Raw genomic sequence first — 70,784 nt, 5'->3', positions numbered from 1 at the left:
ATTCCAGTGAATAAGGTGCAGTCGCTTGACAAGTGACAAGGGGCGAAATTGTATGGAGCACATAGTCATTAAGCTTTGCAGGTAAGGATTTATTCCGTAGACCACGACCCAACTCCTGGATCGGGGCAGGTGGTTCTGCTCTTATGTCTGTAGACAAATCAGTAGGTAAGTCAGGCAAAACTGAAGTGTCCTGAACGGTAGTAGGAGAAGGTAACGCAGGTAATGAGAGAGAGCCTTCCATGTCAGAGAGATCCATAGGGACTGTAGGAGATAAATCAGTTTGTGTACCAGATGTGTTCGACGCTGGAGAAGAAATATCATTTTATGACAACGATGGTGTGGCATCAGGAAGAACAGGTGTAGTATTAGGAACAACGACTATGTCATCAGGTTCAGGGTCAGGACTAGGTTCTTCGTTTTGCAGAGAAACATTAACTGGTGTTGCAGAAGTGTCAGCGATAGGTGTGATATTGGGAGTGTGAAGTATCGAACGATTAGCATAAGGGAACTCTGTTTCACAAAACACAACATCACGACTAACAAATATCTTTCCTGTGTCGGGATTAAGGACACGCCACCCCTTTTTACCAGTCGGGTAACCGATAAACACACCTTGCACACTGCGTGAATCAAACTTGTCTCCTCTGTGGTTTTGGTTGTGTGCATAGCAGAGACATCCAAAAACCCGTAAGTGTGTCAAAGGAGGAGATCGAAGATAGAGTCTTTCAAAAGGTGTTTGTCCATTTAGCAACTTAGACGGTGTGCGGTTAGTAAGATAGGCTGCAGTCAAGATACATTCCCCCCAAAACTCGATAGGGAGAGAGGACTGAAATCGTAAAGCGCGAGCAACGTTCAAAATGTGACGGTGCTTTCTTTCAACTCTGCCATTCTGTTGTGGCGTACCGACACAAGAAGTCTCGTGTATAATTCCATGTTCTCAGAAGAAAGACGTCATGCACATGAATTCAGTGCCATTATCACTGCGAATCTTTCTCACATCTGTATCAAATTGGCGCTTGACCATAGTAATGAAGTTTTGAATTGTAGCAGAAACGTCTTGCTTTGAAGGTAAGAGATAAAGCCAAATACTGCGAGAATAATCGTCAACGACGGTCAAGAAGTAACGAGAACCACAGCGAGATGGAGTACGGTAAGGACCCCACAAATCAAAATGCACCAAATCAAATAATGACTTTGTTGTATTAAAACTGTTTGGAAAAGAACAACGAGTTTGCTTGTCGCGAATACAAGTGTCGCAGACCTTATTCTTAAAACCACTATCATTAGAAACAAAAATAGGTAGTAAATCCAAAACACCAGGAGAGGGATGTCCTAAGTGATGATGCCACAAATCCGGAGTAACAGGTTTCTCTTGATGAATCGCCCCAGCAAACTCCATCCCTCGCAAAAAATAAAGTCCAATTGTCTGCTCAGCCACTCCAATCAGCGTCCTGGTAATGCGGTCCTGAATCAATCCAAGTTTATCAGAAATCTGAAAGATACAAGTTTTCTATCGAGCTAACTGAGAAACCGATATCAAATGGCATTGGAGGGTGTTAACGTATAAAACGTCCTGAATCGTAAGTAGGGAACTTAAAATAACTGTCCCTCTTTGTGTCACAAGTGTAAGCCTTCCATCAGGCAATTTTACAGGTAAAGAAGCAGTATCTCGTATATCAATGAGAAAACCAAGTGTTCCTGTCATGTGGTTTGTGGCTCCAGAATCAACAATCCAAGAGGAAACAGAAGACGTACCGCTTAATGTATTCGACGCTGGCTTATGTTCATTCAAGAGTGTCACCAACGTCTTCCATTGCTCATCACTTAATCCAGTAAGTCCAACACGATCAGAGGCAGTAAGTGTGTTGGCGGAGTGTTGTTGTGTCGAAGTGGTCACTGCATTAACGCGAGCAGGTGCAGCTGAGGGCTGTCGGGAAGAAGGCGACGAGGTTCCTTGTCCATTACTTGTCTGGAAACGACCACGAGGCCTGTCTCCCCACCAATCAGGATATCCCAAACTGCGAAAACAATTTGTCGCTATGTGACCTTTGCGACCACAACTAGAGCAAAGCAGCTTCATTCTTTCTTCTCGAGAAACAAACTGACCACGCGAAGATGCAGAGCTTACGCCAGCGGATGTACGAACAGCGTGTGCCATTGTTTCAGCTCGGTCATCTAGCACACGAGTTGTGTGTTTTGAATCCTCATCTTGAAGAAGCACACTGTATGCCTGGTCGAGAGAGGGTAAAGGATCTCGTGAGAGGAGACTCGATTTAACCGCACCATAGAGAGACTCATCAAGACCTTTGAGAAACTCATGAAGTCGATCCTCCTCTCTTTCTTTCTCAAGATTCTGACCAACCGCGCAGCCGCAATTCTTGGTAATGCGATGCTCAGACAAAGAAGTCCACAGTTGCATCAGCTTCCCGTAGTAAGTTTCAATAGACAACCCATGCTGTCTGCAAATAGCGAGTTCTGCTTTAATGCGTTGAACCCTCTGCCCGTTGTTAACTGAGTACCTCTTGTGGATATGTTCCCAATAGTCGCTAGCGATTTCGAGATGAGAGAGGTTGGAACGAACAGATTCAACTATAGTAAGCTTCATCCAAGACAAAACCAAAGCGTTGTTGGTCCACCAGTCATCCAAATCGGCGGAGTCGGAACCTGGTTGACGAATTGAACCATCAACGAAACCAAACTTTTTCCTTGCCTTAAGAGCCATGCGCAGGTTAGTAGACCACTCGTTGTAATTAGGTCCTTTGAGCAATGGCTGAGAGATGACAGAGCCGGGATTATCACTTGAGGAGAGATCGTACGGTGAGATCGTACGTCTTCGTACCTCCACACGTGACTCCGAGCCTGCAGTCTTCCCGGAGGAACTCTGAGAATCATCTTTGCCGTCGTTACTTCCCATAGCTCAAGAGAAAAAAAAAAAGAAAATCAAAGAATGAAGAAGATCAAAGAGATCAATAAGGAGCTAAAAGAAAGATTTTTGTGCTTTTAGAGCTCTGATACCATGTCAAGAAACCTAGTATCATATAAAGGATTTCTTTGTATTGATATGGGTCAATCGACCAAAGTATATATACAAACCGTTTTACCTAATTCACAGGATCTAGAGAAAGAATATTTACATAATTATCACAAACTAATATGTACAGAATATATGTCGTATATATCCCGTAATAACCTTGTTTGTTTGTTTTTTTATAAGTTTCTATTTACCTTGTATATGAGTTTTTTTATTGCATTTCTCTTGTGCGTGTAGCTTTGAAGAAGGTTTCTAAGATACAAATGAAGAATTTGTTTATCAACATCAGTTGAGTCAACATCAGTTGAGCTTTTGTAGAAATAACTCATCTCAATTGAAGATATCGGCTTCTCCAGAAATCATCAGTTTATGCGGTTTGACTCGTGCACCATTAACCTATTACGGGTTGACTCACATAAATCGAAAACTGCTTGAATTGAACTAAAAAACCCCACAAGAAAAGGAAAATGGCATAATTGGTCTACCGGTCAAAGTTTATTTTCACATCTCTATAACTAATGTAGATCAGGATTCAGTGTAGTCATAGCCGGTCCTACAAATTGTAAGGCTAGAAGCAATTTTTTTAAAAAATAGCTGCCTATAAAGAAAAACAGAGAAGAAAAATATAAAAATGACAAGTTTTACTAAAGATTCAAACCCAAGTTACTAACACATAATTCCAGCAAATGAAACTACACCACTACACTAAAAGAGAATCTTGAAAATATATGGCCGGATTATTTATATTCATAAACTCAACAATGGCCGGCTCTGAGTGTAGTTATACTATCCTTTTTTTTTTTTTTGTCAACTGTTTCTTTCATTTAGAAAGACCATTACAAGAGAAGCATCAAGCTTAAATCTCATCATACAATCTCGACATAAAATAAAATCACTAGGCCCATTTCATGATCCAATAGGCTCTTCGAGTTCCACGCAAGTAGTATACGCGTCTTCATCACGGGAAAGACGTGATACGCGTCCTCATCCTACTGTGCATGAATAATGAAGCTTCTGGACTTGACACGCGTCTGTCACACCACCGCATGGGATGAGAAGAAGTCGGAATACCTCGCCGGCGGCAGATAACTGACTGCTCTGGCATGGTCACCAACGAGCTTTGAGCTTCTCGATCTCATGCCTTTCATCCGACCGTCGCTTTAACGAAATCCACCATCATCTTCATTGGATAATAACTATGGGATTACTCAATTGATCAATAGAAAATCTTTATCGGACCATCTCCGATATAGGGAGGATGAGATTCAGGTACTCCAACATCATCTCCGCATTTCTATTTAGGAAACTTCACACAAGAGCCTATTCTTTAGCTCCATCTTTAAGAGAGTGAAGATTGACTCCTTTAAGAAAGGAGTACATGCAAATCCAATAAAGAAGAAGAGAACTCCATAATAAACGAATGGGATTTAAGGATCCACCGTGAAAGAGGAGAATCATAGATACTAAATCAATCTCAATCGAAGAACATCAAAACACAATCATGAAGTTTTGCTTCGATTTAGATTGAATATACAACAAAAATTCGCCACTGCGAATATTATTTATCGCCACCGCGAATATATTAGTCGCCAAAGCGAAGAGGAAAGTATAATACAAAGCCAAAAAAACAAAATTAAAAGATTATGGTGACCGGCGGCAAAGAGCCAACGGCCACCAGAGCAAATAAGTTTGGTCGGAAGTTTCTTTTAGAAAGAAGTCGGAGAAAAAGCTAGAGAGAGATTAGTATCCCCGTAGCTATACTATCCAAAATAAAAAAACTTTAAACATAATAGTCAAATCAAACTAAAACCTACTAAAAAGTAACAAACTGAAGCGAATCATTTATAAATGTCTAAATGATTTCTATATTTTTATATCTAAAATGCTAGAATCAAATAATAAACTAAATGAATCGCTGAATTTTTTAAATATGAATATATATATCTAAAATATTGATTATATTAATTTTTTAATTTTTTAAATATTTCTTATCTGAATTGAAATGATTTGCCGAAAAAAAAAAGAAGAGAATTGAAATGATTTGAATTACCTTATTCCAAAGTCCAAACCAAACCAAAAAATCAAAAGAACCTAACCGAAATCAACTAAAGAAAACTGAAAAAAAGCAAAGCCGAATGAATGAATTGGTTTTGGTCTCCAATTTTTTTGTTTGTTTGTGCATTTTAGGGCAGAACTGCCTTGCTTGCTTCCTTTTCAACTACTATTACCTTTCATTCGCGCTTCCCAACATTGCAAAAGTTTCAGGGTTTTGGTCTCAACGAAGAAGAAGAAGAAGAAGCCCAAATTTCACAGATGAATATGGACGGGCCTCTTGATTTCGAGAACGAAGATCCTCTTGTTAACCCTCCACCATCTGCTGAGAAAAGGTCAAATCCCCTTTTTTCTTATTTGCTTATTCCGATCGATAATTCTCTTGATTTTGCTTGTCAATTTTAGATAAATTGTTTAGGGTTAATTAATGGCAAAGTTATTCCCAAAAAGGCTCAAGCTTTGTTGATAAAGCTCTCAACATTGTTTTTTTTTTTGTCTTTTGACACCAGGAAGAAAGTGATTGGGTTGGATGATCTCCTCTCTGATTTTTACAAAGAGAAGAGCAAACTCATAGACAGAGGAAACAGGAAACGCAAAGCCTCCTCTAAGCTTTGCGATTCAGATGATGATGAACGTGGCCAGGAAGCTTTGCTTTCCATTATTGTTGATGACTGTCGCAATCAGGCATGAATCTTTGTAAAATTTCATCAATCACATTCTTTTTTTAGTTTATTTTTGTCATATAATATTTCTGCTTGTTTTCAGATGAATGAGATATGCAGCGAAGAAGATACGCAGGAGTGGGGTTTATGTTTGTTTGGAGATCAGGTTAGGGGTGGGGGGGGCTTGTTTTATTCCAATGTTATTGATATAGTTTGTTAATAGTTATTGTCTCTGATGTTATATTATTACAGAAAGCTCCAACGCGTTCACTGCTTGCTGATCTCGATAACTGCTACTTGTTGAAAGAGTTTTTGACTAGTCAGCTAAACTCGGTGGTGGATCTTAGTCCAGATAATGGTTAGTTTTCTATGAACTAATCGCTTTTTAATTGATTTTCCTTATCTCCGGTTTAAACTAGTAGCCTCCAAATGTACAATCTCAGGAACAGCATTTCTTGAGGGGTTGCTGGCTAACGGCTGGCTCACAAAACTGATCTTGACGTGTGCACGTGTGGAAACAATCATATGCAAATGGACGCTTGATATCTGTACGTCGTCTACCTCTTTCTTCAAGTTTCTTTTTATTACAAAGGTTCTGGCTAACCCAATGCTCTGGGACTTGTCAGTGTTGTATTCACCAAAAGAAGACCTGAGATCTTCTGCTTGTGACTTCTGGTGTTCCATACTGTTATCACAAAACGAGGTACTGCTATCCATTTTTCTTCTTTACTAACCAGACTGAAACTGACTCCTTGGTTGTTGTTAAACATTGTGGTTTAATCAGGTTAATGGAGCTCCTGTTGAAATTCAATGGCTTCCGAACTATCAGATACTTAAAGAAGCTCTTGAATCATATGGGTTCAGAATCAATTCATCACAAAATGTTGAGCTACCTGAAGCAGGTGAGTTTCCTTGTTGCTCCCTTTTGTTTTTTTTTTTATTAGAGACTTATCTATCCACTGAAGTCTATTAACTTTTGGTTTGAAGATTCTAAGTCTCAAGGTCCTCCTCAGAATATTAGAGCTTGGCTCAAATTTGTTGCTGCTTGTTGTCAGATAAGGTTTGTGACGCAAAACTCCCTTTTAAGTATAACTGTAAAAAGCCTATTTTCAAATGCCTTCTCTGTTGCTTCATTGATTCAGATGTAAAAAGCCTATTTTCAACGCATCTCAACTTGAACAAATAGCCGAAGTCCTTGTGTGGCTGCTCTTAGATCGCGGACTTCAAGGTCTTTTGCTTCTCCTACAAGAGTGCTTGATATCTGTTACTGAATCCTTCAAAGAGGAAGAATGGGTTTCAAGCTGCAAGAACTTAGCAAACTCTCTTGCTTCCAGGTTCGAACCTCCTTTTTTACTTGTAGCCGTTATCCTTGTGCCGTTTGTCCTATCTGGTTTTTGATTCATTTGCAGAGTGCCTCAAGACATGAACTGTTTGAGGATAGTGGAGTCCGTAGCAGGTGTTGATGCCCGAAGCAAGCATTTGAGAAGTACCATTGCTAATCAAATGCTTGTTGTTTTACTTGAACATAAGGTAAACTATCTACCAATTCAAAGCAAGTTAAGACTGTGAGTCAATGCGTTTATACACATTACTCTGGTCTTTGAGTCTCAGGAGAGCGATGAGAATTTGATGAGCTCGCTGATGTCTATCAATCTGAAGGAGAAGAGTTGCAACCTTTTCAGAACTTACATGATGTTGGTGTTGGCAGAGAACTGGCTATTGTCAAGTAAGTTGGTTGAGGAAAAGCCAGTACTGAGAGACATGTGGGCTGTGTTTCTCAGAAACTGTTTTTGTCAGATCAATAGCACCGATCTTCGGCCTTTTGCATCAAAAGTTAGTAGAAAAATAAAAAAAGCACTTGTCTTCTTTTTTGCTTTGATCCTAGTCTTTAATCTCTGTTTTGTGGTTATTGACACAGGTTCGTACCAAAGCCTCATATCTTCTTCAAGGATGCAGAAGCGATTGAAGTGGTAAACATGAAACGTTGGCAGCAAGTCTCCAAAGTGAAATTTAGTTAGTTTTAGGTTTTGGTTTTGGTTTTGGTTTTTAGCTTTAGTTTAACTCTTTGCCACTGAAAAACTAAACTTTCGAACCCTCTATTAAGCTTTCTTTTTGCCCATGTCTTGGGTGTAAAAGAAAAATTCACCCTTGTGTCATTGATAGATTTGGTATATGTTACCAAATCTAATACAACTCACTGAGTGGTCCTACTGTTGTAAGTTATGTTAACTAATGAATATTTTAGTGCTAATTCAGGCTTTACTAATTCGCTATCAAGCTGGTTAATTATGTCGGGCGTTAAGAATAATTGGCCACCTAACTGATTAGCCTTTAGTAATGATGATAGGACTCGTAGCAAACTAACAATTCTGATAAAATCGTGATTGAAGAATATTTTGGTTACAAGTTGTAGAAAATAAAAGAGATTTTGGTAAAATTAAGAAGCATAGAAACTAGAAATGAAGATTGGAATACACTCAATAAAAGGGGTCAATGTGCGCAATTAAAAAAAAATATAAGGGGCAATATAAATGTTAAGTCCTTTTCTTGCTTTCTTGTAATAGCAACTGACAGTCATAATGGGCACCGTTGGGATGGGACGTAAAGGACTTTTTAGTTGCTCCTTAGTTTTCCTCTTTTCCCTTGTTTTTTTATTTAACCCACCAACAATAAAATTCTTTTACTCCCACATTAAGCATCTATTACGCCGGTTTCATATCTTTGTAACATAATCTAGAGCTCTATTAAAGTAACTAATGGTGATGGATTTTTTTGTCAGACGATATACATTATGAAAACTTGAAAATCAGAACAATACATCAATATATATATATAAACTGAATTAATTTGGAGAAGAAGTTGAGACATGCGAATAAGAACAAACGGGGAGATGTTAGGTTATCAGTAACATACTTTTGCTGACCAACTTTTCTCCATCCATGTTCACATCACACACACACGCACACAAATACTCTATAAATACAGTATAACCTATTTAAATTAATACTATATAAATTAATGTATACTAAAAATCTCTATAAAATAATATAATTTTATAGTCCCAAATCGAATTTTTGGTTCAATTAGTATATCGACAAATTAATATCTCTATAAATTAATAAAAAAAATATAGTTTTGGTGTAGTTCCAACATTATTAATTTAGTTAAATACTTTTGGATATGAGTATATAAACGCGCTTACATGTGAATTCACATGAGCAAGGAAAGAAAATTGCGTAAGTGTGGACATGTGTGATCGACGTCAACTTTAGAAATATGTTTCAGAACGAAGCAATAGATTCATTCAGGAAATGTTATTAGGGTCCCATTGCCATCGGAAGTTTGTATAATTTTAGACCAGGCCCGGGCAACGACTGTGTATGGAAAAGGTGTAGTGGCCATAACTCATACACATTTTGATATATTAAGAATTAACTAGCAGGGACAACCATCTTAAGAAATTAATATTGGAGAAAAGATCCAATTCATATTTATAAAGAAAAAAGTAAATGGGACCTGTTTTATTTTGTAGTATATAAGCTGAAAGTTATGCTTGTTAGCAAACGAATCCAGATTATATTTGAATTTTAAAACTTTAGTATATAGTATCAGCTGGTAAAAATCATTGTTATTGGTGAGATATTGGTTTCCTTCTCTCTTTTACTAAAAAAAAATCATTACAATGAATAATATAAGGTGGACGTCACATGGCCTTACTTATCAAGGGTTTAAAAGTTTTTACACTTATTTGAAGTCTGATTATTAAAGAGTGTAGTTTCTTACATGTTATATGATGCAAAGCTTAAAAAAAAATTAGATTGCTTAAAAGAGATGAATTTGTTGTGGTTGTGTGATATGAAAAGAACATGTCTATCGAAAAATTTCGTAGATGCAGAACCGTTTGTTGATCCGAGTGTTACAAGAAAAGCTATATTGTAGAACATTATATGTGAAGTTGTTCATTAATATTGTATATGTTACTAGTAGTTTATCAATCATCTGTAATAGAAATATAAATTATATAATAATGTTTTCAGTGTTAAAAATGATAATAAATATGTTATAGGTACAAGCTTTGAGACAAAAAAAAACAATAGAAAATTTTATGGTACCAAACTGAACAACATTTTGACACATTGGCGATTAGCCGTCAATGAACACTTCCAGAAACAATAGCCTAAACAAGGGATAACAAATCTCCAACTAACAGAGACGAAGATAAAACAAATTATCCAAAAACCTTGAAAAACAAAGAAAATTCGAAAGATCATCGGAATAACCAAAAAAGAGCAACAAAGGCTGACAAACAAAGCTCTTAAGACACAATCCAATGGCCTTCATCCGAAGACAAAGAAGAGCCAAGATATGGGATAAATTGCGAAAAATACACTCAAGATCACCGAATAGTTGGAAGATAGACCCAAGAACAAAAATTAACTCCTAAAACACCTAATTTCCAACCTGAATAATCTAACTCAAGACAAAAGGCAATAGTATAACTATGAATATTTTTTTCAAATTCACAGACTAGTCTTGTTACCATATATTAAGCTATTATGGTTGCAGAAAGATGCGATACAATCGTAGAAGAGGTAAATAACACTGGTAAGTTTTGTTAAGGAACAAAATACAATAGTTGTTATGACTTATGCGTATGAAACCGAACATACATTTGATATTTACTAAACCTGAAACAAATACAATTAGTTTGATTTAGTCTCTTAAGTGTTGCAACTAAAATTCTCTACTTCTCTCGCATCGAGACCGAAAAGACCATGTAATAACTACTTTACTGTTCAGTCAAATTGCGATCAAGAATCATTATTACCGTTTAACGCGTTTTTCTGTTTTGTATTTTTTGTAAAATCTAAAAAAGCGAAGGAAAAAGTCAATAAAGATTCTCTTTAATGGAAAAAAAGGATCAGACATTTTTGTCTCAGGTCCTTGTGACTAGTCTAAAAAACACCCACTAATTAACATAAATAAAACCAGTGCAAATCAAATCTATCCTATATTTTATTTATAACGATGACAACATACAATATAAACCCATCATAACTCATATATATAACTCTCTCACTCACTCTACAACTGATTCATTGAAGATGATGGAGAGACCACAGAATTATCTGCTTAGTTGTGGTATAAAGGTAAATTAAACACAATTCTACATTCTTCTTCAAGAGCTTAATTCACTTTCTTTTTCTAATTTTTTTTGATTGATTCACTTTCAATTTTCCTCCAAACTCAGATGTTTATTTTTGTGGGCAGACAATAGAAGAGTTAAGACATTCACTTCTCCACACAAGAGTGGAGTTAGAGCAAACAATAAGAGTAGCCCAAGAAGAACTCAATGCCAAAGACAGCCACATAATGCAGCTCAAAGATCTCCTCAACAAAACTATTAAAGAGAAAGATGAAGCACAAAAGAGATACAAGAAGCTTCTTCTTCACAAAAACATCATCCTTCAACACCAAACTGTAGATGAACAAGACCCACACATCAGTGGGCTTCTTTCATCCGACGGTGAGGAAAGCATTGTCTCATCTTTTGAACCGCCGATGCAGCTCGAGTTAGATTTTCCAGACATGACATTACCGGAGAAAGGGAAGCTTTTAAATGCGGTTTTGAAGGCGGGGCCTCTGCTTCAGACTCTGCTTTTGGCTGGACAGCTTCCACAATGGCGTTATCCACCACCGCAGCGAGAGTCATTCGAAATTCCACCGGTGATTATTCCCGAAGCAACGCCATTGTCACCAAATAGCTGTGGGAGTAATCTTAACCGGAAGAGGGTTCACTGCGATGATTCTAGTTCCAAAAGAGAGACCAAGTACCAAAGACTTCTCTTTCCTTGATTGTTGATGTAATCATATTTTCATTCAAGCATCAAGTATGTTTATGAAGAGTTCATTTTTCTTTGTTTCTTTCCACTGCAAAAAAAAGCATTGGAGCTTGAATCCTTTTTCTCCCATGTGGAGGCTGTTATAGTGGGTCCATGGACCGGTCCGGTTTTGAACAGGCCGAGCGCTAGAGCTTGAATTATTTCCTCTCATGTAAGGTTGTTATGGTGAGTCCAAAGGCTGATCCGGACCACCTTATGATAAGGTTAACATCGTCCATAGATTGTTTGCAAGTTAGCAGCGTGGAGCTTTTAAAGCTTTGAATCAATATTAAAACCGGCCGGAACTTAAAACGGATTTAGGCTAAAATAGACTGGCCTGGCCCTTTTCAACAATTCTATTCCCTTGTGTGTGTAAAAGAAGACAGAGAAAGTGTGCGAGGAAGACTTTAAGATGAAATGATGTGAGGTTGATGAGTGAATAGTGATTTGGATTTTTGGAACCCAACAAATCTGAATTAGTATCTTCTAAGAAGATATAAATAAAAATAAAACTAATTTTGTCAGCGACAATAACAGTTATCTTGCCTATATAGGCGGCATGTGTAGAGTCGGTGGAGCCTAAAGAAAAAAGTGTGCGAGGACCAATTTTCTTGGTTTTGCTTTTTTGCACTATTCTTTTTGACTAATTCACCCACTAACCTTATTTTTTTCCAAATACAAGATATCTTTTTAGCCTACTCTTAACATCAATAGCAAATCATTCACATAGGTTATTTAAGAGCAAGAAAGAAAGTAGCAAACACAAAAGCATAACCAAATAATGAGTTTATAACAGGAGAACTTAGCTTGATTACATAACGTACTTTTGTTTATATGAATCTAAACGACAATAAAATTCCCAACATTCCATGTTAACAAACAAATCAAATTCTTCAGAAATGATATCATGGAGAAGTTGATGAGTTTGTGTAAAGGTTGGTCAGCTTGCATAATCGAGTGGTTACTAGTGGGCCTAACACTATATGAATGAGCTTCAACAACTTTTCTGATCTAGTACGATATATTGAATTGTTGGGAGAAAATCTCACATATTATATTTTTTGGATCTCGGCCTTGCGATCAATCGGGTCTGGCTGGTGCTGGTGATCAAACCCCCAAAAAACTAGTTGGTTGGATCTCGACCTGCTGTATACCTCCGAGTTATAAAATAAATATAATACATGTAAAATTTTAGTAGTTATGATTTTATGTAGAATGTATAATTTCTGTTGAAATTTTGTTTTATAATCATTCTATAAAAATATAGTAAAATATTTTAGACGGAAAAAAAAATTGAAGTATTGTAAATAATTTATTTTTGATACGTAATATATTCAAACGAAAAGTATGTTTTTAAGAGGGGTTACAAGGAAGTATTGAACAGGCCAGCTAAATAGGGTTCAAAACGAAAAGGTTGGATTCTTTAAACATTTTTCTTATGGGCTCTTAAACATTTTCAGAGGAAAAAAAGAGATGGAAGTGTGATAGAAACAAACTTAAAAGAAACGAGAAGCAAGAGAAACAACCTCTTTATCTTTTTTTTTTTTGTCAACAATGAATAGCAACCTCTTTTTTTTATATCAACTCATTTCATTAATTTGAATGAGATAATGCATAGTCTTCTTGAAGAAAAACTGTTATGTTGTTTGGTACATAATAATGAAATAAAAAAGAAGTTTGATTTGGATTTGAAGTTGCTAGCTTATCTGCCACCTTATTTGATCTTCTGTTGATCCACTGAAATTGTATTTCTTCGAACTTCTTACACCACTCTCTAATATCTCTTGTCCAATTGTAAACTGGAAACTGAAGCTTATTGTCTTGTAGAATCTTTTTTGCCGTCTTGTAATCTGTTTCCATAATTATCTTATGATGACCCATACTCCAACAATGCTGAAGCGCTAGCAGAATAGCTTATAGTTCACTTTCCAGAGGCCTTTGTACTTGTTTTCCTATAGCTTGTGCAGCACCTCGATATGTTCCATTTGAATCTCTTACAACCCAACCCACAGTTGTTAATGTTTCTTGATTGATGAAACTTCCATCTGTATTGCATTTTACCCATCCCTGTGGAGGCCTTGTCCAATGTCCATGTGATTGAACTGTTGTATTATTGTTTCTCAATCAACCACATTTGTTTCTGCATCTTCTATCTGCTTCCACTCCTTTGCATCACTTTTAGCATATTGAATGATATTCATCCAATGTGTTTGTTTTTGTTGGAAAACTAACACATTTCTTCCTTTTCATAATCTCCAGAGGATCCATAATGGTATGTCCTGAAAGAGTCTATATCTTGTTGATGTACAAATCTGTAGACGAGCTCCAATTGTGTCTTCCAAACTGGTCGATTGAATGAGAATCGTTAGATTGGAAATTCCTGAAGCTCTCCATATCTTCTTTGCATACTCACATTCAAAGAATATATGATCTTCAGTTTCTTCTTCATTACAACATCGTCGACATACTGCATCTCTTATCACATGTCTTCGTTTCAAATTGCTACCAGTAGCTAGTGAACGGGTCAATAATCTCCGGAGAAAATGTTTCAGCTTAGCTGGAGCTTTTGTCTTCCAAATCTTTGCTTTAAGCTCTGTGTTCCCATATGTAGGTATTGGTTGGTTATTGTTTGGTAAATGTGTACCAAGCCAATACCCTGACTTCACCGAATAAATCCTGTGGGAACCGAAATTCGCACTGTCAATTTACGTTTAAATAAAAAAAGTTAGGAAAACCCTAATTTCCCAGAGGTCCCGGATATCTGCTAAACCACACGCCAAGCAATCAGAACACGAAATAAAGGCGAGAAAAATAAGAAATCGTAAAAAGAAAAAAGAAGTCTTATTCTGAATTTGCGTATGAGCGTTTACAACAAGATAGGAGCCTCAGCTACAAGAGCTGTGGCGAGTTCCCTAGTTCTAATAACCTAAGACTGCAGAACCTAGTTGAGTCGCAGCTCGAAATAACAAAAACGGAAAGTTGCCTAATTGCTCTAAGTGCTAACTTTGCTCTGAAAAAGTCTCTCCTTGTGCCTCTCGCCTAGGACTCCTTATATATTCTTCCAAGGTCGGTTTCAGCTTTTCCCTTCCTGCCCTTAAGCCGTCTTAAATGAAAAATGGAGATATTCCATTTTTTCCGATCTTCATGTTTATCCACGGAAACTTAACATTTCTTCTGCGGAAACTTATCTTTTATTATTTTTACGTTTTCATAATAAAAAACGTAAACCGCCATAGTATCTACGAGCTTATTCTTAAAGAATCGTAAGTGGGCTTGTGGTCGTGATTTAGACCTCGTTGGGCCGTCTCTCGACATGAAACGTTTGTTACGATTTTCTTTTCGATAAAAACAAGTTCTCGTGGTTTTATCGTAAAATTTCAACGGTAATTTTGATCGGAATGATGTGAGAAATGATATGGCTGCGGTACATGGGAGCTAGCATCGAGGAGCAGACGAGAATACATGGATTTGGATCGTAGCCGTTGATCGATGTCCGAGACAGTTTGGTCACTACGTAGCCACCGGCTCGTTCGCGGACCGGTTTCTACGTGGCGACCTTGTTTGGATCTTTTTCCGACGTTTTATGAACGTGTTCTTGGACTACGAGCATTTAGTTTCGATGAATCAACTGAGATTAGTGCAAGATTTCACCGCAAAATTCTTTGTAAAAGTAATCTTTACGAAGATTTCTTTTCGTAAAAACGTTTATGCTGATTTTTACGGATATTTGGATGTTAACTTCGTCGTGTCCGTTTTTGACCCCAACAGTTAGCCCCCCAGCCCGTTAGAATCGTCGATTGCAATGGGATTCTAATGCGCGGTTTGGCTAGTTTAGGCAAGATAGGCGTGTTAGACGAAGTTAATATCCGAAGATTCGCAGACAAATAGTAACTTTTAATGCTTATAAGATGGAAGGTAACTTTCCTCATAATTTTCACTCACTTATTTTTATAAGAAGTTTCTTTGAGAAATTTTTTCCTTTTCCTTCTTCTTTTCTCTTTTTTTTTGAAGTTTGAAAAATGTCTAGCAGAAAAAAGACTTCGAAAAGAGGTACCCCTCGCGGTTCTTCGTCTGAAGGTGTTCACGATGATGATATTCTTGTCCTGAAGGCCGAGTCCTTGTCTCTCTCGATAGATCCTGCCGATGGTGAGGCGTACTGGATAGCGAGATATGGTTCGATTACTCCCCCTAGCGAAAAGTCATTTCTTGTCATGAGCCAGCATTTGGTCGAAAAAGGCGTGCCGAGCAGAAGCACTGGTGAATTCCTTAAGGCCGTTCGGGCGTTCTGCCGGATTTCAGATGTGGTAGAGTTTCGGATTCCTTGTCGAGGGGAAAGTGCTGATAATCCCCCGGAGGGTTACTTTACCTGCTATGAGTCATTCTTGGTGCGCTGTCCACTGTGGTTTCCGATCCTTGAAATCATAGTCCGTGTGTTGGACCATTTCGAGGTATCGATAAGCCAGCTGAATCCCACCAGTTTTCAGCATCTCATTGGCGTCGTGATCCTGAGCTATGAACATGGTCTCTCCCTTACCACTGACCACTTTGAAGCGATTTTTAGGCTGCAACTTGTTTCGAAACCGTACCTCTACCGGTTGGTCCCTCGGAAATATATGACGGTGATTAAGGGGCTTATTTCCAACTCTAACTCGCAGACGAAGTTCTTCTTCTTTGTCCGTATAAACGCTGCATCCGTCGAAGAGAATTGCATCCCATTGTTTCGGAGCAAGCCGAATGACAGTCCCTTCATCAACCCGTTTTTCCCATTCCCCGAAGACGTGATCGAAATGAGGGATCTGCTCAGGAATGGTCCATTTTCCTGGACCATCTTTACGCCGAGGAGAGTCTGCAAGGCGTTGAGACTTGTGAATCCCGATCTTGGAATGGGTGTAGAAGCGGATAGTGATTCTGAGTCTGTATGATCCTGCTTCTCGTGACTTTCCCGCAGAGGAGACGAACGTGAGGTCCTCTAAGGGTAAAGGCATTGAGCTTGGTGATATGGAGTTTTCCGTAGATGACTCTATTCTTCCAGGATGGGATCCGAACCTTGCTTATGGTGACGGTAGTGGTTCGAGCGAGGTACTTCTTCCGGATTTTGATGAGTTCTTTGCTGGCTTACCCTCGAGTTTCGATCCTCCTTCGTCCAAGGACGAATTGGGAAGGTCCAAGGTAGTCGCGGAAGGATCACGCATAATCAACGGGGTTAGTCTCTTTCTTCTTTAGGAACTTTGCAGATAGAATCATGCGCTTCTTTTTTTTTTTACGTTAGTCATTTTTGCAGAGCCTGAACATGCTTGGCTCAGCCCTTGAAGCTAGCCACATGGAGGCCATGGTTTACCGCTTCAAGGCAGAGAAAGCGGAAAAGGACCTTGCACGTATGCAAAATGAAATTTTAGAGCTAGATTTGAAGCTTGCCAAGGATCATGACAAGACCGTCCGTCGAGCGGAAAGGAGAGGTAGGAGAGAGGTTGTCGAGGTGATGAGAAACCGTGCTTTTCAGTTCAAGACCGAGTATGTAAACCTTAAGGAGGCTTATTCCTTGGTGGGCGATTTTCGCGAGTGTCGTGGTTCAGTTGGTACCCTTTGGAAGACGCAGACAGACGACTTTGTTTTCAAGGATGAGATGGAAACCATGGAAGGTGGCATGAAGGATCATGCCCATGCTGAGGCACTTATTTCCCCAATCGACGGGAGGATTCAGAGATTCCGGGATCCCATCCCGGTTTCTCCCGATACGGAGGAGGTCATGACCGAGGCTGCTGGTGATGATGAGGAAGTGGACTGTCCCGCGGATGCATTCGGAGTTTCCATGTTCGGGGATTTTAACTTTGATCAGTGAGGATCGAAGTTAGTATTTGACGGGAAGAGGTTTTCCCCCTATATTTTGTTTATAGCCGAGTGTGGCATTTATTATCTGTTTCTGGCCGAGTGTGGCCTTTATGTTGAGACTTTGTGCGGGCATGTTTGGCCGCTTTGTTTTTATCGGGACTGGCCGTTAGTGGCTTCGAATCCCTACCGTTCTGCGGTTTTATATATGATGAATATTTATCGAACTATTTTGTTCTGAATATGTCTGAAATAAATATGAGTTGTCGTCTCATATTTAGTTCTAGCGAGACGTCCAATCTGTTGGTTTGCTCGAGATGTGAATTTTCGAAAAAATTATTTGTTTATTTTTACGAAGTTTCATAAACGTTAAGATATGGACGGAGATACATGTTTTAAGATCTCGTATCATTTTTTAGATATCATGTCTTGAGATGTTAGAGACCAGTGTGATGGGTTTAGGGCAAGACCTAGGTTTACTTTCGGTTTTAAGGTTTATGAGGTGACTAGCCGATTATCGATTTTCCTGTTGCGATTTCAACTAGATTCGTACCGATTTAAAGTCTGCGATAGGTTCTCGGCTTATACGACTTGTATGGTATGAATCGAGCACTTCTCCAGAGACAATTTTTATGCCAACTAGAAGTGCTTGACCAAAATTTCGGATTTTGTTTTTGTAGCGCTTTTATCTTTGTGTTGGATGTTTGAGGATCATTTCTTTTTTGAGAAGAATGATCAGGGTGCGTTCGTTTAAGACGGTTGATGTGTTCGTCGGGGCTAATCGACGAGCGGGATGTAAATATTCGTTGAAATTTTATGGTCGCGTCTGGACAGTTGTTCGTATAGTCTCGATTCTAACTTTGGCGACGTCTCGCTGTTATTTCGAAGACTATACATATGTTTTAAGTTCTGAAAGATTTGCGAATGTTTTGCGATTTGGACCAGATACGGCCGTTGACAAGAATTTAATGTTTTGTAGAGATTTGTTTTTTAGCGTGTCCTGAGACTCTTTGCGTAGTTGAAGCATAAGAATTCATAAAATGCGTATTGTAGTAAAAGTTTTAAAAAGGCCGAGTACAATAACGCATGTTTTAAAACGTGGGAGTATACAAGTATACATACCCACTCCCCCCCCCCCTTTTTAGAGAGGGGGATAGCTGAACTCGTCTTTTGACGAGCTGCCTACATACCCCTTTCTAGGATCAAGCCATCTCGTAGTTCTATTTTGTGCCACGAGTGTTTTTACTCGGCGGTTGGTGTTGTGTTGACCGCCTTAATCGTGGTGATTACGGCAGGGTCGATGTCTTTGTCTGGATTTTTCTTTTCCGGTTGAGCGACAGTGTTGGCTTCGGAATCAGGCTGAGTTTCGATGTCCGAGGCGTTTGCTTCAGCAAACGATGTCGATTCGTCTTTCTTTGAAGTGTTTTCGGCCGAAGGCTGAGCTAACTTCGTGAGTTTACGTTTTACCATCGCGGTAGTTGTAATTTGTCTTAACTTTTGCTCTGCGAGAAAGCAAAGTCGCGACTGTTTCTGGCAACCCCAGATGGCTGCGACCCCGCTCTGGGTCGGGAATTTGACGCCCAGGTGAAATGTAGACGAAACGGCTTTCATGGCGTTCAGCCATAGGGTTCCCATGATCACATTATATATGGCAGGATGATCGACCACCGCGAAGTCGACGATCGCCGTGACTTCCTTGGCCATGACTGGTAGCCGGATTGATCCGAGAGTCATTGACGTTTCGCTTGAAAAACCCGTCAATGGTTTTGGTGTTGGGGTAATTTCCCCAAGTTTTATATTCATTCTTTTGAGAGTGTCACGGAAGATAACATTAATCGTGCTCCCTGTGTCAATGAGGTTGATCGATTCCGCCACCTTCTTCTTCCGTGAAAATTATCGAGTCGCTTTGACCGTCTCGGGGAGGAGACCATGTAAGCCAATTTGCGATTGACTCTGCCTTTCACTGGTAGGCTTTGGTGTACGAGACTGTCTGGTTGCAGTACTGTGATCCTTCGATGATCATGTTTACTCTGCAACGATTGTTATCGTTTCCTTTGTCGTCTGTTCTCCTTCCGCGTTTATCCCCAGCTTGATTTCTCCGAGGAGAATATTCTGCGGGTGGATTTTTGTCAGTTTTTGGAGGGCGATCGGTCTCAAGGATGAGATCTTTAACGCTGGTTACTTCAGAGAGGTCTCCAGCTAGTAGCTTTGCGGCCAGTCTCGCTCCCAAGACTTTGCAGTTAGTCGTTGAGTGTCTTCGAATCTGGTGGAACTCGCATAAGGTGTTTTCGTCGTACCCTGGATTGAGAGTCCATGTATTGCCCGAGATTCTGCCTTGTTCCGAACTGACTGCGTAGTTATGTGCCCCTTAGAGTTATTCCCCCTCGTGATGGACGTACTTGTCGTTACAAGAGTTTTTCTTTTTAGTCTTTTGATCTGCATCTTTCGAGGACGTCTTTGTCGGCTTATGTTTTTGCGACAAAACTTTGGTTTCTTCCTCGATTATGATGTAGTCTGTTGCCTTGTGAAGGGCGTCTTGGATCGTTCGTGGTTTGTCGAGGGTTTTTCATTTTCTGAATTTCGACTTGTACCAGAGCGTTTTTCTGAGTGCGTCTATGGCCACTTTGTCGCTTATTCCACTAACCCTTGACATAACCAGCTTGAATCGGCTTATGAACTCGCGGAGAGGTTCGTCCTCTCTCTGGGATAGACTCCAGAGATCAACATCAGATGTTTCTCTATCTATGAACATATAATATTGTTTGAGAAATTCTGATGCGAGCTGGTGGAAACTTCTGATGGAGTTTCGCTTAAGGCGTGAAAAACATTCGAGCGTCGCTCCTTCCAGATTTTTCGACGAACAGCCGGCAGTAGCCGGTGTCTTTTTGCTCTCCTTCAGTCTGGCCCTTCCCATCATGATATGGAAGGCTTGAAGATGCGCTTTAGGGTCGGTCGTACCATCGTATTTTGGTACTTTGATTTTTCCCGGGTCAGATACCTTGGTATTAGAGATGCGAGCAGTGAAAGATGTTTTCCGAGCTCCTTCAAGTAATCTATCGATTTTTGGGGCAGCACTGGTAGCATGATGGATATGGGATTTCACGGCCCTTACTTCTGCTGCTGTTTTAGTATGTAATCACGAAGGTCGCGTATGTCCGATTTTTCGTCAGCAGCTTTCCGAGCTTGTCGGCGTTTGCTGCGAGCAATCTTGGTTTGTTTTTCGGCTAACTCCTCCTGTTCGACCCAGTAGAGGTTTTCATCTTCTTCCGTCATAGGTTTATCAAACGGAGAGCCTTCCCGAGCCGATCGGCTTCTGTTTCTTCTTGGATGTATGTCAGCGTCGTCTTTCGTATTGTTGGAAACGTCGCTGGGATCCAAGTCGACATGCTCGGCTTCACCGACCTCTATGTCCCCTGCGGGAGGTAGAGGACTTTCAGAGTTCTGCTTCTCAGTAGGGGATGTTTCGCTGGGGTTTTGACCCGGAGGACGTTCCCGCGACATTCCAGGCATGTCGAATGGAGTTGCGAAGTCGAGTTTTCTTCCGCGGATTTTTGTAGATCCGCGAGGGAGGATTGCATGGGTTCTTGCCGTTAAGGTTTCGACCTTTTTCGTCAAGGTACCCACGAGTTTTCATGTTCTTCCGACCTCTTTTCGTAGGCAGAGAACATTTTTTTAAACTCCTCGAGCGTCGCGGCGTTGGCAGTTGCGTTGGCCGCAGAAACGACCGCTTCTAGAGTGTTTTGATTGTCGTTGCTTCCTCCGTTGAGGAAGTCTGCATGTTATATGTGTCGTCAGTTGTCATGTCTGGTTGAGCGTCTTGCGGCTGAGAGTTTGAATGATCCGTAACCCCCCTCCTTCAAGCGCCAAACTGTGGGAACCGATATTCGCACTGTCTATTTCCGTTTAAATAAGGAAAGTTAGGAAAACCCTAATTTCCCAGAGGTCCCGAATATCTGCTAAACCACATTCCAAGCAATCAGAACACGAAATAGAGACGAGAAAAACAAGAAATCGTAAAAAGAAAGCAAAAAGATGTCTTATTCCGAATTTGCGTATGAGCGTTTACAACAAGTTAGGAGCCTCGGCTACAAGAGCTGTCAGCGAGTTCCCTAGTTCTAATAACCTAAGACTGCAGAACCTAGTTGAGTCACAGCTCGATATAACAAAAACGGAAAGTTGCATAATTGCTCTAAGTGCTAAGTTTGCTCTGAAAAAGTCTCTTCTTGTGCCTCTCGCCTAGGACTCCTTATATATTCTTCCAATGTCGGTTTCAGCTTTTCCCTTCCTACCCTTAAGCCATCTTACGTGAAAAATGGAGATATTCAATTTTTTCCGATCTTCATGTTTATCCGCGGAAACTTAACATTTTTTTCTGTGGAAACTTATCTTTTATTATTTTTACGTTTTTATAATAAAAAACGTAAACCGCCATTGTATCTGTGAGCTTATTCTTAAAGAATCGTAAGTGGGCTTGTGGTCGCGTTGTAGACCTCGTTGGGCCATCTCTCGGCATGAAACGTTTGTTACGATTTTCTTTTCGATAAAAACAAGTTCTCGCGGTTTTTATCGTAAAGTTTCAACGGTAACTTTGAACGGAATGATGTGAGAAATGATATGGCTGCGGTACATGGGAGCTAGCATCGAGGAGCAGACGAAAATGCATGGATTTGGATCGTAGCCGTTGATCGATGTCCGAGACAGTTTTGTCGCTAAGTAGGTAGCGACCGACTCGTTCGCGGGTCGGTCACTACGTAGCGACCGACCGAGTGGCTTGGTCGGTCACTACGTAGCGACCGACCGAGTGGCTTGGTTGGTCGCTACGTAGCGACCTGCTCGTTCGCGGACCGGTCGCTACGTGGCGACCTTGTTTGGATCCTTTTTCGACATTTTATGAACGTGTTCTTGGACTACGAGTGTTTAGTTTCGATGAATCAACCGAGTTTAGTGCAAGATTTCACCGCAAAATTCTTCGTAAAAGTAATATTTAAGAAGATTACTTTTCGTAAAAACGTTCTTGCTGATTTTTACGGATATTTGGATCTTAACTTCGTTGTGTCCGTTTTTGACCCCAACAAATCCTATTATCATTGTAATGCCAACCTAATAAATCTTGTTATGCCGTTGGACTAATCTTTAGTGCGAGTATCTTTTCAACATCTTCAGCAATGACTTCCTCTCGAAGTTTCTCTATGTCCCATTGATTCCTATCTGGAAGGAAGTACTGACTAACTTTGGCGCCTTGAGTTATATGGTGTCGAGGTTTTGGAGCTCGAGGAGGGTGGTTCCATGGATCTTCCCATATATTAACATGTGATCCATCTCCAATAATGTATCTCAAACCCTTTGTGATTAAGTCTCGTCCATGTAAAATTGACTTTCATCCATATGAAGCTTTATTTTTCAGAGTAGCTTTAAAAATATCACCATCATGGAAGTATCTAGCCCGAAGAACTCTTGCCATTAAACAGTTTGGTTTCTGCATAATCCTCCAAACTTGTTTACTTAGAAGAGCTTGATTGAAGATTTCCAAATCTCTAAATCCCAGACCTTCTTCTCTCTTTGGTACACTTATTCTTTTCCAGGCATACCAATGAATTCCCTTTCTATTTCGTGTACCCCACCAGAACTGAGCTAGGATACTATTTATTTCTTCACAGATTTCTTTAGGGAGCCGAAAGATATTCATTGAGAATATGGTATAGCAATGGCAATTGCTTTTAAAAAAACCTCTTTTATCTTGTAGAAATAAGAAGGAAGGTAAATGGTATTTCAATTCTTCATATAATAATTGATTATGTGTTGGATGAATGATCCAAAATAAAAGAATAGAAATAAAAAGTTGTTTGATGAATAAGATGAACAGAAATCGGTTAGGTTGGCCCAAACGGAATTTCTTAGAGAATTTCAAACCCACTTTACTATATGACTCTTTAAAAAAAAAAAGTCCGGTGTTATAAATGTAATGGAAAGTCTATCTTTATTCATAACATAGAGGTTCCTTATATAAGAGATTACACCGTCATAGATAAGTGGAAAGATTACAAATCATAATCTCTTGGTTATGAGCCATCCACAATCTGGTTCATAACACTCCCCCTTGGATGCCATAACCATTTAGAACTTGTAATGTGCTTTAATGTTGCCTCATTAAAACCTTACCAGGAAAACCCAATTGGGACAAAACCATGGTGAAGGAAAAAGAGTACAACACACATTACTCCCCCTGATTTGGACATTACTGAAGGTCCCTTGGACCTCTCCAATTTTTTGCAATCCGTGGGTGATGAAGATCTTGGGCAGAATATGCTTCTTCCTTGAACATGATAGTTGGTTCTTCTTTACCATCGGCCATGCCACAATCTGATCGAACATATTGAGTCATCGACCTCAAATACACACATACGAAATCTTGGATGATGTTGCTGTGATATGCGTGTACCACCATGTGTAAAACATAAGATGTCTGGAAAACAAATCAACAAAACCAAATAACCCCTCTTTGGGCTGGTTAGTATAAAATAAACCAAAATCAAAGGCTTCTTCATCGTCCTTCTTATGGACCAAACAGATCAGTGTCTAAAACAAGACTTCTACATCGTCCATCTCAGGAATAAATGGACTTCTTTATCATCCACCTTTGGACTGAATGGATCAGTGTCCAAAACAAGTGATCTCACGCCCATGTACTAGATAATGAGTGAGACTGGTCCATATTAAATCTCTTGAGTACCCTTTTCTGTATATACTATTTGATGTACAAGGATTTCATTGTTAATGTACTCAAGCTGTAATCTCAAACAAAACTTTGTTTTCCAAGATCTTTCATCTCAAACTCTTTCTTGAGATATTCAACTATTTGGGAAATTGTATCCAGAGGTTATTAGGATATTCAGATCATATACTTTGATGATTATCAATATTGTTCTCGAGAACTTGCTGTACTTTCAGCTCACCCTCTAGTACTTTCATTATCCAGTGGACCATATAAATATGCAGTCACTACATCAATTTGGTGCAAGTATAATTTTCTCTCTTATATAGCCAGACTTATGAGAAATCTAAAAGTAGTTGCATCCACCACATGAGAGTATGTCTCATCATAATCTATTACTGGTCTTTGTGAGAATCCTTGTGCAACATCAGTTTTATATCTCATGATTCCTATTCCTCACAAGACCCATTTATATCCACTGGTTTTAACATCATATGGCGTCTTAATCATATGACCAAATACGCCTTTCTTCCTTAAACTATTTAACCCCACGTTTCCATTCAATCCAATATGTTCTACGAGTGCGCACTCTTATATTGATGGGGTTCATGATCCTCGCTTATATTCATAAATTCAAGTGCTACATTGTATGCAAATAAATCATCTTATGTCGACATTCCTTATTGGTTCCATTATGTTCCAGACATGATATAATCGATTGAGATTCATTATTATCAGGACCTTTAATACTTTGCAGCTTGGCGTCCCAAGCTACATTGTTTGGTACCTGTACCTTAGAGCCGGCTGGCCTTATCTCCATGTCTGGGATGGTTTCCTTAGTAACCTCGGATTTGGATTTTGATTATCATTCTCTGCACCTTTCTTTTGTTTCCGAGGATTCTTATCTTTTGGAACCTATTGGTCTACCACGTTTCATACGTTTTCTAGACTCTGTAGCAACTTGACTGTGTCTCTTCTTGGACATCAAATTCGTTGATGCTTTACAAGCTGGTTTATATATGACTTAGTCATTCTTTTTCGGGTCAGCAAATGTGTCTGGCATTTGATTAGCTAGCTTTGTAAATGTATAATCTTTGGACGTCTATTTCACATTCTTTAGTCCGAGGATCTTGCCAAGACAATGATGGTTGATTCCATTCTATTTCTTTTACCAGCTTTATTATTTTTTTCTCCTCCTGGTCTTAAAATAATCCGTGTACCTGGCCTCAAATATAATCGCCCATAGTTGGCTCAAAGTACTTTATTATTGTGGGAGAATCATATTCAACATATATCCCCATCCTCCTTTTGAGGTCCCATCTTAGTTCTCTGTGGTGGAGCAATTAGTACATAGACAACACATCCAAATGTCTTATGATGGGGTATGTCTGGCTCTTAACCCGTTAATAATTGTGATATGGAATATCTATGCTCACTAAATGGCCTGATGCGTATTTACTTAGGTGCATGTAAATTTTGTGTGGCCCAAGCTGTGAATGGGAGTTTTAACCTCATAAGTTATGGTCTATCAATCAGCTATTTGCGTTTTAAAATATTTCGGCCAAGCTGTTATTGGTATGGACATGTATCACATAATTGTTCACACTTACCCCCATGGACATACTATAATCATTTAAACGCTTGGGACATGTATTCACCAGTATTATCTAGACATATAGTCTTTATTTATGAAAAAGGGGCTCGTAGCCGTTTTACTGGTGATGGCCTAATGAGTTTCCCTTGTATACATGCTACACACGTGAGATTCTTTGGGATAACTCTTCTTATCTTTTAATGTGTGTCTTTTGAATATCAATTTTCGCATCATGTTTGGACCAGGATGGCCAATCCGGCCGTGCCATAAAGTGTATATTTTCGCAGGCTTTTAGCCTCTATCATACTGATCTATGCATAGTCTAGGTCAGTAGAGAATGCAGGTATAGTCTTTTGGACTTATTATGACATTCGGAGATTTTATACATATATCTGAAGGAACTCTTTGTTTCCTTCGCCCATTGTTTCAATATGAAAACCATTCATTCTTATATCTTTAAAACTCAATAGGCTGCTCTTGCTCTTAGAGCTGGGTGAGTATAAGGCATCACTGATTTCTAAATGCATACCCTTAGGCAATAATATATTAGCCTAGGCATAGTGTTCTTTCAGACTGGCGATACCTGCTTTAGTACTTATATTGATGTTTTTCAGTGTAATCATACAGAAAAATCATTCATTCATTTAATCCAAGCAGACAATGTAATAAAAATAAATTCAAAGAGATAAAAATCAGAGAAAGCATATAAGCAAAGCAATCACACAAGTTTGATGTCGAAATCAGATTATCAACTTGATTCTTTTAGGCAATCATAGTCTAATATTCCATAAGATCATCTTGATCATGTTCGGAATTATTTTCACCATCTTTATAGACCAAGTGGGTTTCAGGATTCTTCCCTTTCAGACTCTCTTTTGATAGAGGTCACAAAAAAGTTTGGGAGTCCTTCATATCTTAGCCCAATGGTTCCCCATTCCACATCTCTGGGACACTGATTTGGTCGAGCTTTGTGGTTTAAAGGATATACCACGGCCACTGCCTTGACCATGGCTCAAATTGGGTTGATACCCACGGCCTCTGCCATAGTGATTCCCACAGCCAAATTTGTTATAGTGGCCATGGCCACGTCCTTTCCACCCTCCACGGCCATGACCGTGTGGTCTATCATTCAGGACGTGGTTACCTTGTTTTTCTTTTACGGCCTTATTGGTATCAGGTAATGGGGTTAATCCAGGAGGTCTCAATTCACTGTTTTTCATCAGTAATCCATTATTTTGCCCAGCTAGCAATAGACTCATCCACGGACTTATAGTCCTGGATTCTGGGATTCCTCCAATCAAATGGGGCCTTTGGTACTAACACCGTTCTTTGATGATCATATCTCAATTTTTTAACTCTGTTCAAAGGTTTAGAGGATTCTCTATAGTTAGATACTGATCTTTGAGACTCTTAATAAGATGATAGCTAATAATTAATATTGCCCTGTATCAATCTTTCTCATTGGCATTATTGTCTTCTATGATACATTCACCAAGTCTTTTTGACTTTAGGATAATCTTCGTATCTAATGTCCACCGTAAATAATTATCTCCAGAGAGATTTAGGACAGCAAAATCCAGGTTGATTTTCGACATCTCAAATCATATATCACTCAATATTTACGTATAATTTTCATGCAGCCTTACTCTTAAAAACAATCAATTCGGATTTCAATCTTGTGAGGACAATGAGAATATCAATCTTAAAGGCATTTAATCAATCAGTCAATTTCTAGCAAGTCTCAGCAATACTATTTCTATGTGCTCATAATATTATAGTTTATCAAGACTAGCAAAAACGGATTCAATTAATCATGCAATTAGTGTTTAACAGTCAATGGATTTTAGCAAGAGTAGTAAAAAGATTTATTAATCACTCAATCAGTTTCAAGGCTGATTTTAGCAATACTAGAATATAGATTTCAAGCATGAATTTCAATGAATCAGTTTCAAGGCTGATTGGTATTTAGCATAAACCATGTGTAAATAATTTATCTAGTATCTGAATTTATCAAATTTCAAAACATATAATCAGATCAATCAATTTAATCGAACTTAGCATACAATCTTAAACCTCAAGACATTAGATTTTATCATGAATTTATCAACATAGCATACAGATTCTCAATTCTCAAAGACATCCAAATCAGATCAATATAACCTATCATACGTATTATTTAGGGTTTCTATTTAAAACAGATCAGATTACAAAACTATCAATCCTAGCAGATGATATTAAACCTCAGGAATCATGCAATCAGATCATTCAGATTTTAAACAAGTAAACCTCAATCAATCTATCAACCTATCGGATTATATAAGCAAAGCAAGCTAGCAACCTATCGGATTCAATCAATGTTTTAACAGGCTAGTCGGTTTAAACAATTTTAAATCAGATGAACAATTAACCAAGCAGGATGGGAAAATAAATCTATCAATTTAACGGTCAAACAATTCTAGCAACACAACATCAGATTCAATCAGATTTAAAACCTCAATGATCAAAACCGAAAACAGTTTTGATTTCAAAATATTCGATTAGGCTTTTAATATGTGATTTGATAATTATAGTATAATTAATTCTGATACTTATATTATTTAGGGTTTATAGATATAGGGTTAGGGTTTATCGGATTTTAACTTGTAAAAACCGATTTGGGGTTTTAATCATGTAGGAACATGATTTAGGGTTTGGGGTATCGAACTTTTAGAGCTTCGATTTACTCAATTAGGATTTTTGATCTATTACCCTATGGTTTTGATTCATAAAGATTAGAGTTTTAGGGTTTCATTCTTTATCAATCAATCCATGTTCGATTATGGGTTCTTAGGTTTTGAATTACCTTTTAACCTTAGATGATTGTTGAATCGGACCACCAAAGGAGTTGAGCCGCGAGCTGGACACCAACGTGACGCGAGCTGGAATGGATCGAGTCGCTTCTATTGGGACGCGGACGTTTTTTGTTTCTTGATCGGGAACGCCTTGATCGTCGGACGCGAGCTGTCTGATGCTGTCGCGAACGAGGAAGAGGTCGCGTGCTGGAGCTGCTCTCGAGTAGCGAACGTCTGAGCTAGGATCAGGAACGCCTTGGGCTGAAGCTGATCGGGGACGCGAGCTGGAACAGATGCAGGAACAAGAGACGCGATCGGGGTTTAGGGTTCGTCGGATCGCCAGCTAGGGTTATGATTTTTCGATTTGGGTATTAGCTTAGGTATTTAGAGTTTCGTGCTGATAACGTGTTATAAAAGTAATGGAAAAGTCTATCTTTATTCATAACATAGATGTTCCTTATATAGGAAATTATACCGTCATAGATAAATGAAAAGATTACAAATCATAATCTCTTGGTTATAAGCCATTCACAATATGATTCCTAACATCAAGAGCATTATTATTATTTTGGTGGGTTTACGTTTGTTTTGATATCTAGTTTATGAGTTCAACTTCAATTAGTTTTTTGAAAAAGTTCAACTTCAGTTATTACATGCATATTTGTTTTGATTTCGTTGCGTTATTTTATATTACGGCTTATGATAAAGAAATAAAGCATGCACGTAAATCTAACAAGAGTCATCTTCATGCACGAGTTTTTATTCTATTTCAGCTTTCCAACAAAGAAAGAGAAAGCATATAGTTTAAACTTTTCTACAATTGCAAGTGCTCGAATCTAATCATATAGTATATTTATATTTGTTCCTCAAAAAGATGCAAAGTGAAGTTTATCATAAATGTGTTTGCATATTCAGAAGGGATATTGTTGCTTTGAACGTGGTCGTTTTTCTGGTTGAACATTGATCAAAAATCTTTTTTTTTTGAACATTAACATTGATCAAATATTGAAACAATAGCTTATCATTTATTATATAGCTTTACCTATCCCGTTAATATACGGCTTCCTCGTGATGAATGTTCACTACAAGTAGGGAATCTAAAAATCTTATATGCCTTACCATTCGGTTTTTAGGATAGCCTCCATTCCGACTCACTACAAGAAAACAGCAGCATACTGAGGGAAAAAATCGTCGGTATGTCGTCGGAATAACGCTATTCCGACGACATACCGACGAAAAAAGTCCTCGGAAATAACTCCTCGGAAATTCATCTTTCCTCGGAAATTCCTCGGAAATTTCCGACGGAATTCCGAGGAAATGAGTTTCCTCGGAATATTCCGAGGACTTTTTTCGTCGGAAATTCCTCGGAATATTCCGAGGAATATGTCGTCGGAATATTCCGAGGGATACACTTCCTCGGAATATTTCCAAAATTCAAAAAAAAAATTATAAATTTATTTTTTAAAATTGAAATTCAAAAATATAAAATTAAAATTGAAATAGAAAACATATTTAAAATACAAAAAATAATAAAATAGTTTTTATAAATAAAAAAATGTTTTATAAATACAAAATTAGTTTTAATAAATATAAATATTTTTATAAATATGAAATCATCATTTTATAAATACAAAATAGTTTTTATAAATACAAAAAATAATAAAATAGTGTTTATAAATAAAAAAAATGTTTTATAAATACAAAATTAGTTTTAATAAATATAAATATTTTTATAGATATGAAATCATCTTTTTATAAATACAAAATAGTATTTATAAATACAAAAAATAATAAAATAGTGTTTATAAATCAAAAAGTGTTTTAAAAATACAAAATTAATTTTAAAATATGAAATCATCTTTTATAAATCCAAAAAATGAATTTATATACAAAGAACGTTTTGTATATTTAAAAATAGTTTTTATAAATACAAAAATAAAAAAATAGTGTTTATAAATCAAAAAAATGTTTTATTAATACAAAATTAGTTTTAATAAATATAAATATTTTTATAAATATGAAATCATCTTTTATAAATCCAAAAATCGAATTTATATACAAAAATGTTTTGTAAAATCGAATTTATATAAACGTTTTGTAAATACAAAAATAATAAACAATTTATAAAAAAAATTCTAAATCAATTCAACACAACCAAATCACAATTCTAAACCTGTTACACAACAAATCACAATCCTACCCAATCACCCTAACAAAAATCTATCAAAAAACTTCTAAAATCATCTAATCTACTTAAAAACCTAACAAATAGGATCTAAGAGAATGGGATAAGGTCCTTACATGATTTGTAAAGGAATGGAAAGGATTCGCCGGAGAGATCGTCGCGAGGGAAGGTGGAGAACGCCGGAAGGAGAGAGAGATCGCCGGAGAAGAAGAAGAGAGAAATGGGGAAGAAGAGAGAAATGGGGAAGAAGATGCGGTTCGAGTTTATAAAACCTTGGTTCTGACGGATATTTTCCGTCGGAATTCCCTCAGTATTTTCAATTTCAACTTTCGCGAAATATTTGGCGGCTTGTTTGCCCGGTTAAATGAAAATATTCCGAGGAAATTCCGACGGCCACTTAAATATCCGTCGGAATTTCCTCGGAATATTTTCATTAATTCGAGGAAAAAGAATATCATGTGCATGTATTTCTATTAATTTATATTGTTCCTCGGAATTTCCTCGGAATATTCCGAGGAAATACCGAGGAACTAGTGTTTGGGGTTTCAAAACATCAATTTTTTTTGCCGTATTTCATTTCTTATACAATTGTAATGCATACCATTGAAGATTCTTTGTATAGATGAGCATAAACCATGAAATAACAAATTTCAAAACGAATTGTAAGTATTCCCTTTACCGTTCATTAAAGTGTATAAGTGTTTCTCTTATGTTGTGGGAATTTCGTTCATACAATCGGAAAAGTGTTTATTATAGGGTAATGAACAAATTTTTGACTTCATAATGAACGTAAGACACTTAATAAGGGTTATATAGGTGTTATTCAAACCGCAAAACGTTGTTTTCGGTTTAAAAACCCTATTTCCTCGGAATTTCCTCGGAATATTCCGAGGGAATTCTGAGGAAACCCTTTTCTTCCTCAGAATTTCCTCGGAATATTCCGAGGAAATTCTGAGGAACTAGTGTTTGGGGTTTCAAAATCTCGAATGTTTTTTTATAAACGGATCGATCGATGTATTTATGTCCAAAAACGCATCGATCGATCACTAAGATGGACCAAAGCGTAACAATGCGATCGATCGATGATATTATCCCATCGATCGATCAAGGATATCAAGTGTTCCTCGGAATTTCCTCGGAATATTCTGAGGAAATTCTGAGGAACTAGTGTTTGGGGTTTCAAAATCTCGAATGTTTTTTTATAAACGGATCGATCGATGTATTTATGTCCAAAAACGCATCGATCGATCACTATGATGGACCAAAGCGTAACAATGTGATCGATCGATGAGATTATCCCATCGATCGATCAAGGATATCAAGTGTTCCTCGGAATTTCCTCGGAATATTCCGAGGAAATTCTGAGGAACTAGTGTTTGGGGTTTCAAAATCTCGAATGTTTTTTTATAAACGGATCGATCGATGTATTTATGTCCAAAAACGCATCGATCGATCACTATAATGGACCAAAGCGTAACAATGTGATCGATCGATGGGTATATGTCCAAAAACGCATCGATCGATCACTAGTTCGTCGGAATTTCCTCGGAATATTCCGACGGATTGATGTTTCCTCGGAATTCCGTCGGTATATTCCGAGGAAATTCCGAGGAAACTTAAATTTTGGGTTTCCTCGGAATTTCCTCGGAAATTCCTCGGGAAATTCCGAGGATTTCATTTTCCGTCGGAATGTCCGTCAGAATACCGATGTTTTCTTGTAGTGATTGTTTTTCTTGGATTTAATCTTTTAGAACTTGGAGAGAACATGTCCCAACTATCACCACATTGATCATATTACTTGGGACTGGACAATCGTTCCACTTCTTTCCAAGGCCGCTTCAATGGTGTCATGGGACCTCGGGCAAAAAAACAAATTTTAATTTCCAAACTATTATATTTCTTTACAAAATCTGATAGATATATGTTTTTTTTTTCAAAATACCAGAAGTATTTTTAAAAATAAATCTATGAAAATAAAAAAATATTTTCATATAAAAAAATTTGAGCCTTTTTTTTATTTTTAATATAAAAATACATGTATTTTTTTAAAAAAATTGGACTCTTATCTTTTAAAAAATAGGAGGACAATGGATTGGGCCCGGGACGGTCGCACCGTTCGCCCCCCTATCTAAGCCGGCCCTGCCTCTTTCTCTCTCCTTCTCTCTTGACCTAAATTCTCGCAGCTACCATATTTTTTCTTTCTTTCTAGTTTTGCATAGCGTTTTCTCTGTGATATTGATAGGATTAGGAAGAGCTTGTTGGTAGGTTATGGTTCAAGCGCGGGTGTGTGTTGGTTCAGTAAGATTCATAGACAGAGGCTCTTTGCTGTTTTAGATTCTATGAGGACTAAAGCTGAGAATTTTAATTTTTGTCTGCAGGACTCGCTCCGTTTGAAAGCGGGGCAGATACATATCAAATAATTTGAAATGTTTGTATTGCAGGGCGGGTGCGGATAGGCAAACATTTTTTTATAAATTTTTATACAAATAATGAAATTTATAAAAATATTAATTAGTTATTTTGGTATCTTAAAATTTTAAATACATTTTGTAAATTGGAGAAAGTATATAGTAGAAAAATCGTTATTTTTCTTTATATTTGATTTATTTTGTTTTTCTATTATGTAATCGACTCAAAATTAAATTTAACAAGATACAAAATGTAAAAAAAAAGGAGAATTTAACTAATCCATAAATTTGGTTGAATTGGATTTTGAATGAATGTTGTTGACAAAAGAAAAGAAGAAGACATGACCGAATAAGAATCACTGTTGATTTTCAGAGTTTCATTACAAAACAAAAGAATGCTGTGTCTGAAAATAAGGTAAAAGGCACTAAAGTCCAACTCTTTCTCTCTTCACCTCTCTCTCTCTCTCTCTCTCTCTCTCTCCCTCACTGTTACTGTCGTCTCGCTGTCTCTCCATTAATCTCCACACCTTCGAAAAAAAATCTTTCATTGCAGAATCTCACCTCTCTCTCTCTCTCTCTGCTCTCATCCTCGAATCTTCATTGGTCTTCTTCATCCTTAAGGCTTAAGCTAGTCCAGTAAGGAATCTTTGTCTTTTTCCCCTTTTTCTCTTTCTCTTTGCTTCCTCCAAATTGATAGATCTGATTTCAAATTGAGGTAATGACAGAGACAATGCTGGAGTTTCCCAATTAGGGTTCCTTTTTTTCTTTGGGGTCTTGTGTAAGAAAATTAAAAAAAAAAATGGAGGGGAGGATGAAGAAGTACAGAGAAGGAGTGAGTCCAGAGAGAGCAAAAGTGTGGACAGAGAAATCACCAAAGTATCATCAGAAGATCAAGAAAGTCCAAATTGTTTATTACCTCTCCAAGAATCGTCAGCTCGAGCATCCTCACTTCATGGAAGTCTTGCTTTCTTCTCCCAATGGCTTATACCTCAGAGGTAGTTTTAACAATCATTCTTTTCCACAATTCAATATTTTTTATTTGCGTAGGAATCTTGAAGAATCTTTTGTTTTTTTGGCAGATGTTATAGAGAGGCTTAATGTTCTTAGAGGTAGAGGCATGGCTTCTATGTATTCTTGGTCTAGTAAAAGGTATTAATTAATAACTTACTTTTCTCTTGAAATCTAGAAAGCAAGAGTAGTAATGTATTCTTGATAATTTGTTACCTGCAGAAGCTATAGGAATGGTTTTGTCTGGCATGATTTATCAGAAGATGACTTGATTCTACCTGCTCATGGGAATGAGTATGTTCTTAAGGGCTCTGAGATTATTGACCAACCCACTACAGATCACTTTAGCCCAATTGAGAATTCAGCAACACAAAACATGAAGCAGATAGTTGTGGAGCCACCACCATCATCATCTAGAAGCATGGATGATTCCTCTTCCTCTTCGAGTATGAAGGGGACTAATAAGCATTCTCAGGAAGATGATGAGCTTTCTCCTCCAGCTCTTCGTTCTGTCTCCTCTCCTGATTCTAGAGACGCCAAGAACTCCTCTTCTTCTTGGTGTTTAGCTGAGTACAAGGTGTACAAGAGCGAGGGGCTCGCTGATGCTTCTACGCAAACAGATGAAACTGTCAACAAACCTGTAGAGACCTTAAGTAGAGGCGTCTCAACTGATGAAGCTCTCTCATCAGAATCTGAATCAAGCGAGCCTTCTTGTGAAGAAGGGAAGGAGATAGAGGAGAGTGCAGAAACATCGAGAAACTCTGTCTCTCCACCTCCAGTTTCCAGCAGGACTGATACATTGGAGTCTCTTATAAGAGCTGATGTCACTAAGATGAATAGTTTTAGGATTCTTGAACAGGAAGACGTTCGAATGCCGAGGCTTAGGGCCTCGAACGTGCTGATGCAGTTGATATCGTGCGGTTCGATATCGGTCAAGGACAACAAGTTCGGCCTTGTGCCTACTTACAAACCCAAGTTTAGCCACTCCAAGTTTCCTTCGCCTTTCTTCTCCTCCTCATCGTTTATGATGGGAGGAGATGTTGACCGTTTGTCCGAAACTCCGAGTCTAATGAGCCTGAGGCTAGAGGAGAAAGAGTATTTTAGTGGGAGCTTGGTCGAGACAAAGCTACAGAAGAAAGATGCTGCTGATGGGAACACTTCTCTTAAGCGTTCTTCATCTTACAATGGTGACAGGTAGATTGCATGCTTCTGTTTAATGTTTCAATGTTAAGATGTTTTCTAAAAACTCCTTTCAGGGCTTCCAAGCAAATGGGTGCAGCAGAGAATGGAGACTCGAAGCCGGGTTGTTCTAAACACATTCCACGCTCGAGAAAGGCTTCTTCTTCTGTGATAAGCAAGCAACAGCCACGTAGCGAGTCCATGAGATCTCCTGTGTTAGTAAAGACTACCAAGAACATTTCCAGTCCTTCTAAGACGTCTGATGTTTGCAGTAAAAAAATTACCGAATCTTTGAGGAAGCCTACTGATTCTTTTAAAGAAGAAGACTCAGAGAAGGTGATCAAGATTGAGGAAAGGTACAACATAAACATTCTCTTTGATTGGCTTTTGTATAAAGTGTTGATAGTAACATCTCATTATTCTATTGATTCATTTTTGATTTGGTTGATTGATGAAATCTTTATGAATCTTGAACAGGCTTGCTTCAGGAGCTCGGGTTATAATCGAATCTAAAGTGCCTCCGAGCAGTTTGTGAGGAGGAGCTCTAACCAAGTTTGTAAGGCAGGTTTTGAAAAACAATTGAAATGGATGAAGACCCTTTTTTGTTTTTGGTTTTTGTGGCGGGAACATTCTCCATTTGATTGTGTTTTGATTGTAAATCTGGAAAGGTGGTATGAGAAAAGGAGGAGAAAAAGTTTCATAAAAAGCCTACAAAAGATTAGAGAGCACTTTAAATGTTTGGGCCATTGGGCGGTGTAAAGATGTAAGTAAAATTTGAGAGAAACGAAATCTGGAGGCAAAAGGGTATTTAATGTGTTGATGTGAGATGAGATGATGGACCACTGTTACTGATTGGCATGGTCAATTGTTAGGTTTGTTTGTTAGTAGTTCCAATGCCATCTCTGTTTTCAAAATGTAACCGGAAAGTTACAGTTATCTGAGTATCAGACGCACCACTTCAATTTTATGTTTCATCATTTATCCAGGCTTTTTCTTTCTTTCTTTCTAAAGATGTGAATTAGCAAATGTAGTTTTGTTTTTTAAGATGTGAATGGTCATTGCAAAATTGGTTTTGTTTTTCTAAAGACTTGAATGGTCATAGTACAGGTCTAAGGCATCATAAGTTTAATTCTTGTTAGAATGCATCTCTTTTCCAAAAATATAATTTAATATGTTGTAGACTCGTTCTAAAAAGATATACTGGTTTTCGGTTCTAGAAGTTCCTAAAATATATTTTTTCCGTTTCATAATAAATGTCATTTATATATATTTCACGCAGATTAAGAAACTAACAAAATCTATTAATTTTTTTATTATATATATGTATTTAAATAAAAATGATTTAATTAAACATCTAATGATTTAATTAAACATCTATTAGTTATTTGATAAAAAAGAGATTTAATGTGCAAATTTACATTAGAAATGTATAATAATATTTTTAAAATAAAATAAAAAATAGCTAAAATAACGCTGAAACATGCGGAATAATGTATTGTTAATGCTACACATTTAATTATTTATGCATATATTTGTTTTGGAATGGTCAAAAAACTCATGCGTTTTTTTGGTTAGTAAAGCGTTCCTCGAACGTTTGATTTGTCTCTTTGAAAAAAAAAACATGTGTCCGGGAATTTGTGATCAAGTAGTAAGAGGAATAGTTTGGGACGTCAACACATTTCAAATTCAATTCATCTGCAATGTGAAATTAAGTCACATATTACTTGAATATTTTACATGAATATGAATCTTTATTTTCGGCATATTTGAATATCCGTAGAGGGGTTCTATCCATGAACTACCCCTATTCTGAATATGAGTCTGAACCCTTCTATAAATCTGGAATATCCCAGATTAATTAGAAAAAACAGGTGATTTCTCTTCAAATCCGACACCTAAAAGGAATCATTAGTTGATCGTTCTTTTTTTTGTCGAGACGTGATGATATATCATACACCTTAATAAGTTCTCCATTGCTTTTATAACAACTAATTTTTCTTCTCAACGACCAAGACTTCATATATTGTCTTTTTTTTTTTTAAATATATAGTATTGTCTTTCTTTATTCTGTGCATTTGAGTTTGTTGTGACATAAACGAAAGCAAAAATGCATTGAACAGGCTTCTGCATTAAGTATGTTAAACAAATTAGTTGCGACAAAATGAGTTAACAATGAAAATGCTATTAATATTTTGTCCACGTTGGAGCGGGTTCAGTTTATATAAATATAAACATTATCTTGACAAAAAAACTATTTCTCGATAGGCATTTTAACCACCAAAATATTTAAACTTTTATAATACAAGTAGATTTTGTTATTATGTCGAAACTAACATAGTAACAGGCACCTTCAATACGGCCTGGTCGATTTTAATATACCAAAATCCGTAGGAATATTTTATTCTTGTTTTTAGTAAACTAGATGCAATAAGTTACTGACATTATATAAGGTGATAAAATATGTGTGTAAATAATAAAAACTACAATACACTTGCTACGTATAATAATTATAAGAAATTGAATAAGATCTTAAAAATTTGGATCCCTGAATCTAACCGAACAGTCTATATATGTTTGTATATTTCCCGTTTGTTTCAATTTTAATTGGATTATGGCCGAATTAGAAGCTAATTATATGAATAAAGCTATATATAAGTCAATGAATAAACTGTGTTCCAAAAAAAAAAAGTCAATGAATAAACTATATATAAAAGGCTTATCAACCATCATAAACTATGTTCTAAGTCAATGAATCTGTTTATCAACTTAAACTCATTATTGAATATCTCAATTCTTAAACAATAAAAACTCTTTGTTTGTATTTTTCATACATCTTGCATATTAGCCTATATAGTGTTTTTCAGCTTAGATTCTTTCCGCTTTCACACCAAAAAACGAATGGAAATTCAATTATTTATTTATTTCTATAGTTTTATTGCTTTCAAGTTTCAAGTTTCGTGTTTGTGAGATTATGAGGGTTATTTACTCCATTACAATGTGATTGACCCTTTTCTATCTTTAAAAAAAGGTTCAACTTGCTTATTATTTTCAAAAGTTAGTTGTCATGCAATACGACAAAAGCAATCATTAACTGGAATCAATTTAGAATGATTTTATATAATCCTTTCTTCAATTAAAAAATACTCCATCGTCATGCATGACATTATCAAGACAACTAAATGAACACAAAATAAAACTAACCTGTTTGAGTTGTGAATGGTGCATTAGAATGTGGTACGGTTTTAATCAATTTTTGAAAATCACTTGTTTTACTTAATTCAACAAAAGTAAAAATGTTGCGCACTTAAAGGTTAAGAATAAAGAAAAATAAAGAGTTTTGTTGGTATTATTATGCAGTTCATAAGTGTAAACAAACGATGGATGTTGACAAGAAAAACAAGATGAATGTTGACAAGAAAAAAAAGATGGATGGATTGATTTGGTTTGATCTACTCATTGGATAAAAACACAAAACATCATAAACGATCCATCTTTAATGTGTCCATGGCACAAACAAGGTGAGCAGTTACGCGAGCTGGTTTAAAGTGGATTCGATCTGTATTTCTAGATATGGTAGGTTGGAGCTTAAAGCTAGTCGAAGAAGGATGCATGTTATATATTCATGCCTGACTTAAAATGACACAATTTATTTATCTATAATCGGAGGTATTGGTAAAAATCACAAGTGACAAAAGAAACTTTTTTATCTACTATTTTACCATCTGCTTTTTGAGCCAAAATTTGCATAATAATCCCAATTTAATTATGATTACAGATTATTTTATAAGCGTCTACATCAATGCATTTTATTTTGATTACTCTGATAAAAAAACACTAGAAAACATAGATATAAACTCACTTTGTCTGTCTTTCATTGTCAGAAACTTCTAAAGAGTCTCCTCTTCTTTCTTCTGGACAAGATACAGACAAAAAAAAAACACAAAAAGACAATGAAAGGAAGAGTCATAGCTCTTACAAACCTAAACGACCTCGAACTACACAACTTCTTGGTCGATCCAAACTTCGATCAGTTCATAAATCTCATAAGAGGAGATGACCAAACCATCGAAAACCCACCTCTCGATTTCGATCTTGGTGGTCCTTTACACAACAGCCCATGTTTCATCGACGAGAACCAGTTTATCCAAACACCTGTGGATAACCTGTTCGACGAGTTGCCTGATATAGACTCCAATGTGGCCGAATCGTTCCGTAGCTTCGAGGGTGAGAGTGTTGTAAGAGCAAGCGGCGAAGACGATTACAACGACGGCGATGATTCTTCTGCCACCACGACGAATATTGATGGAAGCCGTAAGAAGAAGACGGATCGATCGAGAACTTTGATCTCCGAGAGAAAAAGGAGAGGTCGGATGAAGGATAAGCTCTACGCGTTGAGATCTCTTGTTCCAAACATTACTAAGGTAAAATGTACTGACTCGAACACACTTTTTTTGGTTATGAAACGGATTTGGAGTATATTTTGAATTTGTGGCATTAGATGGATAAAGCATCAATTGTGGGAGATGCAGTGGCGTACGTTCAAGAACTGCAGTCACAAGCCAAGAAACTCAAAGCTGATATTGCTGGCCTTGAAGCTTCTTTAACTTCCACTGGAGGGTACCAAAAACCTGCACCAGTTGCTCAGAAAAGTCACACTTTCCGTTGTATTAATCCACCGGTTTCCAAGAAAATCAATCAGGTACTGAAGCCAATCTTCTTGGTAATATTCAAAACCTTGTTTGCGAAAGTGGCATAGCAATAATTTCAAGAACAAAAGTAGGAAATTGTAAATTTGTAATCCAAGTGATAGTGCTGAGCGTTTGCTTTTCGTTTTTTTTTTTTTGGAGTTTTCAGTTCTTTATGGTATAGACTATAAAGATAAGAACCGTTCGGGTATTAATGAAATTTAGTTTGGCTTCGGTTTGATTTTTCGGTTTTTAGTTTAGTTCGGATAATAAGCCTGGGAACCAACAAATATTCGAGCAAAAAGTTGAGTCCACTTTGGTTTTGGTTCAAGTCTTTAAGATAGTTATGGGTAATTTGAATAATTAGGTAATTTGGACTGTTGCATCATCAGAAGTCGCCGTCGCCGTCCACTTTGGTTTTGGTTCAAGTCTTAGTTTTATGTCGACTTAATTGTTAAAGGTTGTGCTTTTGTGTGTTAGATGGATGTTATTCAAGTAGAGGAGAAAGAGTTTTATGTGAGATTGGTGTGTAACAAAGGACAAGGCGTTGCTGCATCACTCTACAAGTCTTTGGAGTCTCTTACAAGTTTCCAAGTGCAAAACTCCAACCTAAGCTCCCCTTCTCCTGAGACATACATCTTAACATATACATTAGATGTAAACCAACTAGTCCCTTTGCTACCTTTTTTTGTGGTTTCTGTAAGTTTACGTTTACTAAGTACCGAGTTTGCTGAAAACAGGGGACATGTTTCGAACAGAGCTTAAACTTGCCTAACCTGAAGCTGTGGATCACTGGATCACTTCTAAACCAAGGTTTTGAATTCATCAAGCCATTCAATTGATTTTGTAACGCTGTGTTCCAGTCTGATTAAAATCCGGTTATGCATCTCATTGATTGTCTTCCTTTCTGTATGTTTCATAACTTTCCAGCGATCTAATTTTTATTCGGAAGCTGATGTAAGTGATTCTCTATTGAGTAAACAACCAACAACATATCCAAAGTCTTAATTTGACAAGAGAATCATCTTTTACGTGGTTGGGGTTTTAATTTTATAACGCATATATACGTCATATTAGGGGGTATATAGAGATTTAAAGTTATCCAAGATAATCCCATCGATTTTTGAAAAATATATTTGCAAGATAAAGATTTTCCACGTGTTTCACTTTAGTCCTTGTATTTTTTATTTCTTTACAAACTTAAATTCCAATTTATGAACTGCTCACATATTCCTTTAAAATTCAAATTTTTTTAAAATTTTAGATTTATTATTTTAACCCAAAATTCAATTCTATTTTTCTTATAATTTTGAATGTTACAATATTTTCATCTCACTCAATTTTTTTAATTTATTACATGTATATTAATAATTATTAGTTTTTAGTAGTACTAGTTCACGTATTTACGACTGCCATAAATTATATTTTGAAAAAAGGACAATGAATATTTTTACAGATAAAGATGTTACAAACTAAAAAAACATTGCTATAATCTTACTCAATTTCTAATTTTAAAATAGAGTAAAAATGAGTTTATTCCACAAATGAAATAATTTAATTATTTTTTCTTTCGTTTCATCTCTAAAATGATGTAGATGTACAGTTGAAGTAGAATTTTATTCGTAACAATGGAGTAATACATTTGGATTTGGGGATGTCATTAGAAGAATAAGTAGATCATGTTGGTTATCTTTTGAAATTGTTTTAAATGAAATATTAGGGACTTTATCCAAATTTTTAAACCGAATATTTGGTACACAAAATAGAAAAGCCCTCATCTCTTATTTACCCAAATCCACTTGGCTCCAGCCCCCCTCTCTCATTTACCCAAATAGAAAAGCCCTCATCTCTCATTTGGTACACAAAATAGAAAAACCCTCATCTCTCATTTACCCAAATCCACTGGTCCTAACTCTGTTGTCGGAAGAGCCTTTGTGGTTCACGAGCTTCAGGATGACCTCGGATAGGGTTAAAGCTTATCCCTTCTTTTTACTTCCCATTTTCCAATGTACTATTCTTCCTTCTTCTTAATTTGGTTTCGGCAAATAATAGGTGGGCATGAGCTTAGTCTGACCACTGGTAACGCATGCGGGAGACCGGTAATGATTGCTTTTTTCGATTCCTCTGCCATTGTTTCAAGCGTTTACATATGTATAATAAGAATTATTTTTCATTAGAATGGTTTTCAGTTTTTTTTATTAGATAGTTAGTGTACTATCAGTAGCACTTTCATCTCACGAGCTAAGTGGGTCCTAACACAGGTGTGGTTGGTCTGACCCCGCTCTAAGTCTGGGAAGTAACGTACTCTGCTGTCTACTGTATTGTGTTTCGTCAAATAATGTTTGGCTCAATAAACTTTTGATGTTTATATTCATAGCATCAAAAAAACTCTCTCTTTCTCTTTGGATTTGTACCCTTTATAAAATTGCTTGTTACTCTTTTGGACCAAATCTCCATTCCATCGTTTTTATAACATTGTTTTGGTATAATGTCTTCTTTTTTATCAAGTCAATAACAACTCATGCTCTGATCTTGATTTTAGGTAATGAGGTGAAGTTGACTTTAATATATACTTTTAAAGAAATTGATGATAAGCATACTTAAAAAAATATATAAACCAAAACTTAATTTCGATTAACAATTTTGAACACTTCTACCAAAGCTTGGACATGTTATCCAGTCCAGTGTTAGTGAGACTACCACAATGGGTCTTGCAAGGTCCAGTATATTCTCAGCCCATCATGAAACAAGTCCAGAGGTGAACACGCTACAGTCCAAGCAACGTCTCTCCTCTGTTTTGAATCTCAGGGAACGTACGGAGAAGGAGCATACAACAATCCTACAGAGCCTGTTCCTAACGTTACTCTCTATACCAATTGACTGATTACTTTACAACTACGAGGATAAGGTTACAAATGTAAAGATCAAAGCTTCTCGATTGTTCTATCTATAGTATTTAAGAACCTAGTAAAACCCTAGTTGAAGTTAATGAGAAAAGTAATTCAGTTTTCATAAACCTCTCTTTGTCTTGTGTTCTTCACATGGTATCAGAGCCACTGTGAACCTTAACAAGTGAAACAATGGCAGATGACCAAAACCCTTACTCGTTCCCTCGTAATGTCCACATCTTGAGTTCTGTTACCTTGAAACTTACAGATTCAAACTACATTCTTTGGAAAACCAAGTTTGAGTCTCTTTTGTCCGGTCAAAAGCTCGTAGGATTCGTCAATGAAGCTGTCCCTTCTCCTCCCGCAACGCGTGTTGTTACTCGTGGAGCTGCTCAAGTTGAAGAACCAAACCCCCTATTTGAGTCATGGTTCTGTTCAGACCAGTTGGTCAAATCTTGGATCTTTGGTACTCTCTCTCTGAAGAAGTCTTAGGCACCGTCCACAATCTATCTACCTCACGCAAAGTCTGGACTTCTCTTGCCGAGAACTTCAACAAAAGCTCCTTAGCTAGAGAGTTTTCACTTCGCCGGAGCTTACAACTTCTATCCAAGAAAGACAAGAGCTTTTCGGTCTTCTGCAGAGATTTCAAGGCGCAGTGTGAGTCTCTAAGTGCAATAGGAAAACCCATTGAAGAATCTATGAAGATTTTTGGGTTCCTCAATGGTATAACAAGAGAATATGACCCCATTGCAACAGTCATACAGAGCTCGTTAACCAAGTTTCCAACACCAACATTCAATGATGTTATCTCTGAAGTTCAGAGCTTTGACAGCAAACTTCAATCCTATGAAGAACCGACTGCAGTAACCCCACATCTTGCCTTCTCCACTCAACAGAGAGACTACCAACAAGAGTACAAGAACACAACTCCATCTTACAATCCTAACTACAGAGGAAGGGGTCGGTCTAACTTCAACCGAGGTCGTGGTGGCTACTCTACAAGGGGCCATGGTTTCTCGCAGCATCAGAACTCCATCTGGAAACACTAGTGAGCGTCCGGTGTGTCAAATCTGTGGCAGAATGGGTCATACAACACTAAAGTGCTACAACCGCTTTGATAATAATTATCAAAGCAATGTTGTCTTCAACTCTCTCCGTGTGACTGATGAACATGGCGGAGAATGGTTTCCAGATTCAGGAGCCTCGGCTCATGTCACCTCTAGTGCTTCACATCTTCAGGACGTTCACCCATATGAAGGCACTGATGCTATTATGGTCGGAGATGGAGCCTACTTACCCATCCCTCATACCGGTTCTGCAGCCATCACCTCAGCATCAGGTATTATTCCTTTGTCTGAAGTCTTAGTTTGTCCAGATATTAAGAAAACACTCTTGTCTGTATCGAAATTGTGTGATGATCAACACTGTGGGGTATTCTTTGATGCTCACCATGTATATGTGATTGATCTAGATAAGCTGAAGGTGGTGGCAAAGGGACCGAGAAGTAAAGTTCTTTACGTTTTGGAGAATAAGAGGATTGCAGTGAACTTCTAAGACAAACAAGTTACAGCTTCCGAGGCAGTATGGCATCACCGTCATGGTCACTCCAATCCCAAACTTCTCCAACATCTCAGTAGCTGCAAGGACATTATCATCAATAAGAACAGAACCACCTCCATTTGTGAGCCTTGCCAGATGGGGAAGAGCAGTAGATTACAGTTTTTATCTAGTCATTCTCATGTATCTCACTCCTTAGATCGAATTCATTGTAATCTTTGGGGTCCCTCTCCTATAGTTTCAAATCAAGGATTTCGCTATTATGTTGTGTTTGTGGATGAATATTCAAGATACTTATGGTTCTATCCTATGAAACTGAAATCCGACTTCTTCAATATCTTTGTTGCATTCAAAACTCTAGTAGAGAACCAGTTTACAACAAAGATAAAAGAATTTCAATCAGATCGAGAGGGATGATTTACAAGTAATCAGCTCAAGATGTATCTTCAAGCTAGCGGTATTGCTCATCATTTTTCATGCCCTTACACTCCTCAACAAAATGGGTTAGCTGAGCGAACACATAGGCATTTGATCGAGCTAGGCCTTGCAATGATGTTTCAATCACATATACCACTTCATCATTGGGTTGAAGCTTTATCCACCTCCTGCTACATTGGTAATCTACTGCCCACTGTTGAGTCTGAAAGTAAGAAGAAGAGTCCTTACGAAATGTTGCTCGGAAACAAGCCAGATTACTCATCTCTCCATGTCTTTGGGCCAGCTTGGTTTCTGTGTCTAAGGCCAGTAACTGAGCATAAATTTGAGCCAAGATCTTTGAAGTGTGTTTTTCTTGGTTTTGCTGCTCAATACAAGTATCACCGTTGTCTTTACCCACCCACATGCAAGGTCCATATCACAAGGCATGCGGTGTTTGATGAAGCATTATTTCCCTTTAAGCTGGAGTACAAGTCCCTGGTCCCTAAATACAAGTCAGCTATTCTAAGAGCTTGGCAAATGGCAGCACAAAGTCCAGAAGAACCACCTGAGATGCGCATTACTAGAGTTTTGCCTCCTCCCTTCCCTACTACTCCTCCACATCAACAACCAACATTGTGGTACCTCCTGAGGTTGTTCATGACCATGCTAATTCTCCTGAACCACCAGTAGATGTTGCAGCATCTCCTGAACCTGCTGCAGTCCCTTTCGAAAACATTCATCTGATGAAGACTAGAGGGAAATCAGAGATTCAAAAGCCAAGTACGAGATATGTTCTCCTGGCTCTGAATATGACACTTCATTGCCAAAATACAGCAAGGTAGCTATGGCACATCCTGGTTGGAATGGAGCTGTATCTGAGGAAATGGGAACAATCCACATGCTTCATACGTGGACATTAGTACCATATACAGAAGATATGAATGTCTTAAGCAGTCGTTGGGTCTTCACAGTGAAGTTCAATCCGGATGGGACAGTAAGAAAGCTGAAGGCGCGTCTGTGGGAACCGAAATTCGCACTGTCGATTTCCGTTTAAATAAGGAAACTAGGAAAAACCTAATTTCCCAGAGGTCCCGGATATCTGCTAATACCACACGCCAAGCAATCAGAACACAATAATGACAACGATAAAGTATAAGAAATCGAAAAGAGAGCAAAGTAGATCTTATTCCGAATTCACGTTTGAGCGTTACAACAAGGTAAGAGCCTGAGCTACGAGAGCTGTCGGCGAGATTCCTAGTTCTAAAACCCTAAGACGGCAATAACCTAGTTGAGTCGCAGCTCAAATAACAAAAACGGAAAAATATGCCTAATTACTCTAAACGCTAAGTTTGCTCTGAAAAAGTCCCTCATGCCTCTCGCCTAGGACCCCTTCTATACTGACTCCAAGGTCGGTTTACGCCTTTCCTCTTCTGCCTTTAAGCCGCCATACCATAAAAATGGACATATTCCATTTTTTCTGATCTTCGTAATTATCCTCAAAATTTGTATTTATCCGCGGAAACTTGACATTTATCTTCCCTTGCGGACCAAGCGTAAACCGACATGCGGTTTACGGGCTGTTGGTTAAGAAATCGTAAGTTGGGCCTCGAGTCATGTCTTAGGTCCCTTTGGGCCGTCTTTTGACTCGAAGCATTTATTACGGCTTCTTTCGATAAAGAACGAACTTTCCGTGGTTTTTACGGTAAAGTTTGATTGATAACTAAGAAATGGCGGGGAACGTGAGATGGGTTCGCTACGGTATTCGGGAGATAGCATCGAAGGGTAGACGAGAATGCATGGACTGATGTCGTATCGACGTTTCAGAAGAGCTCGGTCGCTACGTAGCGACCGAGCTCCGGCTCAAGCTCGGTCGCCGCGTAACGATCCTTCTCGAGCTCTTGTCTGATGATTCGCGTTTCTTCCGCAAAGGTTTTTCGTAAAGAATAATCTATTTCGAAAAAGTATTTGTCGGAGAAGTTTCCTACGTTTTTCTTCTTCGGGGATTTTGGACGTTAACTTTGTTGTAACCGTTTTCGACCCCAACAGTTAGCCCCCCATCTCGTTAGAGTCGAGACTCTTGCGGGCGGTTTAACGATTTTAGCGAAGTTAGGCTTTTTGAATGAAGTTTACTTCAAATTCCACGGAAGAGAATTTTCGAGAAAACTTTTTGTTTAAAAAATAAAATTATGAGTCCCCATTTCTATAAGTAGTGAGCTCTTGTCATTCATTTGCTTCACACCTTTCCTTCTTCAAACCTTCAAAAACTCTCTAGCTCCAAATCTCTCTCTCGTTTTTTTAACATGTCTTCTTCCCATGGTGACAAGCGAAGTTCCGATGTGGAGATGGGCGAGGCTACATCTCCGGCGCCGATTCCGACTTCTCCGGTCGAAGCGCCGGCTTGCGTTGCCGATCATCTCTCCTTTCGAGAGAAATTAGTTCGTCGCCAAGCCGAGAAAGAAAAGGTTCGAGCTGGCGCCGAGTTACCGTCCTGTTCTACACTGGCCGTCCTCTCACAGGCTCGGTTGTTCCGGATGCTTTGGCTTTACCTGCTGGATCGTCCACGACTCCGATTCTCGTCGAAGATAAGGAGGGGGCCGCTGACTCTATGCCGCCTCCTCCGGCCAGGAAGGAGATCGTTCTAGCGCTGCACGCTCCTAGTGTTGTTCCGGTTACTCAGCCTAAGGACCGGAAGAGGAAGTTTACCAAGGGCGGTGACGGGGAATCTTCGCAGCAAGGAGGCTCGAGCATAGCGTCGGGGCTTCGCGGAAAGGTTTGCCGCTCACTCACTTTTTTGATCGTTGTATATTTTTCTAAAAGACAAAGAATCTCTAACTTTCTTCTCGTTTCGCAGTTCGTGTCGTTGATCGACGGGATGATCAGCGAGTGCTGTTCTGAGACCAGTAGTCTTGCCGGGGAGTTGTTGGAACTTCAGGGTAAATGGTCCGAAATCGGGCCATGCTGACGGCTGTCAAGGGTTCTCACTCCGTGAAAGTGTCGAAACTTGATATCGCGATAGGGGAGCTCGAGAGGTATCTCGGGAAGACGGCGAGTTCATTGCTCAAGGAGAAGAAAGCCAGGAAGGCCAAATCTTCAGAGGTTCGTCGTCTTCAGCGTCAGATTGAGATCGATGCAGGATTAGTGAGCCGCGGGATTCGAGAGGCCAAGGACGCTCTTAGTTCTGAGTTCCAAGCTCGCTTGGCGAAGATCTCCGCCTTTCTGGGCTCTCTCGAGTGCATTCGGAACAGGGATTTAGCCTTGGCGACGATCGAGGACGGGATGGCCGTGGTTTCCAAAGTGAGACTCCTCCGACCTTAGAGGCCGAAGAGGCCCAACTGTCCGGCTGCAAGGGAGATTTGGCAGTTGTGGATGGAGATTTCGATCTCATCCTAGCTGACCTGAAATCCGCATGCCTCCTTCTGACGTGTTCAGAAGGCCCTGAGGGGAAGGATCCAGTACTCGGGGGTGAAGCGGCTCCAGGTTTAGATGAAGCGACGGGTGAAGAGTGAGCGTGAGCTCTGAGGATGACTTTGGTTAGATCTCTTGCGGGAGATTTTTTTTTATGTTTGATGTTTTAGCCTTAAATGACCTTATTTCGTGTTTCGGGACTGGCCGTGTGTGGCTTTGAATCCCCGCCGCTCTGCGCTTTTATGACAAGATGGTTGAGTTGCATTTTTCATAAGCTTACGTATGGAGTGGAAGAAGGGTGATGAGTTGTCGTCTCATATCCTTTTTCGATGTGAAATGTTTTGTTCGAGATCTGTTTCGAGAGTTTTTCCGCGAGGTATCGACTTCGCGGGATATCTGAAGATGTCGAACATAAACATAGAGGCATGGTTTTTGGATCTCGTATCTTTTGGATATCATGTCTTTGAGATGTTAGAGACCAGTGCGCTGGGTTTAGGGCAAGACCTAGGTTTACTTTCGGTTTAAGATTTTGTGCGGTGACTAGCCGGCTATCGATTTATCTGTCGCGATTTTAACCTGATTCGTACCGATTTAAAGTCCGCGATAGGTTCTCGGCTTATATGACTTGTTAGATATGAATCGAGCATCTCTCCGGAGACAATTTTTAAGCCAACCGGAAGTGCTGGACCAAAATTTTGGGTTTCTTTTATAGCGCTATTATCCTTGTGTCGGATGTACGAGAGTCATCTTCGTAAGATGGCTATGTCTGTTTAGAACGTTCAAGAGTTCAATGTGATCAGCACCGAACTTGGTGGCAAATGCAGTTGTTTAGAGTTTTTGCGCAAGATATGTGTTAAGATGTTCATCATTTTTTGACGGAGTGTCAGTTTTCGTCGTTCGGAAGAAGTAATCCTTGAAGCATCTCTCGCGACGTCTCGCGATGCCAATGGCTGCTTCTTCCTAACGGCTGATTTATTTCCGAAATTCGAAAATGTTTTCGCGGATAAAAAATAACTTGCTTGGTTGAGATATGTCGGAAACATCGAAGGCGTGGTCGGATGTTTTCGAGTTTGAGAGTATACGAGTATACGTATCCACTCCCCCCCTTTTTGATGAGGGGGGGGGGGACAGCTGAATTTGCCTTTTGACAAACTGCGTACGTACTCCTTATGGAGATCAAGCCGTCTCGTAGTTCGGCGATTGCGAGTTGGTCAGTGATAGTATTTTTTGATATGCATCGCGTTTCAGGTCCTCAGAATTTTTATGCCTTGCATGTTGGCTAATTCGTAGGAGCTGGGGCGGACGATTTTTTTGATTTTATAGAGTCCTTCCCAGTTTGCTTCGAGTTTTCCCGCGTTTCGTTCAGCGGTGTTTTGGAAGACTTTTCGAAGTACCAGATCTCCTCGATTAAATCTGTGATTCCGTACGTTGGAATTGTAGTACTTCGCGGCTGCGTGTTGGTAATTTTGGATTCGGATGAGCGCTCGATCTCGGCGCTCGTTAATGAGATCGAGGTCGTCGAGGAGCATTGCGCTGTTGAGCTCCTCTCGTTCGGGAAGTAATCTTCTTCGAACACCGGGGAATTCAACTTCTGCGGGAATCATGCATTCCGTTCCGTACACCGGAGCGAAAGGGGTTTCTCCTGTTGCTCGCTTCGCGGTGGTACGGTGGGACCAGAGGACTCCCTCGAGTTCGTCGGCCCACCTGCCTTTTTTGGCCTCTAAGCGTTTCTTCAGTCCGTCGAGAATTGTTTTATTAATAGTTTCAGTTTGTCTGTTAAACTGCGGATATCTGGGCGTTGATTTGTTAAGCCGTATCTTCCATATTTCGCAGAACGCCTCGAACCGGGTGGAGAAAAACTGAGATCCGTTATCGGTTACGATTTCGTAAGGAACTCCATGCCTGCAGATGATGTTTTTCCATACGAAACTTTCTACTTGGACATCTTTTATACTTGCGTACGAATCTGCCTCTACCCATTTTGAAAAGAAATCGGTGAGGACTAAAAGGAAACGCCTTTGCGTTGAATTATGAAGGGGACCGACGATGTCCATGGCCCAGCGCATAAAAGGATAAGGCGATGTGATGGAGGAGAGGACTTCGGCTGGTTGTCGGATGGTTGGAGCATGCCTCTGGCATTTTTCGCACTTTCGTGCGAACTTCTCGCAATCTCCAATCATCGTTGGCCAGTAGTATCCATGGCGTTTGATTTTCACTGCCAGTGATCTTCCGGCAGAATGATTGCCACAGGACCCCGAATGTACTTCTTCCATCACTTTTACGTATCGCTCCATTTGTAAATTTCGCCGTCTACTGTTACGTATCGCGCGGCCTGTGTTCGAACTTTGTGGGCTGCCCATTTCTCGGTGGGCAGGCGTCCGTTGATAATGTAGTCTTGAGTCTTCTGCAGCCACGGGGTATCGCAGCCGTAGTCAGATTGCTCTGATTGCGGGTGTATTGCAACTTCTTCTTCTTCGTCGTCTTGTTCTTCTATGAGGTTGACGACGATTGGCGGTCCGATGCTCGGGTGTTCGATGAACTCGACCGGAATTACCCTTTTGAGCCCTGGATCAGAACTTGATGCTAAGGCCGCGAGAGCATCTGCCTGGACATTTCCGGAACGGGGAATTCGCGTGAGGGCAAAATAGTCAAACTTTTGAGCTAGTTTTCGGACCAGTTTAAGGTACGCATCCATCCGTTCGTCCCTAGCTTCATACTCTCCGCTGTACTGACTTGCCACTAACTGGGAATCGCAGTAAACGTGGATGTTTCGTATCTTCAAGCCGTGAGCCAAACGCTGTCCTGCGACGAGTGCTTCGTATTCGGCTTCGTTGTTTGAGGTGTGGAATTCCAACCTAAACGATTGCTCTAAGATCTCGTTCGTCGGAGATGTGAGGCGAATTCCGATGCCCGATCCCTTCTTGGACGAGGATCCGTCGACGTGAAGGAGCCAAGTGGAATTTGGTTCATCGTTGGTTATGGTCTCTGTCGGTAATTCGACCAAGAAGTCTGCAAGCACTTGTGACTTCGCGCTTGTTCTTGGTCGGTACTCGATATCGTATTCGCTAAGTTCTACCGCCCATTTGGCTAATTGGCCCGATTGACTCGGGCTATGTAGGATCGTTCGTAGGGGAAAATTCGTGAGGACGACGATCGTGTGGGATTGGAAATATGGTCTTAGTTTTCGGGCCGATGTTACGACCGCGCATGCTAATTTTTCCATCAGCGGGTATCTAGACTCGGCATCCAGCAAGGTTTTGCTGATATAGAAAATAGGTTTCTGTTCGCCGCTTTCTTCCCTGATTAGCACGCCGCTCACAGCTGTTGCTGATACAACGATGTACAAGAACAAAGGTTCCCCCTCCACCAGTTTTTCCCCGTAAGACATCGTAGAAAGGCAGACACTTGTCTGTCGATCGCGAAATAAAACGGTTAAGTGCTGCAACTCTACCGGTCAACCTCTGGACTTCCCGTTTATTCTTCGGCGAAGCCATCTCGATCAGTGCGTTGATCTGTTTTGGATTAGCCTCGATGCCACGGAATGTGACTAGGCAGCCGAGGAATTCCCCTGATGCCACGGCGAATCTGCATTTTGTCGGGTTGAGCTTCAAGTTATGCGAATTTAACTGGGCGAAACATTCCTCAAGATGTGATACGTGATCCTTTAGTTGGAGGGATTTGACGAGCATGTCGTCGATATAAACTTCCATCGTTTTACCGAGTTGTTGAGAGAACATATGGTTCACGAGTCGTTGGTAAGTTGCGCCAGCGTTTTTGAGGCCGAAGGGCATTACCCTGTAGCAATAGGTTCCACGATCGGTAATGAACGCAGTTTTTTCGCTATCGTCTGGGTTCATCATAATTTGGTTGTAACCTGAGAAGGCGTCCATGAAAGACAGAAGTTCGTTTCCTGCCGTTGCTTTTACCAATCGATCGATGTGTGGCAGGGGGAAACTATCTTTTGGACAGGCCTTGTTTAGGTCGGTAAAATCCACGCAAACTCGCCATTTTCCGTTCTTCTTTTTTACTACTACGGGGTTGGCGAGCAAGTCTGGATACCTCACTTCTGTTATTGACCCGACTTTAAGCAATTTTTTGACCTCGTCGTTGACCGAGGAAGCACGTTCAGGTCCTAGCTTCCGCCTTTTTTGTTTGACGGGTTTGAAAGTCGGATCGATATTTAATTCGTGACACGTTATGTCAATGTCAATCCCCGGCATATCTTCTGCGACCCATGCGAAAGTATTGAGGTTCTTTTTCAGACAGGTTACGAGCTCTGTCCTCAAACGCTCGCGGAGATTGGCTCTGATTTTGACGCATCGTTCCGGAGATGCTTCGTCGAGACAGACCGTGACCACATGCTCGCAAGTTGGTTCACGTTTTTCCTCTAGGACCGCGATGTTACGAGATTGCCAGTAGAGTTCAGCCGAATCTTGACTTCGCGAACCTTGGTCGGAGACCTTTTTCTCCGTTTTTCTAGGAACGGTCTCGAGTTCTGGTCTTTTTCATTTTTGTTCTGCGGCGTAACACACCTGTGATACTCTTGGGTTTCCCCATATTACCTCGATTCCGTTAGGGGTTGGAAACTTGAGGCAAAGATGATACGTGGATGGGATGGCACGCATAGCGTTCAACCATGGCGTTCCCATGATAACGTTGTAAGATGCTGGACAGTCAACAACTAGAAACTCCGTGACTCTTGTCACGGTTCCGGCTTTGACTGCAAGATTAATCGATCCGTAGGCCATGGTCGTTTCTTCCGAAAGTCCCAGTAGTGGGCTAGGGTATTTCACGATTTCGAATTGGTAGATGCCCATTTTCTCGAGAGTATCTTTGAAGATGATATCGGCCGAACTTCCGGTGTCGATTAGCACCCTTGCGACGTCGATATCTTGGATCGTCAGTTCGATAACAAGGAGATCGTTTCGAGGTGGTTTGGCTCGATCGACCGTTGCTCCCCCTTTGAACGAGATGACGTTAGCGCACGTTGAGTCTTGCATATCGTCCCTGACCGTTGAGTGGTTTTTGCGGGTTAGATTGATCCGTACCCCCCCCCCCCTCCTTCTAGCGCCAAACTGTGGGAACCGAAATTCGCACTGTCGATTTCCGTTTAAATAAGGAAACTAGGAAAAACCTAATTTCCCAGAGGTCCCGGATATCTGCTAATACCACACGTCAAGCAATCAGAACACAATAATGACAACGATAAAGTATAAGAAATCGAAAACAAAGCAAAGTAGATCTTATTCCGAATTCGCGTTTGAGCGTTACAACAAGGTAAGAGCCTGGGCTACTAGAGCTGTCGGCGAGATTCCTAGTTCTAAAACCCTAAGACGGCAATAACCTAGTTGAGTCGCAGCTCGAATAATAAAAACGGAAATATGCCTAATTGCTCTAAATGCTAAGTTTGCTCTGAAAAAGTCCCTCCTCATGCCTCTCGCCTAGGACCCCTTATATACTGACTCCAAGGTCGGTTTACGCCTTTTCTCTTCTGCCCTTAAGCCGCCATAGCATAAAAATGGAGATATTCTATTTTTTTTTCCGATCTTCGTAATTATCCTCAAAATTTCGTATTTATCCGCGGAAACTTGACATTTATCTTCCCTTGCGGACCAAGCGTAAACCGACAAGCGGTTTACGGGCTGTTGGTTAAGAAATCGCAAGTTGGGCCTCAAGTCGTGTCTTAGGTCCCTTTGGGCCGTCTTTCGACTCGAAGCGTTTATTACGACTTTTTTCGATAAAGAACGAACTTTCCGCAGTTTTTACGGTAAAGTTTGATTGATAACTTAGAAATGTTGGGGAACGTGAGATGGGTTCGCTACGGTATTCGGGAGATAGCATCGAAGGGTAGACGGGAATGCATGGACTGATGTCGTATCAACGTTTCAGAAGAGCTCGGTCGCTACATAGCGACCAAACTTTGGTTCGAGCTCGGTCGCTACGTAGCGACCTAGCGGGGCACGCGTTTGGTCGCCGCGTAACGATCTGTCTCGAGCTCTTGTCCGATGATTCACGTTTCTTCCGCAAAGGTTTTTCGTAAAGAAGAATCTATTTCGAAAAAGTATTTGTCAGAGAAGTTTCCTACGTTTTTCTTCTTCTGGGATTTTGGACGTTAACTTCGTTGTAACCGTTTTCGACCCCAACAGCGTCTAGTGCCTAAGGGATATGAGCAAGATGAAGGTCTGGATTATCCTGAGACTTTCAGCCCTGTAGTGAGAGCAACAACTATAAGGTTGGTTCTAGATATAACGGTGTCTAAAGGCTGGGAAATTAAACAACTAGATGTCACAAGTGCTTTCCTACATGGAGACTTACATGAACCGGTATACATGTTCCAACCTCCTGGCTTTGTTGATCCAGAACGTCCTAACCATGTATGCAAACTGAGAAAGGCTTTGTATTGTCTCAAGCAGGCCCCAAAGGCTTGGTTTGACACCTTCAGTCACTATCTGATCGACTTTGGCTTCAATTGTAGCAAGTCGGATTCATTTTTATTTACTTATCACCACCATGGGAAGACTTTTGTTTTACTTCTTTATGTTGATGATATTCTTTTGACGGGTAGTGATTCTGCTCTTCTACATCATCTGCTTCAGTCTCTCAACAACAGATTCTCCATGAAAGATCTTGGGAAGCCTAGCTATTTTCTAAGAATTGAGATTCAAACACATGAAGAGGGTGTGTTTATGCATCAGAAAGCATACGTGTTGGACATTCTTCATCAAGCAGCCATGAGTGACTGTAATCCTATGCCCACACCTATGCCTCAATGGATAGAACAACACAACACTAATCTCTTTCCCGAGCCCACATACTTCCGCAGTTTGGCTGGTAAACTGCAATATCTCACAATAACAAGACCGTATATTCAGTATGCAGTAAACTATGTTTGTCAACGGATGCACCAACCAACGATCTCCGACTTTGGTCTCTTGAAGCGTATACTGCGATACTTAAAAGGAACTTTGGATCATGGCTTACACATACGGAAAGATATGTGTCTTACTCTTTCAGCATACCGCGACAGTGACTGGACAGGATGCTTAGAGACACGACGCTCCACAATCGGTTTCTGTACTCTTCTCGGTCCCAACCTCATAACTTGGTCTGCGAAACGCCAACCTACTGTCTGAAGATCATCGACAGAAGCTGAGTATCGTGCTTTAGGTGCTACAACACATGAAGTATCTTGCATTTCATGCCTACTTCGTGACATTGGCCTTACTCAACCGATGTCAACTCTCTTGCTTTGTGATAATCTCTTTGCTGTCTACTTATGTGCCAATCTGGCACTTCACAACAGGTCAAAGCACTTTGACACTGATTACCACTACATCAGAGAGCAAGTAGCACTAAGCTTGATTGAAACAAGGCATATGCCGGCTTCAAGACAAACTGCTGATATCTTCACGAAGTCCTTGCCTCGCAAGGCATTCTTAGAGTTGCGGAGCAAAATTGGTGTCGACGGACCTCCTCCAAGTTTGAGGGGGAATGTTAGTGAGACTACCACAATGGGCCTTGCGAGGTCCAGTCTATCCTCAGCCCATCATGAAACAAGTCGAGAGGTGAACACACTACAGTCCAAGCAACGTCTCTCCTCTGTTTTGAATCTCAGAGAACGTATGGAGAAAGAGCAGATAACAATCCTACATAACCGGTTCCTAACGTTACTCTCTATACCACTTGACTGATTACTTTACAGCTATGAGGATAAGGTTACAGCTGTAAAGATCAAAGCTTCTCGATTGTTCTATATCTAGTATTTAAGAACCTTGTAAAATCCTAGTTGAATTCAATGAGAAAAGTTATTCAGTTTTCATAAACCTCTCATTGTCTTGTGTTCTTCACATCCACAAAGAATGAGATGCCAAGTCGAATTATATATTGCAAAACCTTACAACTTCTATATTTTTCAATTTTTGGGACAAGTAGAATTAGAAAGACATAAGAGTGAATAAGGAAAATATATGAAATAGAGGAAAATGCATATATCATCTATTATATTAGAACAGGAACACGACCTATTGATATAGGTGTAATCCAACTATTTTAATACAATTCTTAAAATCTCTTATTAATCATTGAAGAGAAATATTATATAAAGAAAAACACAAATATGACTAAAAACACAAATGTAAAAATTAAATTTCTAAAGAAAATGTAAAACAAAAAATATACCCGCCCTTTAAGTAAATGTATGAATCTAGTATCACTTAAAAAGTTGTCGATGATCAAACCGATGTAAATTACTAATTTTCTTCTTTTTGAAAAATGTTTATTGTTGTAACATTATAATCTGATGCTACAGTTGTCTACGCAACATATGAATGACTAGAAACATATAGTTAAAATGATAAATATTGAATAATTAACAAAGATGTGTCGTGTAAAGAAAAAGTTCAGGTTGACAAAAAAAAAAAAGTTCAGCTTACCCACTTGGTTAGTCCTTCTTTTTTATGCCATCTTTGGTGTCGATGCAGGGAAAAGCTTCTTCCAGGGGGCGTTTAAGCTGAAACCAGAGAGCCGTTACGTTACTATAAGATTAAATACTACTCGAACACAAAAACGTAATGGGTTCACACCTAGCTGTAAACTCCACGATAGCTTGTAGAGCTGGGTCGAAATAAAATTTTGTCGCTGGGGTAGAGTTGAGGTACAGGTTACCTGCGGAATGAAAAGTGTTTCGGATAGCCAAAGTGGGCCAACATTATAGCTCGTGTAAGTATATAAATTGACAAACCATTATTAAAAAACAATGACAAAGGTTAGAGTTTACAAACTTCCAAATATTTTGGGATTCACTGTTGTTACCACCATGACTGACTGTGTCCTATCACCTGAGCTAATGAGACCCCTAAACATTGATGCAACATCATCCCACAAAGAGAGGTACACGACCACCATCCTGTAATGCGTATGGAAATAAGTGATTACCATGAAGAAGACATTTTGTAAGAACGGAAAACTAAACAACAGATTTAATTACTTACGGTTCAATCATTAAGCGGACAACAACTCGACTCATCACTCCAGCGGCCGTCAGGTCCGAACCTTGGACAGGTTGAATCTGCCCCACAACATCTACGTTGCGATGCATAAATTAAATTAATTTAATTTCAATGAACAACATATAATGACGTAAAAAATAAAGTAGCAAACGTTGACAGAAGCAAACCGGGAAGCTCCAAATTAGTGTTTGCGAGAGCTTGGAGAGGGTCAAACTTGCGTATCATGAATTTCTCAACGTTGATCACGGGAGCATTAGCGACAACTTCATCAATGGTTGTTTGAGGGATGAACCGGATCACGAAAGGATGGTCTGTTATCTTGTACATATTTGTACATCTTGCAACCTCAAAGCACGAAACTCTCACGACTGAGCCCGCTTTCAGTAACGAACGGTAATAAGGGGAGCGACCAGCAGGAATGAATCTATATATAACCGAGTTCTGCAATTGAAGAGTTAAGTTTTGGATTAGCGGCTGGAAAAAAAAATCAAAGGGAAAAACTCAAATCGTGACCGGACCTTCTCATCAAGGAGGAGCAGAGTGATTCCCATGAATTCACCCTGATTCTTAATGTTCTTAGAGTCCCAAAAACGTAGCAGACGACCGACGATGAACTGGGCAGATCTTCCAAGGCGGAGAGCATCAAGGCTGAGTGAGCGACGACAACATCGGAGGAAGCCATCTTTCTGAATATTGCAATGCTTTAGAAAATGATAAACTGATAGTGGTTCTGAGGATCAAGCATGCTATCAAACCGCTGATATATATAGCTCTCAGAAGAAGAAAACGGAAGCGTCGTAACCGAGAATAGATTGAATGCAAATAACATTTATTCCAGAATTTAAAGAAATAAAGAGAGACCGACTGGAGAGGTGAAGAGATGAGAAGATGAACATGCGTTCTGCAGATCATGACATGCGAAAACAGCGGACCCAGTTCTGTAAGGAAGAAAGAGAAGGATGAAACCCTAATCAGATGGAGAGGCCTCAAACACACAACGTTTTGAGTATAAGCGAAACCAAACGCGAAAGATCCTAAGTGGGCAAAAACCTTAAAAAAAAGGCTTTCAAAGACTACAACCACATTTGCAGTTAATAAGCACAAATCCATTTCCGATTTTAACATGGGACCCACAATATTTAAAATATAGATACGTGGATAGCTTTAGGAAATACATAAGTGTCTCGTTATATATATGATTTTGGTCTTCCCTTATATATTATAACAACATGTGACCAGCATTAAACGCTACTAATGTCTCCGGTTTTCACTGTAACCATCAAATCGGTTACACAATTTTATAACCGAACCTTTTTAAAATATTCATATACCATCGACTACAAAACTATATAAATTATTTGACCCACTTTTGACTTTCAAAACCTGTCACCTATCTATACAAATATGGTAAAAATATTAGTGTGGGCTTTGGACCCTTAACTTAACAAAGCAAATTTAACTGTTAAAGCCCATTTAAGTTAAAAAATATTAGAAACCCAATTAATTTCAGACCAATTTTCAATTCTTTTTTTCAAAAGCCCAAATTATGATCGACCATTTTATCCATAAATACATATAATTAGAACAGTATTTAAATAGTATAGATTTCTAATAATAAAACATTCGTCTCAAACTGATTTTTTAAAAAGATTTATACTCTCTCCGTTTTTTAATATAAATCGTTTTAAAATTGTGCACATAGATTAAGAAATAATTATTTTTTTATATTTTCTAAACAAAAACATCATTAATTATTTACCTAACCACAAATCAACCAATAATAAAATAGAAAGTATATTATCATTGGTCATATAAAATTAAGTGTTAATAAATTTTACATAGAAAACAGAAAACGTCATATAATTTGGAACATAAAAAATTATCTAAAACGACTTATATTAAAAAACGGAGGGAGTAATATAGTTACTATTAATAAAATTAAAAATAAAAAAATTAATAATTGGTTCACTATTTTGGTAAATTGATAGTTAATGTACTTACAAATAAACTTAATAACATTTGTTATTTAATAATAAACATGTTGGTATTAATCTTCAAATTTTACGTACAAAAAAATATTTCTTATGCAAGTCAAATATATATATATAAAAAATTCTAAAACAAAAATCAGAATTATATTCTTTTCAGTGGGTTAATAATGGTCTTTTTGATTTTAAGATATTTTCACTATATTCGTTTTATTATATCCTACCTTCGCTATATATGAGTAACTGAATCTCTCGGCTCGACCACATATCGACTCGGATATGAAAACTCAATGAAAACATTGTACCGGACTGAAATAATAATAATAATAATAATAGAACAGATTTTAAATATTATAGATATCTACTAATAGATATAAATTCATTTAATATTTGGCTTTACGGTCAAAAAAAAAATAATCGCGCTTCTTAAGCGCGGACCAAAATCTAGTGACCTTTAAATCTGATGTTTAAAAAGATGCCCTACTCAGATAATCAAAGCAGCTACTTAGTTTTTCTCTGCAGCTGTTGTTGAAATTCATGATCTGGCCGGACTCACCACGAAAACTAACATCAAATTAACTACTTTAACGAGGTCTAGGTGATATATATTACCATATATTTAGAAAAAAATTATTGCATGCACTAGTTAGTTTATTGTAATATTTCTCGACTGTCACCATTTTGATTCTGGCACCACACTCTCCTCTAGGTCTCACATTCCACCAATATAGTCGGTGCAATATTCGAAAGATTTTTGAACAAGGGCTGCATATTACTATGAAGTGCACTGGAGCGGTAACAACTTGCAGTTAGTAGAATCTTCCTAGGGACTTGTAATATGGTACCTAATGGTATCTATACATTTCCTTTTTAAGTTTTCATTTACTTTATCAAACAAAGACGAGCTTTATCTTAGCCAGTCCAAAAGTAACATTGTTCCGACGGATAAATTATTCTCGATTGAGTCCTCCAACTCATTTTCCACACAAAATAAATAAGGAAATATAAAACATATTCTCTTCGATAATGTAGAAATCAGTGCAACAAATAATGAATATTACTCTCTTTTTTTGTTCAAATCGAGAAATAGTCCAAATTTTTTTTGTTAAAAGAAAACAAATAATGAATGTTAATCTCTTTTAAAAACAAAAAAAAGAAAAAGATTTATGTTGCCACAGTAAATCGTAATTAATTGTGAACCTCAGGGTACAAATGACAACATAAAAAGGTTGGAGAGAACAGGTGGTGTGCGACATGACTTGCCAAGTAAGGGATTTTTATTTTAATTAGGGGTAACGAGTTGGCTTAGAACCGAAAGCAACCTGGTCCATCCCCATAATTAATTACCATATCTTAAAATATTTTTAACTAATTAATACAGTATGAAATAATTGACTTCGTGAAAAGGGAAGTTTATGTGGGACATATATTATTTTTTTCATCAGCTAAATTCGAAAGTGTTAGGTTTTCAAAGCAGATCAACTGAACCAGCGAAAATATAAAGTGAATGAACATGGTTGATTCTAAACATAGTCTAATGAAATTATGAATTTTGTCTTCAAATTTTAAAGAGTCAATATATAAATATTTTTACCTCCCAACTATATATAAATATTATCAGAATTTATATAAGTAATTGAAAGTCCTAAAATTTACCTATTAGAAAAAGGTATTCAAATTTTCTCAAAAAAAAGATATTCAATTTCTTTTAAGAAAGTCAAATAATGGGCTAGCAGATCATTGAACCCATTTACAGAGGTTCCTAATGAAGCGAAATATAAAGACAAAACTAAGAGTTATGGCATATATGTATATTAGAATAACCTTTTAGTTAATGTTTCTATATTGTTATTGGTTGTTTGATCGTCGAGTTTCTGAAACCCAAAACTAGAAACCAGTACTGACGACTATACATGACAGGAAGATGCATTTGGTAGGAGTTTTGCACTGGCTAAGCACCTACGCGAGGAGTCCAAATATTTTTTTTTAAAACGATTTAGTTTAAACTCGAACACAGTTAAATCAGAGGGGTAGACTATATATTTCTAAGATTATGCTCCAACTACCACTAAACCACCTTGCTTGGGTTCTCTAAATAAATTTTGTTCAATACAGTCAAGATACATCCGGGACATTTCTGTCAAATAAAAGCACACAGATTATTTTAAACATCTTGCATATTGCCAATTATTGTATATACAAATATTAATATCACTGCATTTGATTAAAACTTGTAAGCAAACCAATTATGCCTAATGAGTATATGTTTTACCAAACAAGGATGATTAAAATATTGACTCGTGTACTCTAAGAACTATTAATGTACTAGACTCGTGGACGGGATAAACAAAAATATCGATTTTAATAGATAGTTAGATGTAAATGACAGCCATTTATAATTTCAAATACAAAGTTTTTTTGTTCTCAACTTCAAAACTTTAAATTTTAGAGTATTTAGAGTTTTGAGGAATAAAATTTCAAATTTGAAGTTTCACTACTCAAAACTTCAAATTTGAAGTTACATATTTTTATTTGCATTTTGATCATTATAATTAATTACACATTACATTTATGATTCTTAAGTATTTTCTCAGTTATCGTTTTTAATTCTTAAAATTTTTATATATCATAAATATTTCCAATTTTTTTTTATAAATTCAAATTTTACACATAAAAGTAATAAAAATGTTAAATAAGATTTATAATATTTTAAAACTATAATTAGACAACAAAAATTACAAAAGAAATGTAATAAAAAAACTTTAAAATAAGATACATGAAGACATAATTATTAGAAAAATTTAGATATTACAACAACACTAATAATCTGGTAAATTTGCTCTGGAACCTCCAAAATTTCTAAATTATTGTCCAAACAAATTTTGTGTGACTTAAGATGGAGTATTACAAAAATAATTTTATGGAATAATGTGGTATTTTACTTGTAGTTTAATATGTAATTATGTATTTCTATTTATAATTTATATATTTAATGTAAAATTTTATTAATTAATATTATTGTAATATTTTTATATATGTGCTAGTTATTTATAAAAGTTTTATTGATTTATATTAGTTATAACAAATATAAGGATCATTGTGTAAAATACAAATAACTTTGAAATTACATTTGAAGTTTTGATTTTGGAGAATAACACCTTAAAACTTCAAATTTAGAGTTTTGCAACTCTAAAATAGAAAGTATTTTTGGTGATGCTCTTAAGTCATGTGCTCTCTTCCTATCTAGTGTTTACTTTATTTTGCATGTATACATATGAATATTAACGATTTAGAGAATATCAGTGAAGAGAAACTACATTTAAATTAATAGTATTACTGTATTACCTATTTGTTTGGAACTCTATAAGCTTCTAACTGATCTATAATAAAAATTCCTAGAAAGATAAAAGTTCAACTGAGAAATTAACATCGTAAAGAACAAGAATAAATTACACATTTCATTTCAATTATTAAAAGTTGGATCATGAATGCAACTGCAAGAATAATCTATAGCGGAAGCATTAGAAGCAAGGAGTGAAGCGGTGAGTGAATCTTGTGACTGTTCTGCTGTCACTGTTTATCTTTTCCCCTTTTAAATTGTTTCTTTTTTCCTTTTTCCCTTTTTATTTATGTTATAAATTACAAGTCTGTGTTCAAAAAAAATAAAATACAAGTATGTTATAATTGATTAAAATAATTCATAAATAACAAATAGTATAAATGTGGTGACCAGCAAAAACAACCCAAAATCAAAGAAGAACCTAATCCACGTCTATAAGTTGTGGTGGTCATTCTCCTGCCGAACCCTAAGCCGGTCACCACGTCCATCTCGTGTCCACTGCCTTTTCTATTTCATAAATTCATTTTATGTATTTTTCAAAAAAAAAATCAATTTATGTATATCTAACGTATCATATTTTAGAAAACCATTTATATAATACTGATACATTTAATAACATGTTGTTTTATAAAAAATAAAAAATAACTTATACCACTATTAGAAAATTTAAATTTACATCACGAATTATATATATAAATATTTTGCTAAAAGTAAATTTCACAAAAGTATTCAAAAAAAGTTCCTTAATATAGCATGTCTCTAAACCTAATTGGTCTTTATAGTATAAAGTCCTAATGGAGACACTATTATCTATGCAAAAAAGCTATATATATACGTTCTGATTGTTTCTTTTTTATATAATGTGTAAATTATAAGTCGAAATCAAATTTAAAAATATGGGTCAATAAAATAGTATTTTTCCTTTAAAATGCTAAAAACGGCTAGTAGATATTTAAAGTATATTCCATCCCGATTTATCTTAGATTAATTATGTTCTTTTAGTTGACTGATATAGTACCATTTATTTTGTCAAGTATTAGAACACCGCAACATAGCGTTTGGCTGCGTAATCGTGGAGGAAAGAGGCGTCTACAAGCAATACAATGCTTTGTTCACATGTTAAAAATTGTATTTTTGTTAAATAAATAAATAAAAATATACCTTAAAAAGAGGGAAAGAAAATATGCCTCGGAAGTCACTTGCTTTTCGTGAATGAAAGGCAACCATGAACACTAACCAATTGCTTACTCAAACTATTCTTACTTCAACAAGTAGATCACCTAACTATCACACAACCCTTTACTTAACTCCCACTATTATTCCCCTCTCTCATTATAACTTTATTCCCCTCTCTCATTATAACTTGTACATTTCATTTACGCTTTAAAAATCAATTAATTTTGGAAGATAATTTCCAATTCAACAATATAGTAAGAGAAGAAAAATTCACAAATTTCATATTATGTAATTAAACATTCAACTTTAAACAACTAGTAATGGCAATCTATTAACGCTGGTGTGGTTGCTGAGAACACTATCCTTTGAAACTTCGATTCTCTTAGATCATCTTCTGGTGCCGGTAGATTAAGATCTAACGGTAGATATTTTCTCTGTTCCATCGAACGGCTCAAATTCTCAGTCTCTTCTTCTGTACTGTTTCTGCTCACTTCTGCTGTACTGACCGGGCTGCTAACCACGTTGGTAACTGTCCTGTGCCGCCTCATGTGGCCTCCGAGTGCTTGGCCTGAAGTGAACTCAGAACCACAGATCGAACACTCGTGTACTTTGTTTGCTTTGCTGATGATGATGTTACTTGCCTTCGAAGCTAGGGCTGGGCCGGAAACTTTAAAATGACTTTTTTGCCCTTCCTCTGATGCACTAGACTTGAGCTGCGTAAGGGGTACTTTAGCTTTTTCGTCTATCGACGCTCTAGGCTTCTTGTGGCTCGCCCTGTGTCCACCCAGAGCTTGAAACGACGGGAACGTCCGGTTACATGTTTTACACTCGTAGACGTAGAAACTAGAATTCTCCGAGGACGAAGTCTTCAGATGAAGATTTTTGTCAGTTTTGGTAGAATTCTTTAGATCCGGCAGCGGCGGCGATGGAGCAGCTCCACGTGCAAGCATGATGAGACAAATCGCCATGTCTTCCTCTTCTTCTGTACAATCAGTTGTAGTAACCGGAGACGAAACTACCGAGTTGTATTCATCGGAAGCTGTTCTTTCTCCGTCGGCAGATGAACTTGTGGAGGTGATTGTGGTCGCCGCCGCCGCCACCAAAAACGTCGAAGAGGATGATCTCTGCCGCTTCGTACGCTTCCCCTTAATGATTTGCGTCTGATCACTACCAACCTCATGATCTTGACCCATCATGATTATTTACACTTAAAAGATGGTAAAAACAAGAACAACCCAATTCAAGAAATCAATCAACAAAAACAAATCCAAGAAATTTCGAAAATTGTGATGAAAAATGAGATGTTTGGTGTTTATTATGTGGAGTGAACTAACAAGAGAGAGAATAGAAGAGAACTAGACAAGAGAGGCAGTGAGGAAGATGATGGTGGGGCTGCTTATTTATATATTTTACAAAGGGAGAGGTTAAGGTTGGTTGTTGTTAATCTTTTTAGTTTACTCCACAAAAGATTTTACACATATGGATCCACTTTACATTATTATAATATTTTCAACTAACCAATAACATTTTGACGATTCACTCTATCCCCATTACCTGACACTTCTGCATTTCTCTGCCAAATTCTATCAAATATGAAATCAACTAAATTTTTATTAGTGATGGAAGGAAAATAAACAAAAGGCAAATCTCCAAAATAGCACTTTTCTAAGTTTATATCACAAAAATAGCACTCAAAAACTAAAATGACCAAAATAGCACATTTCTAAGTTTATCCTTTGAAAATTTTAATTTTTTTTATTTTTCAAAATTTGAAATCTTATCCCCAAAACCTCATTTCTCAACTCTAAACCCTAAACCCTAAACTCTAAACCCTAAACCCTAAACTCTAAACTCTAAACCCTAAACCATAAACCCTAAACCCTAAACTCTAAACCTTAAACCCTAAACTCTAAACCCTAAACCCTAAAATCTAAAATCTAAACCCTAAACCCTAAACTCTAAACCCTAAACCCTAAACCCTAAATCCTAAACCCCACCCTTTCTAAACCCTAAGTTTGTGACTTTTGATAAAACATTAAGTGCTATTTTTGTGACTTTTGACCTTGAGTGCTAGTTTGAGAACATAAACTTGATTTAGTGCTATTTTTGTCTTTTTCTCATAAACAAATGTATGTCATCTTTCTTTCTAGTTCATGTTCTGTTGTATCTACTTTTAATCCATATCTTCGAATTCTGATCTTTACCTAGATATATGTACCAGAAGTCAACCCTTCATGACGTTTATTTTTATTAGTATTAAATTAGACAGCTTCTTCTAGTACATACTTTCTAATAACAAACATATTTATATTAGTAGTTTGATTAATCAAATTGTTAGATCTTGAATCATTCATATTTGCATAATTAACAGAGAACTGTTATCATTATGTCCAATTAATTATTTCCAAATGATTTAATTTTGTTCAAAGAATAAAGTAGAAAATAAAAGAGAAAGTGAAACCCGTGAAGGGTTAACCACCGAATTAGGCAAAGGTTCATTAGTAGTGTTGAGTGGCACTTAGGCCACCAATTCACGTTTTTTTTATAGTGTGAACATTTAGTTCTATCAACAAGCAAAGGTTTTACTTTCACGCATTTTAGGTCCACGTCATCAAATCGACACTTTCAATGAAAACCGAAAATGGATAGAACTAAACACAAAAACGTTCACGACAGCAAATAATAAGTATATACACATTAATGGTTGTGACGACTAATTTAACACTTTTGATTAATTGTTTAATATATAAGATTATCAAGAAAATAATGATTCGTAGACATAAGAGGGATCATAATTAGGAGGCGACATGCAGTGGCCGGTGTTTATAGGATTAGGTGCATTCATCGGTGGCATGTTAGGCTAAAAAAATTGTAAGCATAGACTTTGTTATTGTGAAGAGACAACACCACGACTTTTATTTTTTCTATTTTAATAATAACTAAAATTAAGATCTTTATATAGAGAGAGTTGATAGCCAGTGATCATCAACTGGGTATTTTAAGACTTGAAACAGTTGCCGGTAAACTGAGATCATATATATGAAGATGAAAACGTTTGTAATAAAGTGAAGCAAGAACTCAGAAGTTAGAATACTTATGTTTTATTGGGATATAAAACTTGACTATTCTTGGCAATTGCAATATATATATATATATATACATATATATATATACATATATATATATATATATATATACATTATAAATAAATAACTGAATTGATAAAACTTTTTTAAAATTACTGTAAAATATTTACATCACGAGAAAACCCAAAACCAAGTAGTGCTGTATATAGTGTTGCTTTCGCACGATATTTGGTATCCTAAAAAACTTAATGTGTTACCAAGTAGACACACTTTTCTTGTGTCTCGCAAATTCATTTGTACAAATGTTTTAAATAAATGTGTTTACATTCACATACATGGATACTTTTTGTGTTTGGGTAACTGACAACCAACCATGTAAAAAAAATTCACGGTAAATGATCTATTAAATATGGTTATAAGTTAAAAATACGCACAAATAATACTCTAAAGATTAAATTGACTAGAACATGTAGTTTAAGTGTAAAGATTTGTGTTAATCCCGTCGTTGTTACCACTCCAGTTCAAATTTGTACAATACATATTATTGATATTTATTAACATAATAGTAAATCATATATTTATATACGGTTACATAAATCTGATATTTTATCAATTAGATGTTCATGTAAAACCGGTTATCGTTGATCCAAACTTTCGAAGACATTAAAATAGTAAATACGAGGGAAGCCTAGTAAAATTTAGTTTGTCAGACGAAGTTAACTCCGACAATACTTTCTTTCTTTTTGTTTTGATGGTTTGGACTTTCTTCTCAGCTCCTTTTAAACTAATATACACAAGATGTAAATAATGATTTTTTAATAATAAATTTACATTAAAAACAAATATTTAAATGAAAACTGTGAAATATGAAAACAAATTACATGTTTTGCAACAAGTAGAAAATATGCACAACTCTATTCTATAAATAATATGTCAACATAACAAAAAAAAATAATATATACCAAAATAACCTGGCCCTAACAATTAAAATTAAGTTTTAAAATTCACTTTTGTTAACTAGTAAGAAAACGAGCTTGTTCTTTGGTTAAATGCCATAGGTATCGATTATCATAGAAGCAAATATATTTTTTTTAATTCAAAAAGTATTGAAATTTATAATATTTTGGGGTCAAGACAAGAACCGATTGTTAAATATCTCCCGTAGCCGATGAGTGATAGCTCTACCATTTTTAAAGAAGGTTTTACTATCACAGTTAACAGCTCCAGGTTAGAAGCAAATACTTTTTTTTGGTAAAATAGAAGCAAATACTTTAAAAGCTATAAACATTTTTATCCTCATACTTTTTAATGCTCGTAATTAAAATGGAGTTTTTAACCCATATAAGTCGAATGTACAAGGCATAGTGGCTAAGCCACTGTCCTACAAAAGACCTGGCAAAAAAAAGAAGCTAAAACGGTGAACTTATAATACTTATTGTTTACCAAAAATATTTTATAATACTTATAAAATATATGCACAATTTAATGGAAATTTGTATTATAGTGATTAATATTAGTTGAGTAATTATTATATTGATTCAAGTTAAAAAGATGATTCAAGTTAAAAAGATGTGTACTGTACTAATAAAAGTACTATTTTCTCTATTGAAAACTTGGAGACATTTTCTTGCAAAAAATGAAATTTTGTTTAGTGGGTTAAAGATAATAAGAATAAATCTCAAGTGGATATAATTCAACATCATTTTGGGGCTAAGGAAAGGTAATGTGTGGGATGCAAGTCTGTTACATACACCAAACCCATCACATCTTTTCTTCACCGGAATATTTTGCTAATTTCATGCAACATTTTTGACTTTGCATAGGGATTGCTGCTTCCATATACTAATATTTTTTCCACTATATATGGCAATATACAAACTCATGTATGTAACCAATGTGTAACAACCTGCCACTGGTATACCCCAATCAAATGATTACTTAGAGCATCTTTATCCGGGTATACTAGAGGGTTTTTTAGCATGTAGACCCTGCATAGGACCCACTTTTTTTTTAAGAAACCGGTTACAAAAACTACTAAATAGTACCGGTTACAAAAACTACTAAATAGTAGTCGGTTCTTAAGGGTTTTTTACACTGTTCGCGGGTTCCACTAACACGTGGCGGCTCACGATTGGTTCGTTTTTTTTTTAATTCGAAAAAGTAAAAAAAAAAAAAAATTAAAAAACCTCATTTGGAGTTTTAAGGATAAAGATGCTCTTACAGTTCTGCGATATATTTTGTTTTCCACTCTATTTCTACAGCCGCAAATATTAATTTTTATCTTGGTAAAAAAGTTTTAGTTGTACCAAATAAATGCTACCATTAAGCTTTATAAAAAATTCGAAGTTATTTTCGTTATTAAAGATTTGATTATGCACAATAATTCAAAGAAATGATTGGAAGAAGTTACTCTTAATCACGTTAGGCTATTCCAAACCTTATTGTCTTGTACTTGAAGTGGCCCTCACATCCTTTACAGAACTATTTATAGATACACTCACACATGGATATTCATATACAAATCAATATTTTTATAGTGGTCCTAATCAAACTAATTATATCGATTTCAATTTTACAGTCACGAAGATATACACACATGTATATAAACGTATTTGTAATGTTTAGATACATAATGAGGAAATAATTGAAATCATTTGGTTGCTAATCATAAATAAGAAAAAGAACCTTTTATAAACAAATCAGGAAACAGTAGAAGAAGAGATGCATGATGTTGCGTAAAGCAACGACACCAACAGATGTGTGGCTAAAAGCTACTAATTTTTTACTCACCGCGTCATATTTCCTAAAAATAATACTACCATCTAATTTGTTTTGTGTTTTCTTTTTTATGTTAAAGAATTTATTATCCTATTTGGTTAGGGTACGGTACTCTTGATTTACTAATTACTAAAGATTATGGTGGATAACCTGAACAATTTCACGCTGTGTGTTCCCTATAACAAAATGTTTCAGAGCCTGAAATTCAATAAATTTTTCTTTTATCCAGGTTTAGCCTAAAAGGATTTATATAGACTAAACGAGTTATCGTAAGAAGCTTCATCATTTAAGATATAAGTGAAATCCTGAAAGACTTGTTCGTCGAAAAAGATATTTTGTGGTTTGGAGATTTTTACACATCATACCACCAATGAAAGAAAAAATGAATTTGAAGTTACTATCCATCAAACTAGACGAGCTTTGGTCACAAAACGATTCTTAACTGTTGTTGATACATGGTTTTTGTGTTTGTGTTCGGACGAAATGGTCTACTAGTGGCACTACTACAGTGTGTTAGATGAATGGAAAGCAGTTCCTTTGTTTTTCTTTGATTAATCTGGGATATCTAGGATTTGTGAAAGAACTCAGACAATCTCCAAAGGGACGATTTCTTTTCGGATATTCAAATGAACCAAAAACAAAGGTTCATATCTATGTGGATGTCCTAAACAACGTGATCTATTTTAACGGATCAGATAAATCGAACCTGAAACATGTTGGTGTCTCCGAACCTATTTTCTTACCACCCAACCACAAGTTCCTTTTGTTTATCAAACATCTTAGCGGTTTAGCCCCTAATATCATGTGAATCATTTATGTGCACAGACCATTGTGTGACTGATTTGGACGAAAAGAAAATTACGTATATTTTGGTTAACTCGAGAAGCAAGCATTTGTCTAAAACAAATACATACGTACATATATATATATATATATATATATAAGATCATAGTTCTGCCATTTTTAAGTGTATTATATATATAATATCACAGTTCGACGCCTTAAAGAGATGTGTCAGAAGCATCGCCCATGACTCTTGTTCCTTTCTAAAACGAAGAATAGGAAGCTGCTGTTGCAAGACATTCA

General features: G+C 37.5%; 6 protein-coding genes and 1 long non-coding RNA gene across 9 annotated transcripts; 6 read left to right on the top strand and 1 right to left on the bottom strand.

Moving 5' to 3' along the window:
- Window positions 1-5,124: 5,124 nt before the first annotated feature.
- On the top strand, window positions 5,125-7,996 carry LOC106390691. 2 transcript variants are annotated; one of them, XM_013831214.3, is made up of 12 exons: window positions 5,125-5,418; window positions 5,593-5,767; window positions 5,849-5,911; window positions 5,998-6,103; window positions 6,189-6,293; window positions 6,372-6,448; window positions 6,530-6,647; window positions 6,733-6,805; window positions 6,888-7,079; window positions 7,155-7,275; window positions 7,351-7,578; window positions 7,664-7,996. In XM_013831214.3, the coding sequence occupies exons 1-12, from the start codon at window positions 5,345-5,347 to the stop codon at window positions 7,709-7,711; spliced, it is 1,380 nt and encodes a 459-aa protein (XP_013686668.2). In that variant the 5' UTR covers window positions 5,125-5,344; the 3' UTR covers window positions 7,712-7,996. The 2 variants fall into 2 exon arrangements, with proteins under 2 accessions (XP_013686668.2, XP_013686669.2); XM_013831215.3 differs by having other exon boundaries at window positions 5,136-5,418; window positions 7,357-7,578.
- A 2,701-nt stretch (window positions 7,997-10,697) lies between these two features.
- LOC106394835 lies at window positions 10,698-11,664 on the top strand. The gene is made up of 2 exons (XM_013835394.3): window positions 10,698-10,895; window positions 11,017-11,664. Exons 1-2 carry the CDS (start codon window positions 10,851-10,853, stop codon window positions 11,599-11,601), a joined length of 630 nt encoding a protein of 209 aa, XP_013690848.2. The 5' UTR covers window positions 10,698-10,850; the 3' UTR covers window positions 11,602-11,664.
- Window positions 11,665-33,611: 21,947 nt separating this feature from the next.
- On the top strand, window positions 33,612-36,372 carry LOC106396504 (protein SOSEKI 3). Of its 2 annotated transcripts, none has more exons than XM_048754530.1 (6): window positions 33,612-33,819; window positions 33,909-34,178; window positions 34,263-34,332; window positions 34,414-35,385; window positions 35,448-35,726; window positions 35,848-36,372. In XM_048754530.1, exons 2-6 carry the CDS (start codon window positions 33,983-33,985, stop codon window positions 35,903-35,905), a joined length of 1,575 nt encoding a protein of 524 aa, XP_048610487.1. In that variant the 5' UTR covers window positions 33,612-33,819; window positions 33,909-33,982; the 3' UTR covers window positions 35,906-36,372. The 2 variants fall into 2 exon arrangements, with proteins under 2 accessions (XP_048610487.1, XP_048610488.1); XM_048754531.1 differs by having other exon boundaries at window positions 33,615-33,819; window positions 33,899-34,178.
- A 2,863-nt stretch (window positions 36,373-39,235) lies between these two features.
- Window positions 39,236-41,086, top strand: LOC106394736 (transcription factor FER-LIKE IRON DEFICIENCY-INDUCED TRANSCRIPTION FACTOR). Its single transcript, XM_013835295.3, has 4 exons — window positions 39,236-39,791; window positions 39,869-40,069; window positions 40,536-40,712; window positions 40,796-41,086. Exons 1-4 carry the CDS (start codon window positions 39,321-39,323, stop codon window positions 40,895-40,897), a joined length of 951 nt encoding a protein of 316 aa, XP_013690749.1. The 5' UTR covers window positions 39,236-39,320; the 3' UTR covers window positions 40,898-41,086.
- Window positions 41,087-41,793: 707 nt separating this feature from the next.
- Window positions 41,794-42,541, top strand: LOC106390939. The gene is made up of 3 exons (XR_002657733.2): window positions 41,794-42,023; window positions 42,108-42,154; window positions 42,317-42,541. It is a non-coding gene; the product is annotated as an uncharacterized LOC106390939 (long non-coding RNA).
- Window positions 42,542-54,438: 11,897 nt separating this feature from the next.
- LOC111205648 (uncharacterized mitochondrial protein AtMg00810-like) lies at window positions 54,439-55,455 on the top strand (the record flags this gene model as incomplete). Its single annotated transcript, XM_022701788.2, has 1 exon — window positions 54,439-55,455. A coding segment is annotated over one exon (1,017 nt), but the record flags the coding sequence as incomplete, so codon positions are not given.
- An 8,556-nt stretch (window positions 55,456-64,011) lies between these two features.
- LOC106394447 (zinc finger protein ZAT5) lies at window positions 64,012-65,329 on the bottom strand. Its single transcript, XM_013835018.3, has one exon. It carries the CDS (start codon window positions 65,028-65,030, stop codon window positions 64,149-64,151), a length of 882 nt encoding a protein of 293 aa, XP_013690472.1. The 5' UTR covers window positions 65,031-65,329; the 3' UTR covers window positions 64,012-64,148.
- Between the last annotated feature and the right edge of the window lie 5,455 nt (window positions 65,330-70,784).

Source organism: Brassica napus, chromosome C4, assembly GCF_020379485.1.
Source record: "Brassica napus cultivar Da-Ae chromosome C4, Da-Ae, whole genome shotgun sequence".
NCBI classification, from domain to species: Eukaryota; Viridiplantae; Streptophyta; class Magnoliopsida; order Brassicales; family Brassicaceae; genus Brassica; species Brassica napus.
The sequence above is the reverse complement of the archived record's forward strand: the minus strand, read 5'-3'. Positions and strand labels throughout refer to the sequence as shown.

Excerpts from the sequence above, each read along its gene's own strand:
- LOC106394447 (XM_013835018.3), bottom strand. The coding sequence starts at position 65,030 with ATGATGGGTCAAGATCATGAGGTTGGTAGTGATCAGACGCAAATCATT.
- LOC106390691 (XM_013831214.3), top strand. The coding sequence starts at position 5,345 with ATGAATATGGACGGGCCTCTTGATTTCGAGAACGAAGATCCTCTTGTT. Across the intron at positions 6,294-6,371 it reads CAAATGGACGCTTGATATCT|TGTTGTATTCACCAAAAGAA; the intron begins GTACGTCGTCTA and ends GGGACTTGTCAG. Across the intron at positions 7,579-7,663 it reads TTCGGCCTTTTGCATCAAAA|GTTCGTACCAAAGCCTCATA; the intron begins GTTAGTAGAAAA and ends TTATTGACACAG.
- LOC106394835 (XM_013835394.3), top strand. The coding sequence starts at position 10,851 with ATGATGGAGAGACCACAGAATTATCTGCTTAGTTGTGGTATAAAG. Across the intron at positions 10,896-11,016 it reads TGCTTAGTTGTGGTATAAAG|ACAATAGAAGAGTTAAGACA; the intron begins GTAAATTAAACA and ends TTTTGTGGGCAG.
- LOC106394736 (XM_013835295.3), top strand. The coding sequence starts at position 39,321 with ATGAAAGGAAGAGTCATAGCTCTTACAAACCTAAACGACCTCGAACTA. Across the intron at positions 39,792-39,868 it reads TTGTTCCAAACATTACTAAG|ATGGATAAAGCATCAATTGT; the intron begins GTAAAATGTACT and ends TTGTGGCATTAG. Across the intron at positions 40,713-40,795 it reads TCTTAACATATACATTAGAT|GGGACATGTTTCGAACAGAG; the intron begins GTAAACCAACTA and ends TGCTGAAAACAG.
- LOC106396504 (XM_048754530.1), top strand. The coding sequence starts at position 33,983 with ATGGAGGGGAGGATGAAGAAGTACAGAGAAGGAGTGAGTCCAGAGAGA. Across the intron at positions 34,333-34,413 it reads TATTCTTGGTCTAGTAAAAG|AAGCTATAGGAATGGTTTTG; the intron begins GTATTAATTAAT and ends TGTTACCTGCAG. Across the intron at positions 35,727-35,847 it reads GTGATCAAGATTGAGGAAAG|GCTTGCTTCAGGAGCTCGGG; the intron begins GTACAACATAAA and ends AATCTTGAACAG.